This window comes from Apteryx mantelli, chromosome 7 (genome assembly GCF_036417845.1).
Source record: "Apteryx mantelli isolate bAptMan1 chromosome 7, bAptMan1.hap1, whole genome shotgun sequence".
Classification (NCBI taxonomy): domain Eukaryota; kingdom Metazoa; phylum Chordata; class Aves; order Apterygiformes; family Apterygidae; genus Apteryx; species Apteryx mantelli.
In genome coordinates, this window is record NC_089984.1 from 10,145,794 (window position 1) to 10,217,882 (window position 72,089).

Consider the following 72,089-nt stretch of genomic DNA (forward strand, 5'->3'; position numbering starts at 1 on the left):
TAGATGTTCACTATACCACTGTAAAATCCTATAGTGTTTCATCTCCAGAAGGATTTTGCAGTCATGCAGGTAACTCATTATCCCTGAAGAAAAACCTCTTTTTTGGCAGAGAAGGTAGAAAGTAAAACCTCTTTCCTTCCTTTCAACAACATCTGCCTAATTTAAATTGAAAGCTCTGTAGGATGGGAACCTGTTAGGAACCACATTAAGTATGTATCCTGTAAAGAACTATGTCACATCAACAGTCTAACAAAAATCAAAGATTATTATACCAAAGCCTCAAAAATCTCTACTGTAGGCCCCAGAAATGACAATATAATTATTTTTAGAGATGACTATCTGGTAACTCAACATGACAAGGGACCTTAAAAACAGCAAGCCTGATTTTAACCAATGGAAAAGCCAGGAATTCAGAATGGAGACTGTTCTTAATTCACTGTATTGCATCTAAACATTTTATTCCTACCCATATAGCCAAAGCATGACTTTTTGCATTTCTTATTAGCATTCTGAAGACATAAAAGGATTCCTCAATTTGACGTCCATATGTTATGTCAGAACACGCGATCTGACTGCTTATAGACATGTTATGTCCACCTTTTACTCATCTTCCCTCCTCCACCTTAGCTTCCTAACCATCCTCCCTCCCACTCCCCCAAAATTCCTGGGGTTATTTTTATTGGTAGCATTATTTATTTCAGCGGGAAGATTGCTGCAAATATGGTTTGTGGGATTCGAGCTTCACTTTGGATTTCAGCAATACCTCAGCTGTTATGCATATGTCCTAAGAGTGAATGCTAACAAATCATTGCAGTAATACTTGATGTTCATATACAACTTCTCATCTTCAAAGCACTTTAAAATTTCCCAGAGGCTCTACAAAATCTGGCAGAGGGAAGAAAAGATATGGGCAAAAGTCTTTGTTTGGTGTTGGTGTTAATATAAATCATAATCTCTTTCTGCTTAGCCACGTAGCAAGATTGTAGTCGTCTACACATCTAAGTCTGAAACTGTTTTAGAAACAATGCTAAATTGCCAACAACACATTTTCAGAAAAAAATATAAAAAATACTCTATCATTGGACAGCTCTTTTCAGAAGTTCTGTTCTCACCTTTGAGCTCAAACAGAGGGAAACTTGTGACATGAGCAATATGCATTGGAAGATGAATTTATGCATCAAAATAAAGGACATTTAGATTTTCAGAAAGTTTTGATAACAAAAAAATCAAATTCCTAAGCAATAAAACAGCTAAGAATATAACCAGGAATCTTTTCTTCCCCCCCACAAATCTTAGCAGCTTTAAATGATAATTTAAACTAGTAAACAATTTCTTATGAGTTATTTCAGTGTTCAAATAAGAACGGTTAGCTTTTCTGGCTGAAAGGAAGCTCTCACTAACTTGCTGGCCAGTGCTGGAGAGAAAACCAAGAAAACCTGAACTGAATTGTTACAGAGCTTACTGATCATGTACCAGGGGAAGGATATTTCCCAACACATGAGACCTAGTAAAATATTCTGCCCGCTTAAAATTACAAACAATTGTTTTACAAGGGCTCAACGCCCACCCACATCTGACATACACTCTAAAGAGTATATCCAGCCTATTGCCACCCAAATATAGCTACTGGATATTGTCTTTTATTCCGGGAATTGTTTTTGATGAATAACGTGCAGGCAATGCCCCCTTCTGGTTGTGTTCTCGGTTCTGAGCACAAGTCACGAGCGAGTTGGGCAATGACAAACGAGGCCCTTTAGGCAAACTATTTTAAGCTATCATCTTCTTCGACTGGGCTGAGATTAGACTTTCAAACCTTTTTTATTATAGCCATAAAAATGGGGGTGGAATTAAACAAAAATTAACTTTTTACTTAATATGTTACGAGAAACAAATATGAAATTGTAATGAATAAAATGTCCTATTTCTCAAATATTCTGTTAAACATTTAATCCAGCCTTTATGCTTGAAAGCATGACTTGTATTTAACCAACACGCTCTCTAAGGCACAGAGTTATGTAACAAGACAATTAGTACAGTTCACAGTTTCAAAACAAAAATGTTAAGCCAGTTCTTCTGTTATCATTTATTTGGTCATATTCATTTTGAGTTTAAAACATTTCTATAATATGTGACAAAATATGGAACAATGTTAGCATACAGAGAAGGAACAAATATATTCTCAAATGAAATGTTACATGCACCCAGGAAAAATTTCCACTGAAAGACTACAAAAGTGCAAACTCTTCATTTATGCAATTTTAATATGGTGGATGAAAAGAAGTATAAGATACTACATTCGTTTTAAAGCCTGGGAAGCAATTTAGAAAGAAATAGCATACAAATTATTAACAAATAACTATAGCAAAATGTGTAATTACATGTTAATTAAATTCTCTTATTATATCTGCAATGTCTCAAAATGATTTTCTCTCTCTACATACTTTCCTTCTAGCAAAATTTCCTTAAAAAATCTTAGCTGTGAATCAGAAACTATTAAACATTCTACAAGTGGAAGGAAAGAGAATAAAACTACAGAGAGCTCTTAAAATTAAGATTTCTATTTGGAAATAAACTCACATCCAACATATTTGAATTACATATTTTTCTGTTTATAATCTTTTATTTAAGTCTAAACAAAATAATATCACTTTCAGAACACAGCAGTTTGAGGAACTGGGATGAACTCTTTCACATAAATGTTCACTGAACTTTCCTTTATATAAAAACAATTATGCTCATTCAGGGAGCCAGACTTCTGTGTACCACCCCTATGCACTAGTTTCTGTAACATTCAACCTCACCTTTCTTATCTGGTTATTTAGGCCTTTTTAATTTTTCTGTTCTTGAAGTATAAGCTTCTTCTTCTATTTGCAGCTTTTTGTTTATCTCTGCCTGTAAAGAAAATCAAAAGAAAAAAGTGGTTACGATGGAGCTATCTTAGGCTGCACATTGTCTTTGCGGTTTTGACACACTGTAGTGGAGTAAGACAGACTTTATCCTACACACCTTCCTGTTTTGCAGACATAACGGTGTTTCAGCCTGTACTTAAGTGATAACACTTTATCATATTACTGTGCACAATCCCAATGTATGGTATGTCTGCCATGAACAGGAAGCGATTTGGGACAGCCATTTTTCATATAACCTTGTCTTGGGAGATAGGCTAATTTGCCTGTATTCTCAGACAGACTTTACCAATAAACACCAAATCAGAAAAATTGCTTTGGGATTTGGTTGTTGCCACTGTTTTCCTTTGCTGCAGATGTTTGTTCTCTAGTGAAATACATTTTATTGAAACACTGCTGGAATTAGAAAGCATTACTGAAAATGAACAATAAAAAAACATTTCTGTGATGTTCCTTCACTTTCTTAATTACAATCACAATTATGAGTGTGTATCACATTCTGGAAATCCAGACTCTTGTAGATATTGAGTGTTTAATTTGCAAGGTAGTATTTGTAGGAAAGGTACAAGGGTTGTGACATATTTTAGTAAACTCTGGAAGTGATAACATGTAGCAGTCTGTAATTCCATAGCATTTGGAAACGTGGGATCACTGGAACAAAGGCCGTACATACTGATATTTTATGGGGAATTTATGTACGTTTTTCAGTATCAGTATACGTCACTGCAAAAATACAGGAGAAATGGAAGGAACAGAATGGCGCAGCCCTTCCAAGAGTTATAAAGTTTTGTTCTAACAACTGGAAAGGGCTCAAAGGTACTTTATGGACTCCACGCAAACTGATCCAAAACTTACAGCTACATTCTCAATGAATTTCATGTAATTTTGATAAAGCAAATGGATTTGATCCAGAAAAGTTTGCAGTTATTTGCCACTTTAGGAACTTCTTGGTGTGCCAGTCCTAAAACTCCCCACTGCTGGTATACTGCAATATATCAATTGATAATGACATCTAAAATGTTTTCAAGGTTCTGAAAAGCTCAGATGAATATCAAAAAGCTGGAATTTCTATCTCAACTTAGTATCTTTGTAGATGTTTTTGACCTCCACCATGTCCAGTCCATCCTCAAGTATAAACAAATATGTCCATATCCCATTACTTCTACCTACTATATGTTTACTTAGCTGCTTTCCTGAGGATCACTGATCCTCTAGGCTAATCATCTACCAGGCAATCCCATTGCCCTTTCTTCTCCAGCTTTTAAATCTCTCTGTCTCTTATTGTACCTTCAGTGAAAATCAGCTGCCACCGCACTCACCCTGGCTGGTGCCATGATCGCTGAGTGTCAGCACTGTGATTTTAGACTATTCTTGACTCAACTGGAGCAAAAGTTGCCTTATGTCTATGGACACATAACGCACATTGTAAAATCACAGTTCACGCATAACAATATAACGGCAGGACTTTGATCATGCATCAGGTAAAAATCTAAAGATAAGATTACTTGGAAGGTCAACAAATTGAGAAACCAGTCGAAAAAGACAAAATGGTGGAGGACTTAATAACTACGAGGAAGTTATTTTCTGGGAACATAAACAGAGTTGCACAAGTAGAAAAGACATTTCCCAATCTCTGAAGTTTTTGTTCAAGAAAAAAGCTTTTACCACTGATACTAATGAAATGCAAGGTTAAGTGAAAATCACACATTTAATTTCTTAAAACATACAGGCATTCTATAGGTATGGACAGGAATAAGACAACATAGGCCAGGTCCTCTCCTATTTCTAAAAGATTGTTGAAAGGGAATATGAAATCAAATAGGTAGATCTAATGATAGCATCATTATTCCAATTGATATTCTCCATTCATACATAATCCATGTAAAGCAATTTATCAATACTACACTATTTTCAAATAATATTCTATATTTAATAAACTGCCGCACACTCTACAGTATCCAAGTGCCATATCAAAAATTGTAACGACATGCAAAGTCCAAAGCACCTAATGCCACTTGGTTGTTGCAAATAAGACCATATAGTATTTTCATGGTGGAACTGAGTTCTAGCTCTTTTGCTTTCAATAATTTCATATGCTTTAGGGAGCAGTTTACAAGATAACAATGGTCTACTCTGCTGGCTTTCCAAATGTTTCAATTTACAGACCTCCCTATAGAGAAGCAAATCACCCTACAACAAATTTAAAGTCCACTGATAATAGTTGCTTGCTTCCCTCTCACGAACCCCGTAGAAATAGTTCAGACTCCTCACAATCTGCGGACCACACACTGAAACCTGACCTACTCCATTAAGGCAGCTCTTCTATAATTACGTACCAACAAAATGAAGTCTAGAATTGGCATGTGTGTTACTTCTACAGATTGGAGGATGTGTAACATACATGCGTTTAACAATTTATATTAAGCACATATTGCATGCGCTCCATGGTAGCAGCTGATCCTGAACTCCTGAAAAGGAATTTTATCACTGATATCACTGAGAGCAGGATTTGGCCCATGTTTCTTAACACATAGTAATGCTGAATATATATGTTGTTATGTTACTGAGTATCTTTTATCTTATCACATGTAAGCTGACTAAACTAGGAGTTATTTATAGAAGCTAATTCACATTCTTACGGCATATGGATGTGTTTTCTGCCAGCTTTAGCACGAATACAGTTTATATTCATTAAAGCTGAGTTAGGTAATTAACCACAGACAGAATTAGTGAATAGCTTTCTAGTGATAGTACCTCAAGATTGCCAATAATTTCATTTTTGATTTCACCCATTACAGACTTCACATCTTCAACAGTGAAACCAGCCGAAGCATCTGCCTCGAAGGATTCTGCTTCTGGACAGGGCTCCTCCAGGTAGCTTTCTTGATCAGACTCCTAGTAGCAACCAACCACAAGAAATATGTGAGTTTGAACATCTTGCTGCTCTCTACAAGATCAGTGTCAGCACAAGGACACGCAACAATACACGAAGCCTGCCTTTGAGAACTGCTCTGACAGCGAGCGTCAGCATCACTCTGGCACTGCCCAGGCCAGGCCAGGCAGATGCTGAGGTTATGAAGTCGCACGGGGAGGTAAGCCCAGAGGTGCTTACTCAAGTAAATGTCCTCCTGTGCTGACTGATCAATGTAATAACAATAGCAGCAACTTCATTCAATCTTAGAAGCGAATGAACGCCATATTCTGGAGAAAATAATGTAATTAGTGACCGGGATCTAATTGGAAAAAATGAAGTAGGGGACTCATAGTAAAATAGCTTAAAAAAAAAAAAAAAAAAGAAAAAGGGGGGGGGGAAAACCTGTACCTTAGAATCCATCTCTGCAGCTGTTGGTGACGAACTGATATCGGAAGGTATACCTTCTTCCAGTGGAACAGGGAAAGTGTCATCTGCAGGTGGGGCAAGTTCAGTCACATACTGGCAGTTAAAAAAAAAAAGTTTGTAATTCACATTTAATTATTGAGCACAGGTTTACTGGAGATTTTTTTTTTTTTTTTAAAGGAAATGAAATGCTTGAAAAAGAGCAAAAACAATACCTTTCTGTTAATATCCAGGTGCTTGGAATTGGAAAGCATAGAGAAAATGATTATAGGTCAGCTTTAATTTCTAGTATGCATCTCAAGGGGCCCTCTTTGTAATACTTGGAAAGAACAGAAGGTTTTCATAATTTTAGAACACTACAGCTTCTTACTCATGTGGATAATTAAGTTTAGAAAATACAGTGTTTCGCTAACTTGCAGCCTTCACAATGCAAATTTGTCACTTCTAAACAGGGATCTTGTTGCATTTCTGAGTTAAAAGGCCCAGCTGACCACTGTGTTATTCTACCAAGAGTCAGAGAGAGTAAAGCTGTAGTTACACTGCATCAAATGAGGCCCTAAGAGAAATATCTTCATATACAACTGTAATTTAAGAATCAGTGACTGCCTAATTTTTGTTTCTAAATCAATTTGCATTGATTTTTCTTTTTCTTTTTTTGTGAAGATGGCAACTTTACCGGTATTCTGTTGCCTTGTAAACTGCTGCTCCAGCAACACTCTGAGAAGGAAAGGGTTTTTTCTGCCTCCGGAGTAGCTGGATGCGGCAGTTTTCCTTCGTCCCTAGCTTTAGGGCTCTAGGGAGCGATGCAGAAAAAGACCCTGAGTCTTCTAAAGGGTCAAGTGTGTGTGTGTGTGGGGGGGGTGGTTTGTTTATGGATGGCAGACAGCACACGTGCCAAATCGGATGACACAAGGCAGTTTTGGGTGAGCAAGGAACAGGGGTATAATGCTAAAACGGTATGTTTGGGACCTCTGCGAAGGGGAAGTACCCGGCAGATGTTATAGCTCTGAGTCAGCTTTTACAAACATGGTTTTGCTTGGATGCTGTAGCTCAACTTCATCAACGCACAGTGGTGTAACTGCGGCTCCCATCAGTTAAGTTTTCTCATACCCTTGAAATCATAGCTGGGTTAATATTTGGTTTATTTACAGTTACTTGGCTACAGTTAGATGTTTTGAAATATTTAAGGTTCTACAGGCCTGCAAAAATGAAGGGAAAATGAAAAAAAATAGTGAGGTCAAGTCATTGTACTTTATGGTGTTAAAGATCTCTTTTGTAGTCCTAAAAGATTTCAGAAGTTATATTTGGTTTCTGACATTATCTTTAAGAGTCCCTGTCTCATGAGAGCTAGCCAAAAAAGGTAGGTAGGATTACTCCAAACTTACTTGAACCCAAAAGGCTGAAAGAAAGATTTTCAGAATTTAAGTGAGGAGAAAAACAGATTTTAAAGAGACCAAGAAGCATTTTCCTGCATCGCTTGCGACTAAAATTTTACAGCATTTTGTTAATGTCTAGTTTAGTTTTCTCATCAAAATGAAAAAGTCTTAAATGGAATTAAATGTTATTCTTTCTAAAATAAAAAGAAGTTATGTTTTAAAATTCTAATGCTATTTTAAAATTAAATTTGAGTTGTTCTGATTTAGCAAATATTTCAATTTTATCTGATCTCTCACCTTATATTTTTTTATTCAAAAAATGTTTGCTGAATTGCACCAGAATTCACAAATAGTTTCCGCTTTCTTAAAATGACATTTTTGGGGTTAATTATTTAACTATTAACTCAATATTTTCCTTATTTAGCCCAAATCATTATTCCATTTATTCATTCTGATATAAATTTAAAAAATAATGAAACTGTAAAAATCTAGATTGGATTTTTAAAATCAATTCATAGCTAATCAAATACATTTTTGCAGCATGGATGAGATTTCCAGAGGTTTTGTTTTAGAATAATATTTTTGCTTCACTGCATCCTTTTAAAGAGAGCTATTCTTTACTCAGCTGTTCTGTGTCTAATAATAACCCTTGGATCATTAAGAAATAACTAAATTACAGCAGAACTAGTCTCTTTAATGAGCCATAATAGGCTCAACATTCAGCCAAAAGTTTTTTAAAAGTCCCTGAAACTGCAATGTAGAATATGAAGTATTTTGTTTAGTAATAATAAGTTTATGAGCAGTACTACAGTTTACAGCCAAAATATAGTGACCTAAAAATGCCATTCTGAATTGCTCTTTCCTATATGTCGTGTCCTTAACAAGTCCAGAGGAAAATTAGAACGAATGAATTGTGATGAGAGCCTGAAGCCAACAAATGTATTTAAATGAATCCTTCTGATGCAATACTTTCCTTTAAAAATACAATTAAGTCTTTGTATTTCCTTTGAACAAAACCTCATGTTTAACAGCACCAATGGCTCTGTAGTAAAATCTATTTAAAAACAGAGAAGGAGACACAGCAAGTTTTATACAGTTAGCTTTAAAAAAAGTTGCAAGTTTCTGAACTCGGAGTAAATTTAAGGCAAATTGCTTCCAGTGACCTACATTAAAAAAATTCATACTCCTTTTCTTAATTCCTGAAGATTTGTCATTATCTGAGCATTATTCACTATGACAAAGATATGTTATTCAAAGTGTCTTTTTGAATCAATATAAGTATGAAAAACAGTCTGGCAAGATGATAATGCCTTAAAATTAATTGGCAGTACTTTCATGCACATTGCAGTCCAATGGGTCCATAAGAATTCAAACATTAAGAAATCCTAGGACAGCTGCACAAGGGCAGAGGGCATATCAGTGTCAGCTGCAGATAAAGGGATGCTCTGAAGGAGGCTGGAAGGAGCAGAAGTTAAATGCAATGTTCTTACTAATTTCAAGGTGCAGTGGGTTGCCAAAGGCCACTTGAATCTGGACAAGTTACAGCAGGCTAGAGGCTGCTCTAACATTCAGCAGAGGTTAATATGGGAGATATCATTCAGCATCACCTTTGCTTTCCTGCTCCGATCACGTCAAGTCTCAGCACAGTCAGAGGACTGTAGTTGGTGTTTAAATAGCATTCTGACTTTATAGCCATATGCTACAATTTTTTCCCCAGAATTCTTTCTAGTAAAAGTTTGCATAAAAACAGATACAGTATAAAAAGCGGCATGTTATTCTGTACATATACCTACACGCTTTTCTTATTATTGAGAGCTAGCACATTACCCTTCTACAAATGTAAGCAGAGCAAAACCAATAAAGAATACAGGAAAATTTCTAAGACAGAATAATGGCAGGAAAGACGACTGGTAAGGCGTTCTAATAAATGAGTTCCACAGATGTGGTAGTTATTATAAAATTAGCTTTGCATAAGTTACCAATATACCATTACATTTCCCCCCAGATGTTATCTGTTACTTAAATTAATTTTGCTTAAGTTACTATTATTGCAGATTTTATCCACACTGTATTTTATTATTTAAGTTTCTGTGGCATAAAACAAGCCCTGGCTGATAGCATTACTTTTAATAATATATGTAAGAGGTTTTTAGTATTATACAAATGGCTGCTGGGTATATCTTAATAGTCATAGCACAGAACGTCTGCTCTCAAAATATTATGTAGATTAAAACCAGCTATTTACTTACACTCTAATTCAAGTCATTGGAAAGCTTTGCAGTATTTATGTATGTAGTATGAAGGAAACCAATCTACTCGGGGAATAAATGTCAGAGTTTGGATATTAACAAAGCTAAGGTCAAGGTCAGTTTGGATTTACTAATATACTTGCAGAAAATTAGAATTTAAAGTTTATGCTTACTTATTTCTTAAATGAGAAGAGAGACCGGGGCGGGGGTGTTGTAGGTGCTTGTTTGATACAAAGCTGTTTGTACCATAGAATCATTTGCTAATGAAAGCTCTGTAGCTTAGGAAAGATAGGAAAATAATTATTTATAAAGATTGGAAAAAATATCCTGAGTTCAGCATGGATCATTGCTAGAGCCTGGTAACATCTTTCAAAACCTTTCAATAGCCTTCAGTGGGATATCAATTTGGCTTTATATGAATGACAGACACATTTTAAAAAAGCATGTTCTTTGTGTTTTAGTCTCTATATTCATATCATCTATATGGTTGCTAATGGTATGCTGCAGGACCTTATGCTACCAGATATGTGCACAGACTTATCTTTTACCTAAGTGAGATTTCTCATGAACCAAAATATATAATACAGGATTTACATGATTTTGCCATTCATGCTAAGTGTGCTTAGCTGCATGTTCACAAACCTGAATTTCAGTTGCCTGGATAAAAGGCATCTACAAGACGCGGTTTGTTAGGTGCCTGTATTTCATATGGCTGAATTTGAATTAATTCATTGACTAATGGAGAGCGATACACTGTCCCATTTTGACTCAACCCACCATTTTGTCGCCTCCCGGCGCAGGCAAACACAAGCGGCCCGCTCCGCCGGGCTGCCGCGGGGTCGCCCACCAGCGCTCCCGCAGGTAAGGAGGTGTCTGGGAGGCCGCCGACAGCTCTTCAAATGCATCTGCTATCCTATTTGGCAGTGACTTATGCGCAAGGTCCAAAGGACTGCAGGATATTATGAGGCACTCAAAAACTTAATCCAGATACATGATCTGCACAGCGTGACTAAGATAGCAGAGTTTGCTTCTGAACGTCTTTGACTGTACACATTTGTATTAATATTTAGAGTAGAATTAAGATCAATGAGGGACTAAACTTGGCCTCTGAAGTATGCTCCTCAGTTGCCAATGAGTTACATGGAAATTCTGTGTTCATGTTCCTGGGCAGGATATTGCAAACCGCTATTCCTTAAATGAGACAAAAAGTCAGTAAGTTGAAAGTTATACTTTATGCTCTTTTTCCTCCATTTCAGAATTCAAGTTAATCCATTTTAAAGAGAGTCTTCCATATTTTTGAACTGAACAAGAAGCAAAAACACCTAGAGCCGTGACACAACCTTCCTGACAATACATTAGTAATTAATCTAGTCCAAAATAGCTATTCTGAAGCAATTTGGTGCCACAACTACATCAACAAAACAGGATCTAATCCTCCCCCCAGGAAGCTGTAAATCAGTCAGTGACATCTGGCCTCAAGGACATCAGAGTCATCTGAAATGTGGTAATTTATATTAATGAACATCAATATTAATTTTTAAATAAAAAGAATTTGCTGCCACCATTATGTTTACATATGGCATATTATTTATAGCTTGTGTTCCTCCTTTCCTACATTTTGCCCATAAATTATAGTAAGGAAACACACTGTCACAGTTATAAATATTTTTACTCAGAGTTTAAGCTTTTGCATATCCTCTGTTTCAGTAACTACATGAGGCAACAACCAGGATTTTCTTGCTACTCTAACTGCTGCTGCCAATTTTAATGCTTGACTGAGTAGAAAAGGGTGCTTCTGCAGAACAAAACCAAAGCATTCCTCTCCAGAGACACTCTAGTGCAGAATGCCCTTAATACCTAGATTCTGTAAGAATATCCTAAGACCCCAGAAAAAAAATCCTCATTTTACTGAGCTGCACTCATCTATTTCTGCTTTTACAAAGCTTCCGAATAATACTGCCAATTCTCAGATTATTAAGAAAGACAAAGTAGGAGACATCCAAAAAAATCACCAGTTGGCTCTCATGCTGAGGGCACATCAGTAAATGATTCACCTCGGAACGGTCACTCTGGATTCACACTGTGTTTAGCATTGCCAGCTCTCCTAGAGTTATGGGAATACAAGAGAATCTCAGCTTTCATTTAAAAAATAAAGTTAGTATCTAGCTCCCATGGTTGCAGAGAAAAAAAATCAAAACAAGTCTTAAAAGCTCAAAAAATAGAGTGCAAGCAAAAGGAACCAAACTATTATTACTTTTAAGCAAGTCTCATGATTTCTTGGGATCTGACTCACCATTTCAAATGCTTGGAGTTAACAATACTATTTCTAAAAGGTGCATACAGGTTTTGAGGAGGTGTGAGGGATTTTTTTAGTACCTGAAGGTGCAACTCTTGTATGGCAGCAGTCTTCAAAGTGCCAATCCTCCCTTTCCACTTCAAGAGCACCCATCAAACAAGGAAACAGAAGCCGGCTCCTATTCTGGCTGTACAGTTATGTTTCACAGAGATTTAAAAGCTAAAAACAAACAAACAAACAAGGCCTTTCCCACATCAACCACCTAGCTGGATCTGGATCTACAAATATTAGAAAACGCTAAGTTTTTCACTAGTCATGTGACTACATTACAAACCCATAAAAGTACACTCTTGAACCTAGAAGCAGCAGTATATCACCAAATGTCACTGTTCTGCGCAGTGCTGTAGGTCAGCCCTAAGACTGCCAAAAATGCTAGTATAACATGTCTATCTCTGGCATATATGTATCTCTTTGGTATATGTCACACCATTCACAAACTAGTTACGTTACTGTAGGTAAAAGTACCAAAGCAGGAGTGTGCCTAGGGAGCGCACGTTACCCCACCGGACTCAGCCTGGTGGCGTAAGCCCAGTCGTCAGGCTCTGAGTACAATGTGTGCAAAAGAAAGGAACAAAGAAGTTTCCCCAAAACTATGAAGAAGTTCAAGAAGAAACTTTTGAAACAAAAAGGGTTCAAATTCACGTAGAAATGACTGGGATTGATTAGCTCCTGCCAAGAAAACCTGATGGCAGAAGAAGAGTTTGTTGCTGTTGATGCAGTAATAGGTAACCACCGCCTCAAGCTGGATGGAGATTCCACCTACCGCCCTTATCCACTGCCTGGCCTGTCACGCACCTTTCTTGTACCTTCTTTTCTTATGCAGTTCCTCTGAAAATACCATTTTCTCCATGCAAGAACGGTTGTGAACAAGCCCTCACACACAACCCCCCCCCATAATCCATATATTCCCAGACCACCACGTGACAAGCTCTCCCTAACCTCCTCTCAGTCATCGGGTGCATCAGATCTCAACACACTTGTCTATATTGATTCACCCTTAGCTGATGGTACAAGAAAAACTGCTCTAACATTTAAAAGATTGCATTAAAAAAAACCCAAACCTAAACAATATTGATTCTGAGCTAACAATATAAAAATTGCTCAAATAATTTAAAAACTGCAATATAGATTTTTAAAAATATGCTACATTAGAAAACTTTTCAAGATATATGGCCACATAAAAATGGTGAGCTTGTATTCTTTGTTATTAGACCTAAAACATGAAGTCTTTGCCTGAGTGTGTAAGTTTCTGTTAAAACAACAATTTGTCCTGTGGACTGTAAATTCAATTACTGTTTTTATTGGAATCACATTTTGCTTTGGAAACAATCATGCAGAAAAACAACCAGTAACTTAGACATCTTAAAAACATCTCAAAACAGGCATAGTTGTGGGAACAAATCAGTTATGGTAATTCTTCCACCATGATCTTCAATATTTTTTTAAATCCATTTCCATATTTTTAATTAACACCTAGTTCAAAAAAAAATCTTACTGTAGGTCATTTTAATCACAAATGGGAAAACAAATTTACTTTATCAGAAAATTGACTAGACACTGTTTTAGGGACCTATTTTTCATGTTTTTATCATCAAAATTAAGTTATTAACATGCATTTTCCAATTTGGGAATGCAGAAGTAAACCAATTTTTCTCTCAAATTTCAGAGTTACAGTTTTCAGTCACCTCGCTGTGTGAAACTAGTCTATTTTAACACCAGAATATTTAATCAGTACACACACAAGAAAATATATAACTCATTAAGACATTGGTACCTCGTAATTGTGTTTCTACATAACTTGAAACTGAAGTATTCCAACCATAGTTTTTAGTCAAAAGAAACCATCACTTCCTCATATCATACTTAAATTAAATTTCATAGCCCATTGTAAACAGGCTCTCCTTATTACGGGACATGTTCATAAATCTATTTATACAGGTCTCAACTTGAAACTTGGGGTTATTTTTAATGATATCTTATAATGCTGTCATTCATGTTAAATAAAAATGTAGCTGTGGATAGGGTCAGGCTTAGCCTGATCAACACCAGAGTTAAACAAAGCTTTGTTTGAGCATAGCTTGGCTTGGTGGGTGATTTGTAATCTCGTAAACTTCCTCTTGGTTAACTGCCAAAGCCAACCACACCTTGGATGATGTGAGCTTGTTTTTGAGAAGGTAGTATCTCCTTACAGAAGGTTTCCTCCCACTTAGACTTGGAAGGTTTGAGAGCTGAAGAGTCATTTCCATTTCTGTTTGGGCACGAAAAGGTTTCTGGTGAAAAGACATACAAATCTCAGTCTGCTTTGACTTGTTACGAAACTCATGACAAATCATATAATCAAACGTGGACATTTCAGAATTTGTTTAAACAAAGAATGACGAAAAGCAATCATTTTTATTGAATATTTTTTCCCTGAAGAAAAAATACTATAGCACTCACTTAACTCCTTATCCCTTATAAACTCTGATTTTACTTGATTTTTCAGAAAATTACCACAAACAAACCAAAAAGCAACAACAACAAAAATCTGACATTTGCCTAAACAAATTTCCATAATCATGTAGAATTTTCACTCAAGCCAGGATTGATAGCACAGATTTAGAACTTTGAATTGATACTAAACTGAAGCTAAAATTTTGAGTTAGCTGTAGAGACCATGGCATTTATATGTTTTTCAACACTATTTGTTGACCTATTTGGATTTCTAAGCAAATATTAGGCAAAGACTTTGTTATTTGCATACTTATTTGCAACTCAACATTCAGATCATTCCAACTATATACCTCCATATATGTCAATTATTCTTTGATCTAGCAGTATATTTTATTATTTTGTGTTTAACACAGTAAAGGAGCTTCAGATTTTTTTTCTTTAGACACTAGCATGGCATTGAAAAAACAATACAAGAATTTTCTAAAGGCCGCATAAGTGGATATGAAGGATTAAATTGCACCCTAGATTCTCTCCTCTCCTCATGTTTTGTCTTTTCAAGAAACTCTGTTCTACAAGAATAGGTGAGGAAAATGAGGTAAGTCTGAATACAGTTTGCCTCGTGGGATAAGGACAATATGTCTGTGATGGCCAGCTTTTGACAGAAAAAAAAATGAAGCAATGATGTCAAAGGAATTTATTTATTTATTCCTTTTAATGGCACCTTTCCCCTGGCAACTTTCATAAATAGCACAGCAACATCATAAGTACGTAAAGGAAGCAAATGCCAAACAGCAGCACCTTCTGTTGAGAACGCACAGCCTTTGAATGGGGCAGTCTCCCTCTGCGCAGAAACACGGCACTGCCTGCTCCATAGCTGCTGTCATTCGTCCGAGCCCTCAGTGGAAAACACCTATCAGGAACATCAAACGCGTCTGGCCTGCCAGGCAGGGAAGTTGAGGAAGGAGTAGAAAAAGCACTAATGGATGGCAAAAGTCAGTGCAAGAAAGGGGAGGGCGCACAGGAACCAAATTGGTCTTGTGGAAGGAAAAGACTTACTCAGCAGCTCAGGGAAAAGTGTGGGTAAATGCGTAGAGGAAGAGAGCAGGAGAGATGGGAAGTAGCCAACAACAGAGCTGAACGTCTCACACTCGGAGGAGAGGCAGTGAGGCTGAGCAGATCCATCTTCACCACTCTGGTAGCAGGGTTCAATGCTGACCCACAACACGTCCTATTCTAGTCTCAAATTCCTGTTCAGCCCCAGCTGCCAAGCACCCCAGGCTTCCTGAAGCGGCTGAACGTCTAGGATGGCCTGCAATGATGTCACCTGTGACCAAACCAAGCTTTTAACTTACTGCTCCAATAGACTCATAACCCAACAATCATATCAAAGAAAGCATTTGGAAAAATTTGGGAGATGAGCCCCATTCACTTCCTTACCTACTTCCATCTATTTCCTTCTTGTATCAATTTAGACAAATTGTCAATTTAGACAAAGTGTCACGTATCCTATGTCTCTCCTGTCACATGATTATTTTAATTTTAACGTTTGGCAGAATGTGAAGCAACTCTAACTGCTGCCCCTGGGTTTGTGTTTTGTGCTAGTCAGAAATATACACCCATACACCAAAACATAGTCCTTCTCCAACTGACACAATCCCAATATACATATATGTCTGTAACTGTAAATTGTTATTTAAGTTTAGATATTTAGACACATTTTTCTTCTTTTAACTCAGAGCTTTTAAAGACAGAATCAATATCAAGAGCTAAAAAGAAAAAAGACCCTACTTGCCAAATACAATGGGCAAATTTTCAGTAGGAGCCCTCTAATTCTGCACATGCTATCTTCATATTTATAGCACTGACTGTTTAAGTGTTCTTTGCAAGTGTTCACTATATCATTTATACACCCTTGTAAATTATACTGGATGTGCAGCCCCGTGTGGAAGAAACAGAGCTGATAGCAGAGACTGCTGAAAAACTTGGTCCCAAAACCACAGACAGGTTATTTCTCCTTGACAACAATTAACTTTACACATATATTTGTCTCTCCACAGTAAATTAGCCTCAAAGCAACATCCTCCATCAGAGAAAGATCCTAAGATCCTCTTAGAACACAAGTAATAGCTAATTTGAACACTTTAACCTGATTTCTTACAGCCCTAAAATTATTAAAAATGTGAAATTTAAAGAATTATATTTCAACCAGTATTTTACTAGTTCTCCCCCCACCTTCTCTGATTTTAATTTTCTCACTTGTCAGCATCTCCTGGCAGTGAGTAGAATAAGAAAGAACTCAAACCTTTGCTGATTGCTTTCCATGCAATCTGATTTCTATAAATTAGAACTTGCTGATGGGGAAGCAGACAGCAGTACCCTTTGATCAAGATACACATCTTGATCTCTTTTATCATTTTTTTAAAAAAACAATAATATTACAACAAAAAAATCATCATACAAGCATTTCGATCAAAGTGTGTCACTGTCTGCTTCCCAGTCAACATACTGCCAGTAAATTGGCAAGGTGCCCAGAAAAAGCAGGCAGCAGCTGGTGGATTTGATTACCATCTGTATATCCACTAATGTATAAAATATTATGTCTCCATCTAGTGGGCAATTGCATTTCACAGGAAATTTGAAAATGGTTGGAACCTACTTTCACGGATGACAAAAGAGCTTTGCTAGTCTTCCTGTCAGCAGAATTTGGCTCTAAAGCTGTATCACTTCGGAAAGCTATGAAAACCAAGAGCGGCATTGAAACTGCTCCTGGGGGCTGTATTTGTGCTGGTACTTGCCCTTCAAGGCATGTTTCCCCCAGAAGCATTCATACAATGTCTATTGCTGCGCTCTCCCAACACACCACGAGCTCGTTCTAACGCCTTGCAGCACCCTGGAAGTCTTAGGTATAAATGGCCAAAATTCTCAACAGCAAGAGGAAACACCGATGTCCGGAGCTCCTGAAATAACACCAAGTTAATTACATGAAAATGCCAAGACAAGGTCAGCTTCCTCTAAGGAGAATTAAGCTACAGCATATTAAAGCATTACCTTTACTACTCAATGACAGGACATGCAAAATACTACATTAACTTTTGCATGCAGTTGCAGATAACACACTTGACTTGCAAACCAGACTGAATAGCAACATGGGTAACACAAGACAGGAAAACCTACTTTTCAGAAAAATGCCATGAAAAGAGTCCTTGTGGCAAAGGTTTTGGAATCCACATGGCCGGTGACATGAAGGAGGAACTGAGGCACGAGGCAGTGCTGTGACAGCTCTCACACAGGACCAAAAAGTAGTCACTAAAAGCCTAATTCTACCATATTCATTATACCACTCTGCCTTTCATTGCTTAACATCCTTCTTTGATGGCAACTCAGCTAGCAGTGTACCAGCTGGACATATTTTATGCACAGCCATCTATTGTAAAAATCACATCCTAATGAAGAATTATCAGTACAGCAAAATGAAATAAAAACCAACAAAATCATACTAGTGTTTTTTTTCCATCTCCATATGGACTAGATCTACATTCCATTAGCTTGAGAAATCTGTTGAGATCACTCTCCAACATGGCATGATTACATTTCATTTAATGACTTCTCTGGATGCATGATAGGACCTAAAATGTCTCTTCTTTTTCTAAGTATGTTTTAATAAAGTTGGTGTTTAGGATGCATTTCGATTTGACATACCTAAACTGGTTACAGTAAAGCATTCTGTACCTATACTATATACTCCATTGCATTAGAAGTGAGCTTATTACTCCATAAATAATTCATTTGAGGGAATTTCTGTTTAACAGCCACTAATAGACAATCACTTAAGGCAGCATACTAGCAAATTTCAGCTTTAAATCAGAAGCCAATCTATTTTATATTAAAAAAAAAATCACCTTATCAGAAAAAAGCACCATTTTGTGAGAAACTTAGGCATGAGCACTTAAAATAAAGTCAATATATGCCAACAACTTTTGTACTAATTTATTATATTGCTTGTTTGTGCAGGAAGGGGATGAGATTTGTTTCAATCTAATCTAGTTCCCTTTATTTCAACAGAGAGTCTAACAACTACAAGAAATAGAAACAAATGTTGTTCCCTCAACAATTTGCTGTGATAGAAGCTCTATTTTTCAGGTCAGCACTCTCCATTTCTGATTGCTCAACAGGAGTGCAACAAAGGCTAAAAAAAGAAGGTTCTGAAATGTTAGGAAATAGAAACTGCTGACTACCTGGTGAAAGAGTAATGATTTATAATATATGAATAAGGGCAATAATTGGATAGCAGGCTGTACTCAAAAAAGCCTTAATTCACAGATCTGACATCAGAACGTCATAATCCATCGATCTAGCATCAGAATGATGGATTATGACTTTTTAAGACCATGTAGACATGTCAGGTTCATGAGCATTCCGGGAAATGTAGTCCAAATTGTTTTACTGAGGTCATTTTCACAATTTCAGTTTTTTCCAATAAAGCTGATGCACTAATATTTTGAAACGTAAAAGTCTGGTTGGATCCATGTTTTTTTTTTCTTTCAGACCTTGAAAAATCCTCCAACCAAATATTGCAGGTTGCCATAACTTGTGACTGAAGAATTTCTTTGAAATTACTTCAAGTCATATGTTGTTTTCTTATAGAAATGAAAACATTTTTCAAACCTAACTGATGTTTATGTCAAAAAAAATTGTATTAAAATATAGAGGTGAAAAATTCGTGGTGCAAAGTGAGGGACTAATTCCAAAGACTTCATTCAGACAGAATAGCAACATATACTATGCAACTTTCCCTCTAGACTACTGCAAAAATATCTTAATTTTGACCTCTGGCTCCTTCCCTTAAACTGTCACTGCCAAAAATAAAGTTGTGATGGGGGAATTTAGACAGAGTCTTTTCATAAAAGACAAACATTCTCTTTTGTAAGGTGTGAATAACTAGAGCTTGAAATATTTTCTCTATAAATAAAGTTGTTGTTGTATTAAGTTAAAAAGGCATCTAGTCCCTTCAAGGAAGTACTCTTGAACTTTATTTTCCTAATAAAAACAAACATGGGCTACGGTTATTACACCAAAAATTTAGAAAAATTCCAGAGTTCCTTTCATTGAACATCATGTACTTCGTTACAAGTAAAACACAATTTCATTCATAAAATTCTATTACAAAACCTTCCAGTGGCATTTACCATTAGAATTCAGTGAAATCACCTATAAGTTATCTATTGCTGCATCTGACTAGTTCAATTGCTCAGACAGGTAAGAGTTCTTCAAAAACTGCTTTTTGCTCCCAACAAGTGTTGAGAATAAAAAGAAAATCCCACTATAAATATTAATTATGACCAAACATTTTCAACATATACATATACTAAAACTATAAAGAACTTGTGACAAAAACCTCTTCCACAGGTATGGAAGCTTCAAGTTATGCAAATAACAAGGGCTAAAGGACACCAGGAACAAACCAGATCAAACCAATGTTGCTTACTTCAATATTTTATCCACAAACTCTTTTTATTTCCCCTTGTCTAGAAGGCAGAGTTTCTCCCTCTCTAATCTCTCTCACCTTATTTTCCTTCTTACTAGTATAATGTTTTTAAGAGAGCTTAGTAATAGTATAACTGCTTATGTTACACTTTTGTTTGCTTTCATATATGCTTGTAAGCAAAACCACTTTGGAAAGGACAAGGGCTCTTTTATAATCGTTGAAACCCTTATTTCACTAAAATCCATGTAAACTGACCACAGGCATCCTGGGTCCAATCTCAACCCAGATTTCAAAACAAACATCAACAAAACAAAGGAAGAAGACAGACACAGCTGGGGAACAAAACCTTTAAAATCTCAAGTGTTCATACAACAAAAGGGAAAAATAAGACCCTTTTTACCTTATTAGACAAAGGCAACTTACTATATTTTGACAACTAGATATGAAATGGATAATAAAAATTGCTGCCATGTTACACACTCTCTTTCCTCCAAACGTGCCTAATCTTCTTAGAAGTCTCACATAAAGGGATCACATCACTGAAAGGCAACTACCTCTTTAGAAAAGCCTTAAACAACAATAACACTGCACAACTGATCAAAAGAGAGAGCACCTCATTCAATTAGTTCTGCTTGGGAACCAGTGTCGGCAGGCTCTAATTGCTCCCTTGGAAGCAGGCAGGAAGACATCACGGCTAACGTTCTTATGCTGGTGATTTATACGCCTGAGGTAACGGTAAGCGGTCAGGATATCAGTTTTACATCTTCTTTCAAAGAGCCTGTTGGCAGTACCTAGTAGCATCAAACTGGGTTCACTGGTTACTACATCAACAAACCATTTTCTACAAAACCTGAGTTTTCCTTGGATCCATTTCAGCTTAGTATTAACCCAGCTCAACTCAATTAAACTTATGAAATCGAGTGAGACCAAGCAGGGTGGCTACAACCTTTTTAACCTTTCCAGGCTGAAGAATGAATATAGCCCTTAGGACTCCAAGCAGGGGAAGACAGGAGCCTGGTAAACTGGGTGCTTCCCAATTCCTCCTCCTTTTCAAACCTCTGCACTAGTCCTACCTCTTTTCCTGTGATTAGACTGGTCGTACCTTTTCCTTGTGTCGATTGACACCACAAACTCATTTCACGTATATTAGGAAGCAGCAGTCAAATGTTAACTTTGCCTTTAATGACGTGTGCTTGAACCAGTGACCTTGAAGTGAAATGCTCTGTAGATCTTTAGCATTCCCTTGATACTCCTGGTCTCTTTATTTGCCTGGTTTTATAAACAAAACCTGTGTGCAAAAGGAATGCTTACTACTACAATTACTATTATGATCATCCCGCTGTGGCAGTAGGCTGCACTGAAAAAAATATGAATTATAAAGTGCATAGGTTAGTAAAATTTAAATCAAGCAAATGTTTAATATTAAGCCATTTCATCTGTTTCCAAAGTTTGGCAAATTTATTACAAAGCACTGAAATTGCACTTCTAGCCCTAGGCTTGAAGAGTTGGAGCCTGCCTAATTAATGCAATTAAAAGAATAGCATAACTCAAAATGTATTAAAAATTAAATATATGTGGCCTTATTGTTTACTTCCAACCGATAGAACGATTTCTAGCTAAAAATTCGCACTACTTAATACCTGACAAGTTGTTAAAGCACATCCCCTTTCTCCTGCTGTGCTTATGATTAAAAGAACAGAGGCTAAATGTGGCAATAAACAAAAAAATTGGGGAATCCTATTTTTGCTCACAGTGGTGCTTAGTTCCCCCATCTCAGTTTTACAATAGGCAGGTGCTGCTGAAGAGGTGGAAAGTCTCATAGCAGGAGGGCATCAAGCCAGAGAAAGGAAGGAAAATGATTCCTCAGAGAGAATCCTCCTCCCCTCCACAGTCACAGTGTCCTCTTTGCAAGACACTTTTCTCCCTAAGCCAAGACCCAGCTTACAGGAGGAGACAAGCTACAGGAGTTAGATGACTAGACGCATACAGCTTATGAGGCCTGATCCAGAAAAACATCCAGGGGGTACAAGGCTAGCAAGCTTATGAGGCGTGTAAATACTGTTAGAGGGTGCTTGTGAGATGCTTGCGAGTCTGTGGTCAGGGAGTGCCACGGCCAATGTACTGAGGAATCCCAGAGGTCCAAGGGGCAGATTTTAATGGGATGAAAATTTAATATTCTTCACTTGAAGACCAGTCAAAAAGCTTACTTATTCTGCAAAAGTTGCCGGCATGTCTCTGTTCTCTCCTGCAACAAATCTGCATTTTCCTACAGTCAGTCTACTGATCAGCGGCCCCTCCCAGCACAGGAGGTGGAAAGTGAATGAAAAAATTAAAAAAAGTTGGCAAATGTACCTATATATACATATTTCATGTTAGCACAGTTATGCTTTTGAAATTATGGCAACAGCAATAGAATTCTGCTGCTGTGATCATAGATAATCAAAGCGAGGGGAAAAAAGCCAGTGCTAAAATATTTTCAAAGGTATGAAAGTCTTTACTGTTGTGTAATTTAAATTTACTTGCCATTACTTGAAATTTCCTTTCGTCTGTGTGATTAGAATTTAAATGTGCCCAAAGTATATTAACAAATATAATTTCTGTTATATTGCAGAAATACTGCAGCAACCTTTCTCTTAATTTTGAAAATTAAATAGGCTCCTTAATTTACTATTGAAAATAGAAAGCAAAATTAGTTAAAATGTTTTGAATATGAAGCCTTATTTAGGAATGATCTATAAGATGAACTAACACAGCACTTCCTACTCTGCTTAACATACACACCCATAAAGCTATAGCAGCATTTTATACAACTGTATATATGGGATGTTTGCATTTTTGCAAGAATATTTTTGAATTGAAATCAACTAAAACTTGAGGCCCAATTTTGCTACCATTACACACCATGGTAATACAGCGTGTATTTTGGATACAATCCCAGTAGATCCCCTGAAATTTCTTGGGGTACCATGGATTGAGGATCCATGAAGTGGATCCTAAATCCTAACTGCAAACTCAACCTTTTTATCTGACAGCAGTAACAGTAAGTGAAGCATAGACATTATAGCCTTCTCATGGGCCATCCCATGAATTTGTCCAAAAGTCTCCATCTTAAAAACTTCTTTAATTTTCAAATTCAGAATGTCATTGTTAAGCAGAGGTTAATATTCCTCGAACATAAAGTTCAACAGAGTTGCATGCTGACACCATCTTATTATCACACAGAAGTCTCTAGGTAGCCCAAGAAACAAAATGGGTCTTAACAGGGAGCTGACAGAGCCAATGTGATCCACAGGTAAAAAGGTAGCTGAAATACCCTCATTGCACCAGTACTGTTTGTTCTAGCACTGTGCAAGTTTAGTGTGCTGTTAATGAGAACCTTTATTTATTCCGCCGCCATATGGATCTTACTGGACTTGACACACAGAAACCTCTAAGTAACACAAACCCATAAAAATAGCCTTTTATACAATTGAATTTCAGCAGGTTGGGGGGTTGTCTGTTAACATTCATGCTACCTTTTCTTCACTCTTCACCCATTCTTACCCAATTAGATTAAGTAGAAAGAAGAAAGGGAAAATTATGAAAAAAAATCTAAATCTATTTTTCTGTACAGGTTGGAGTTACGTACACCTATCTGATTAAGCAATTACTTTTGCTTTCAAATTTGGTAGTACATTAACAGATAAGTGCTAAGGGAGAAAGCAGGTTGCCTTTGTAATTGGTATTTATTCACTACAAAGTGGAATGAGACCTTTTCATGTTACAGTCTGCAAAGTGGTAACTGTATTCAAAATGGCAAACAAGCAGTGAAAATTTATAGTGTCTAATTCCCAATTCCCAGAGCAACCCACACTCTCCCATTTACTATACCACATCTTGTTGGCTGTTGTCTAATGTACAGTCCTTAAACTTTCCTATTTCCTAAATAAGCTCCCTCACCGCAGAGTATTCTCATCCATGCTGTTTCCTGCTTATTAGTTTGTGTAATGTTCCCTCTACTATGAAAGAAAAAAATAATCTACAAGTTCTCATTTTATCTTGCACTTGTCAAATATTAAGATTCTCCTAGTCCGTCAGACTTCTAAGCTTGTCTAATATCTGTCATTTGTATCTGAAATTAATAAAGTCTATCTGTGCTGTATGTTTTTTTCAGTTGCTCTGGTTTTGATTATACACAATAATTTGTAATTTAAATTCACAGAAAATGTGCCAAAATAGCAATGTGTTTTCGTTGTCAGTTTTAAAGGCTTGGCCTTTACGACTCTGATAGCAAAGCCCTGTATTTTCCACGCGTTACATTATTCCAGGAATGCTTGGACTGACCAGTTGCTTCTAATAATTTGACTATGTACCCTTTTTCTTTTATTATTTACCCATTTAATTGAGGAGGTTGATCAGAACAAAGAGTCTATTAAATGCACTGCAATAAAAATGGTGTGAATTAACAACGGTAGGAACTGGAGTCAAACCAACAGTAGTTCGGAAACGGGGAGATAAGCCTGAAATCTTGTCTTGAACTTCTCCTGTTGAGCTTGGTTGTGCCAAGGTTCCAAAGAAAAGGAGATTATTTCTACATTTCAAGAGTAATTCAGAGAGTTACATTTGCAAGTGCAGCAGAAAGAGACAAAACATAAAATCTTTATCATGGGCAAAATGAGTAGTATTTGGCCCCCTGCTTTCATTTGGACAATTTCTTGACCTCTCAAACAAAATTTGATTATTAGACAGAAATGAATGGATCTTGAAGGTAAGATTCAATACCGAGTTACATACCAACATGTGTGCACCTACCAATAAACTCAGGGGTCATTCTCAAAATAAATAGAAATGTAATGATATTTTTAGAACTCCCACAGGAGGGCACTACAATGCACCACTGGTAGGCCCTTTTTTTGAAAAAGAAAAAGAAAAAGAAAAAGAAAAAGAAAAAGAGAAAAAGAAAAAAAGAAAAAGAAAAAAAGAAAAAGAAAAAAAGAAAAAGAAAAAAAGAAAAAGAAAAAGAAAAATAAGTCAGCAACCTAGCCTCTAGCTATCAGTTTTAACGATAATGCTAAAAATTAAAAACAGTCTCCAGTAACAAGACTAACCGAGGGTAAAACCTTTAAATACTTTATTTGAAGGATAATCTTTACAGGTAATTTAACATTTCTCCAAATGTAAATCTTCAACTATATCCTAACTCCTGGAGAACACAAAAAGCTGACAAAATACCTCCCTTAGAACAAAGGAAAATCATTAAGGCACCTAAATGCATAACAGATAGAGAGGAAAATGATAAATGGGTGCCATGAATACAAAATGAATGCTAAGAAAAACTCTGTAAGAATGTTAGGGAGATATTCAAAATGTAATGAACACTAAGGGACACCCCTCTCTCTCCTTCCTCTTTTTTATTAAGCAAGACTAATATACATGGGGCCTACACACATTGCCAATGGTTGCAGTGAACCTTTATTCACAACACACATCATTCACGGAATCGAACAATACAGACCTGAATTCCAGCCCCTTAGTGTCTGAAACTTGCCCACAGCCTTGATTGATCCAAAATTCAAGATTTCTCCAGAACAGGATATTTTCACAACTTGGGGACCGTATTTGGACTGCCTTGCTATTAATGAAGCATACGACATTTATCTTTATCACTTCGAATCCATGCCATTTCCTTAGACTGCATTCACAAGCCAAATTTGATATGCACAATCAAAATAAACTACTGAGCGATCACCCAGAAGGTATTGTTCCTTGAGGAGTGTTACTTGAATAGAACACAGAGACAATAAAACTCCTACCAAATACAGGAATTCTGACATCAAGGAAACAGAGTAATACATGTATCAGCATGTGTAAAAGATGTAAGATGTTCTGTGCTGCAAAAACAGTAACAATGGTTCTACCTGAAAGTCCCACAACATTGTAAAATCATACTGTAGAAAATAATCAAAAGATCAGAAGGATCACTCCAAACAAAAGTAGACAGCAAGCTGTTAATGCATTTCAGCTGTAAACATCCATCTTTGTTTGGGTCTTACCCTGGGCACAGCATTACCTGCAGAACCTGCACAGGCTCTGGTATAGGCTTTGCAATCTGAGACAAAGACAAATTTTGAGGGTGAAATCAGTTTGCAAAAAAAGCAAATAATATTCATACGGATACTCACCACCTCACCATCTCTTAAGGCCAGCCAAAGATTCTGCCCATTCTTACGTGTAAGGGAAAGCAAACACTAGATATAAAAAATAAAGTACTCCTCGCTAGTTTTAAGTTAGTCAAGAAGAGACTCAGGATTACTTGACTACCAAATTTTCAACAGTACAATGGGAAGTCAAACCATAAATAGTTCAGATAATAGCAATAATAAGCAATGCAGTGAATCAGGGAGAGAGTCACAACGCATGAGGCTAGTTACGGCTGAAGAAAGTCACAAAACTGAACTTGTTTCCCAAAACAGAGGAACAGAAGATAGCGAAACTAAGCAGGCTGGAGCTGGTGGGAGCTGGCCATCAGCCTACACAGAAGAAGGGGAAAGCGATGGAAGCTCCCCCTCTGCTCCGTTGCTAACAACCTGTAAATGACTCCTGCTTCTGTTTTAAACGGACAGAGAAATAGTACAGGACCTTGGTCGTGGCCCCTTTCTCTTCTATCAGCACGGCCGCACAGGGGCTACTTGAGCTCCGACTGCGATGTCTCCGCACTCGTTAGGTAGAGGGAGAGGAGGACATGTGGAGGGCACCAAGCTCAAGCACGTGGCTCTCCCTCTGACACTATTTGGCACCTTCCCCCCATATTTTTGGAGCAGATAACAGTGCTAGGTGTATTTAGACTCTCAGCAAAGAATCAAGCATTACACTTTGGATAAAGTCCATTCCTTTGCCAAATGTCTTCCCCACGTAAATCTTAACTAAAACTTATTTTGAATGATTACGCTGAACCTAAATGGTGCACAAGTCTTCCAAAAGTCTAATAAAGTTACAAACAACAAACAATAGAAATGTTGAAGAAAATAGTTGTTTTGTTAATTTTCTATTTACACAGCTGGGATCTTAAGAAGTCTAGCCATCTGTAAATTTAGTAAACAAGGCTAATGAATATGAAGAATTGCCATTTTCTAAATGAAAAAAAAAAAATCAATAAAACTAGAAGGCGGCTCTCCCCTATGTGTCTTTCTCGGTTTCATTCCACAAACACGTGCACACCTCCCCCGTAACCCTGCAGTACCAAGTAACTGGAGAGGATTCTTCACAGACAGATATAATTTATAACAAAGACAGGAAAAGGCAACCCTAACTCAGAGCTTGCTGCCCTTCCTATAAAGTTCACCTCCTTAGCAAGGAAAAGCAGAGAATAATTTGTTTGGTTTCTGTACTCAACTCCTTTTTCTTTTATTTTAAAAAGTTTCCATTGTCCTTTTATGTTTTGATTATTGAGTAAGTTTAAAGACTTGCCAAATAGCCCTAGATTGTTAACAGACCACCGCTATTTAACTTTGAATACTAGGAAAAAAGAAAAAAAAAAGGCACAGTTCACATTAATATTCTATGCCCTCATTTTATTTATTATCTTTTCTTTGAAATTTAAACAATTTTCCTAGCTAACGTTTATTAAATGTAAGCCTAAGCAGCAATAGAAGTTACTTCACAAACCAATCATACATCCTATAAAACTCATCTTTCTAATTAGTAACATTGCATTTTGCTGAGCTTAGCATATATATAGGGAATCAAAATAACATTTTATGAATTAAATATGCAAACACATCAGATTCAATGTTCAGTAAAAATACTTTATGTTGTATCTTATGACAAGTCATAAACTTTGAGGTGAAATTAGAAAACAAACTTTCTGGTGCATTTTAAAAAGGGACTTTAAAGGAATACAAAACTTGTCTATTATTTAAATTTTGAATACGTTTGCCCTCTTTTCATAACAGCAACCAACAGGATAAAAATGCTATTAAAATACATATTGATTATAAATCATTACAGTAAAAAAATGCCATGCTATTATTTATATGATTAAGGTCAAAAATTTATCATAACACAAGTTCACAAGATGTATGAATTTGATACATAAGTATTCACCCATGGGGACACATTTCCCATGAAATACCACATCACTTGGCCATTCCACAGATTCTTTTATGAACACAGTTTAAACTGCAATAAGATGGGGAGCAGCAGATAGTATACAAAAATAGTTGTTCACTGTAGTAAAAGTTGTCCACTGTTCTCTGCCTGCCCAGTTCTAACTGCCAGTTAATAAAAATCATGATGGAAATTTCTGAGATAGGGCAATTGCTCTTGCAAACCAAACAGTCACCAGTAAGTCATTTCATACTGGACCAGCAAATACCCAAAAGGTACCTGCTGGCAACCAATAAATAACCAATGCTAAATTTGAACCAAAATGTATGTGAAACACGGTATCATCTTGAATAACTCCTTGATCCATGGTATGTTACATGGAATATTTTAACATAAAAAAATAGTATTGTCCTGCAGTGAACATATTGGAATGGGATAATTCAAATAAAATGCATCCTTTTTTGGCAGATTCCTCATAAGCGTTATTCTTTGAACTGACCGAAAAATTAGGATGGAATTTGCAAATGAACTTCTACCAACATTCCAGCAACATCCTACCCAGTTCCTCACCAGCTTACTTAGATGGCTCTTTTGACAGCTTGCCACCTTGCCCAGCCTGGCAACATGTTTTTTAGGTTGCTGGTTCCCCAACAACATGCCTTATGGACTGCTGAGAGCAGATCACAAACCCCAGAAGCACATGGACCTCGCTCCAGAGGAGCCAACTACCCCATAGAGCCCAGGCTGGAGCTTCTGGGGCCTGGATCCTGAGGTGGCCTTCGAGAGGACTGCTTCGGAGCAAGGGAGTTTAAACTGAGCAATGCAAGAACAGCAATTCTGTTAAGAGTGCTTATATTTTATTTTAAACTATAATGAAACCAAACTGCAAAATCTCTGAATCTCTTTCTGAAACAGAATTACTGATCTTCGCTCAGCTCCAATTATTTTGTTATACACTGGTCAAGTAAAACAAGAAGAACTCCCAAAGGGCATCAACACCCTAAGCTATTCAGGAATACCAGAAAAGTAAACCAAAATTCATATCCTATTAGTCTGCCCTCAGGTACTTTGCTTAACCACTGTAATATGTTCCCAAATCAATATATTTCTCCCAATCTCATTGTCTTCCATTAAAAGTTACACACATCTACACTTAACAAATATTGATTTATGAATATTTTTATACATATGCTATAGCCTTCTGATACAGCACTTAGTCATCTGGCTCTTACAACATTCTGATGAAGAACAGAAACATGCTGGCATTAATATACTGCCTATCCTTCCAGTCAAAGCCTACAATTCCTAGTTGCTGTTATCAGTACTATATATATTTATATATACATCACATACAGAAACTGAGCCACTTTCTAAATAATAATTTTAAAAAAACAGAGATCACATCTGTGTATACATTAATTCCTGAATAGATCCAGAAACGTTTTATCACCAACAATTTTAGTTTCTTTTTTTCCTCTCTCTCATATTTAACATCATACATTCATAAATGCAATGTTTTGTAACTGCGTAACTGAAACAAAAAGTTATAATGAGCTTCAGAAATTATTTTTCTTCTAGTGTCTTTAGCTTTTCATCCTCCAGGGCACAGAGCAGTCTGACGCCAGTCACTTCTCAGTTTAACTCTGTGTATATGAATAAGTCCACTGAAATAAAATTACCTAAGTGCTTAAAATGAGGCTCTTGTTTAAACGCTGGCTGGGTCAGAACCATAGTGCTCAGCATTCTGGAGGTATAGCCTATGTCAGCTATTCTCCATTTTTTCTGGCTGAATCTTTGTTTTCATGACTTCATGCATACTACTGAATTAAAAAGCAGGTTTGTTTCATATTGAATGCTTCTTAAGTAAGTAATTTAAAAAAAGAAATGTCAATCATTCTCTAATGCAAGGTCTGCAGAAGTACTCAGCACTGGCTTTAAAGTTCCACCCACTCCCTGGAACTCGTGTTGGCTTCCAGGGCAGCACAGTCTGGCCACCAAAACGCACAGATGTTAAAATAGCTGTAGAAGCCCATCAGCATGAGACCTACCTGAAAACATAATTGTTAAAGTCCAGTATAACTTCACTACTGGTAACTGCATATACCAGAGACATTCTTTGAAAAACAAGGGAGGTTTCTCATGAGCAAGATATGCTTAAGAGTAGTATTATTTTAAAATATTTCAAGTAATGATGCATACAATCCCAACAGACTCTTCTTTTTCATTCAGTGTAATCACAAGTCCTTCAAGATCTCTGGTTACAGTCACAGCATCAAAATTCAAGATCAAAAGACTGAATATCAGTTATTTTTGTCACTGAAAACTGCTGGCTCTCCAACTGCTTACTTCAGTAATCCAGTCTTAGGTACTACACAATTCTGTAACAGACTTCAAGAATTTTCCCTCAGACATCAAAGAACCAAGTACTAGTTTGCTAGTTTTAAACATTCATAATTGTAAAATAACGAACCTACTGCTGAAGCTGTAGTTTTGATCTCCATAGAAGGCAAGACTTGAGAACATTTTCTGAAGGGAAAAATAAATAAGGATATGGAAATAAAGGGAAAATGGGATATCAGGCAACATTGGTTTATGAAAGCTACAGCATGCCAGACTAATTTTGTAGTTTATTTAATATGGGAACCAATTTTCTAGACAATGTGAGAGATGTGATCAATCCATGAGAGGAATGGTGTATCATACAGATGGGACTGAATGATCTTGAACAATATTCAATCTTATATATTCAATAATATAAATTCTGAAGTGACATTGTTGGGACAAAATTTAAAAAAAACCTGCTGTGTACTGGAACTGTATCAGTTGGAAAAGACAGTAATCAAGAGGAATCAGAATAGCAGGCCTACTAGGAGACAGCCACATGATACAGCTATGAAATGTGTGACTGCTTCTAGGATGTGTCATGTCAAATATCCCCAGTAGAGAAAAAGAAAGCACTATTGCCATTGTGCAAGGCCTTGCTCTCACATCAGCAACAATATTAGGTGCAGTTTGGTCATTTATGAGCAAACAAAATGAATTTTAAGTGAAACAAAAATAGAAAAGGCCAATAGGATGAGTAGAAGATGGTATGTACATAAGAATGTATATAACAAAAGCCTATCTTAAAAGTGGAGATTGAAGAAGATTGGCTTTTTTAGTTTAGCTAAATGAAGGCTGACGGTAAGATTGCTGTCTCTTTATACACTGGAAAAGTAAACACTCGGGATGGAAAAAAGAACTAAAGGTCAATACTGGCACAAATTGGCACAAGAACAAGTGCACATAAGCTTGTCATGAACACATTTAGGCTGGAAATTAGAAGTTTTCTAACCATTACAGAAATCAGGCTCCAGGGCAGCTTTCTAACTGAAATTGCAGAGACAAAAAAGCTAACTGTTTTTAAGCTGGAGTTTGACAAAGAGGATTATGAGATACGTTTGCCTATGAGAAGAAGGGACAATTGAAGAGGTCCCTTCTAGTCTTGTGCTCTTATTTCCTTCAAATTAGTCTCAATGTCTTTGCCATGGTGATATTTACAAAACAAAGCCACACAAAATCAGCTCAGTGGTTTTTAAGCATTACAAATATTTGAAACCACCAGGCTTTGAAAAGCATGCACTCCATTAGCTGGGGAATGAGTCTCTAGCGTGAACCAACATGCTTACAGAAGTGTTCTGGTTTCATACATCTTCAAAATGTAGTTCTCAAGAAATCATTGACTAAATTGCTTTAAAAATGATTTTGATTAACCAATCAAACCGTGCAACACCTAATGAGGATCATATATCAAAGTAAAGTCCCAGACTTCAGGTCTTTTGCCATCGGAAAAAAGGTTTAACAGTCTTCAAATAGTATATTCTTCCCATCCACCCCCTTAAATTCAAACACAGAAGGGATTTTGTTCAAACTTTCAAAAAACAAAAAAACAAAAAAACAACCCCACATTTGGATAAAGACCAGACATAGTCCAAAAGCTTAATGTTTCAGAAAGTAAGGAGCACATGGAAACAAGGCATTAATGGAAACTGTTTTGGAACTCTAAGTACAGGGAATGATATCTAGTAACTGCTATAATATTGAATGTGCACTGCCATTAAACTTAATCTTAGATATTTTTATTGCAACCTGACCCACTATGACATCTCTAAAGAAAATTACATTGTACACTACTACTACAAGAAGTCAAACTTAGCTAGTCATCTGGACCATAAAATAGCAGATTACTCCACCACGCTGGCTAAAGCAACTAGGAATAAAACTAGATTTACCAAGCACGTTATTTTTATTAGGAAATGTTTCAAAGCAGACATAATCCCAGAAGACTTTAGCCTGATTCCATCCAAAAATACACAACAGAGAGCATCAAAAACATGAACTGCAGTATAAGGCACAATTTGTAAATATGACAAAAAAATTTACAAGATGTGCTGTAATATATCATCCTATCAAAGCAAAGTAAATTAACTGAACACAGAAATAGAAAATAATAAAAACTTCTACACAACTCATGTATTAACAGTTTAAACCTTTTTATAAGATCTGACATGTGTTAATGAGAATTGCTCCGTTGAATCCCCGCACATCAAGATTTAGCCTGTACTCCATTTGCTTTCTTTGAATTTGCAGGGTAATATAGGTGTACTAAATCATAGCTCCCTCTAAAATCTCCAGAAGTGACAAAAGGAAAAAACAGTATCTTTAACAACAATGTTCTTGAAGAACTCTGGTATGTTAGAGGTACATACATTTTATTTTGGGTCATGGCCACAATACAGCTGAAGTGCTGTTTCTTCTGTAATGGTTCTGAATGTGGGGAACTGCTCATAATGCTAACAGAAAAAAAGCAAAGGATTTACTCAGCAATCTTAACACTTCTCTGTAATTCCTTGTACCATCAGGTTTTCTAATAGGTATTCGTGCATACATAATACATAGGTCTTTGTAGATCTGGAGCGAAGTAGTAAGGGATTTGATAGCTGAAAAGGCAAGTTTGAAATTTTAAAGACTGCCAAACTAGGTTAGATGTATGAGGTGTTTTATCATCTAACCAAGCATTCATGTCTTTCAGTTTTAACCTTTTTTCCTAGGCAATATGATCACCTCAGGCGCTTTGATTTAAAGGCTTTAGCTGAAGCTAAAATATATTTATATTAGCCAGTCATTTGTTGCTTTTTTTTCCCTTTTAATACTTAAATACTATCTGTATTTTACAAAGTTGGTTCTATTATGCTAGCTGTATAAGACTAAGAATATTAATCAGACTGTGATGGTTCACTAATTATGTGCCATATTTAAGTAACTTAAATTTTGTTAGCTGGCATGACCACAGATATTGTATGCATAATCTAACTCAGTTCTGAGTCATTTCCCTTTTCTTGTCTGATTTTATTCTACACAGGAAACAACAGGGTCATTTGGAAATAACTGCAGTGAAAGATCAAAAAGGAAATCTGATTGAGAACACTGTATAAATGTCTGCACTAGAGAAAAAATAAAATTCAATAGGTTTATAACCCATTGCACTAAGTTTTCTCTGGAAAACACATACCATGGCTTCTCCAAAAGGATATCCATTACTACACTAAGTACTACTTTTATTTGTTGTAGCTGCATATCTTTTAAAGAAACAGGTCTTGTCATTAGACTGTTGGACTTTTCTTTGGTAAGTAATACTTTCACCACACATGGAGCACAAATTTACTCAGTGAGCTAAAGCAAGTCATTTCAGTTGAAGCAAGTCATGTTATTGATTTGCTTCAAAGTCTTCATTTGCAAAAGAAGATAACACTGTCATTAAGCTCTTAGAACGTCATGGTTCTTGTTATTCAGGCAAATCTGGCCGTTACACTTTAGCCATTCCCAAAGAACAGGCTCTTATCATCGGAACTAAAAAGAAAATTTTTAAGGTGCGAACAGTACTGAACTTAGCTGTGGGCTGAGGTGTATCCACAGCAGCCGTTCTGTTACAGTAGAGATCTATACATCAAGATAGCAGTCAGTCTTACCCCACAGCTTTATCTACTATTTTTAGCAATCAGACTTCCCAGATCCTGTCCAGCCCCCTTCAGTTCCCTGAGCGCGCGCGCTGCCGACCACGTGACTCCAGGAGTGCTCCTGCCGAAGCCATACACATCAAACCGCCTCTGCCCCTCTCCCGTGTTAGGGTTTGAGCTGTTCGCCTACAGGACTGCAGAGATACAAGGAAACGCTCTCCTTTATGACAAAGGATTTCTAATTATAACAAAGCTGTAGCCAGAGAACTTGAATTTTGTACCCAGTTCACCTCTCATCACATTTTAACAAATAAAGTAAATACACACAATACCATAAATTTGGAAGCATAGCTTCAAAGCTATACATATTGTAACTACAACTTATTGAAGAACAATATATCACCCTATCAAAATAAAATCTGCACAAAAGATAAGCATTGATCTTATTGGGTACTGCAGTATAGCTGCACAAATTAAGGAGTCTCTACCTTGGGACTTTAGAATACAAACTAGACTTATTAAACTGAACTGGCACATAGGTAGTAATTGGCTTTAAGAGAGTTATGGTTAAAAACTGTTGTGAAGGTTTTAGTGATTGTTATAATTTGTAAATTGCCCTTGATCCCTGGATGGATCTTCACCAAACTAATTCACACACCTGCATTTCCCTCGCCGCCCAGTTGGAGATGGCACACTTAAGGGGACAGGCAGTGAAGAGCAGACATTTTTTCACGTTGGGGAAACTGCAGAATTGTATACTGATTGATTCCAAGAATTGATTCTTAGCCACCCAAAAGTGGGTTTTAAGAAAACACAAAGATATTTCTTTCAAGCTGATTTATAACTGGTAAAATACATTACCCAAATTTACACAAGAAATTACTTAACTGAAGTCGCATTAAAAATAATTTTACCAATTAGGAAGTGCTAACCAGCCACTGACCTGATTAGTTAATACAGAAAAACCAAACCAATATACTAAGGTTGAAGCCCTGCTCTACTGTTGTAATGACAGCTTTGTTATGCTGATTCAGCATAGCTGGAATTCTACCCCATTTTACAAATGATAAGAATAATTTCCAAAATATTTGCATCCACTTCAAGAAAAATATTTCTAGTGTTTAATTCAGCTATTTAGAAGCAACATAGGAAGAAACTATACCATACCCTTTATAGACATAAACTCCCAGTTTCAAGGGTAGAGAACATATTCAAATGTATTAACTCTATTTTCCCTGTATATTGATAAACTAAAATGTAAGTGCCATCAAAAAAATTCTACCACTCTGCCCCTCAGAGTAACCAGTTGTTTCCTTATATAAATCATAAAAGTAAATCCTTTTTGATGTATTGTAAAATATATCCTCAATAAGCATAGTCTGGCTAAAGGAAGGTTTATTTGATGAACTGAATCTGCCCATTTGATTAAAGAACACATCTTGAGACAATGCATCTTCTTATCTATTTTTTCCACATACAAGTTAGAATACACAGCAAAGTTTACAATCAAGCCAATTCACTGTTATTAACTGAGTGCCTTCAAAATGCTGAATTTCTATTTAGCTTGTTTCCAAACAATCAGAATTTATATAATTAGCTGTTGGTGGCTACAACAGAAACAAAAGCTGTACATACACATACATACATAAATATTAGGACTGTGGTCAGTCTAGGCTTGGTACAGAACCTTATCAGATTTTTATTGCTGACTTTGAAGTATCATCAGACTCATACATTGCTAATTCAAATTACATGCACCACCTTAAAAATACAGAGGTACTCTTGATTTAGCACAACTAGCATCTTAGCCAAGGAATGCATTTACACTTCTTTGAAATCCAAAATTTGTTTTGAATATGAGGATCAAAATATCTAACTTGTATTCTTAAATCTGCTATTTTATGCTGTTAGTAATGGAGTAATGTTGACATGAAGTTGCTTTGAGCAATATAAAACATATGCCACAGTGCATTCATTAAATAACTCTGCAATAATGAGTCCCATCTACCTAAATGACTTACCTTATCACTTATTACAAGTTCTTCTCTAGGACTATGGAAAAGATATTCATACAGTTTATAGCGTTGAAATAAGCTGGAAAACAAGAGAAAAATGTACTAGTACAGCAGTAAATCTTTAGAAAGGTAACACTATTAAAAAATCTGTTACACTAAGAGTTACTCTCCAGCAGGGTGATATTCCAAATGTTAAGAAGAAATGCTTGCTTAACTTCAGCTACAATTTGCAGAACATTTAGTTTACAGGACCTACTGTTAGATAGTTATAGAAAATACCATATTACACTTAAGAATACATGCACTCATTATTGAGATCGAGTTCTGAGAAGACTAAAAGTTCTATTCTGAAAAAAGTGATTCCTGAAGCACTTATCACCAGGATACTTATGGCTTTAATACTGGCAACACTCAACAAGAAGGAAACAAAAGCCAACTCAGCTTCCAGATTCTGGGATGGGCTGCTAGACTACTAAGCAAGTTTGATCTTGGAACATGAAAACAAAGAATGGAAGCATTTATTCTCTCAAAATCATGTTTCAGAACCAGCACATTATTTTTTTTTAAAGACAAACTTGCCTGGTGCTTATTTTAAAATTATGCACAACACAAGGAAAAGAGGAGACTAGTGGGCAGAGGAAAAGAGCTGCTTTTCTTGAAAAAGGTGGGGGGAATGAAAAAAAAAAACCCTTGTTGAAATTAGGGTTTTTTTCAGCTACTGTAGAGTACAGTAGATTGACAGAAGTTCAGATTGACAGACCGCTTAAAATGAGATTAACACACTTGAGTTTTGTGTATTACAAAAAAAAAAAAAAGCTTAAACTTTCTCAACAACCTAAAATAATTATCTTCTTAAAATACATATGGCTTTCTCTTTCACATGTTTTAAATAATTTTCCTTGTTCTCTTTCCTAATGATCAATGATACACTATATTTTTTAATCAAAGGTTTGGTTTGTCACAGTCCATTTGTTACAATTACTTTTTCTCTTAAAATTAAGATACAGAACCTCTGGCTTCACTCATGTCATTTTGACATATGATTAGAAACACAGCTCTGTGATTTCACAGCAAGTTGAGGAACGATTCACAGAGTTTATCACACTCACATACCTGTGAGAGCTACGGCAATAACTGGAGGGAACGTCTGTAACTGACTCCTGCCCTCTCTGGCTAAGGACACAGAGCACAGCTGCTTTTTTTTAAAGCGCCAGCACCCAGGATGCTGATGCCTCTCTGCTCAGCCCCGGGAAGGCCACGCCTGGAACACTGCGTCCAGTTTTGGGCCCTGAGTACAAGCGAGACAATGACGACACGGAGGGAGTACAGCACAGGGCCAACACGATGGTTGGAGCGTGACTGCACGACACCAGAGGAAACACTGACGGACCTGGGTTTGTCTAGCCAGGAGATGAGAAGGCAAAGGGGGATCCAGTTGCAGTTATCCACTACCTAAGGAGGTACAGAGAAGGGGGAGCCAGAGGTATATGGGAAAGGCCAAGAGACAACAGCGCAAGTTGCAACACGGAAAATTTCAGTAGAACGTAAGGAAATAATTCTTTGCCACGATAGCGATTAGGCACTGGGACAGGCTGCCCAGCAGGGCTGCAGCGTCTGTCCTCAGCAATACTCAAAGCTTGACTGGACAAAGCCATAAGCAACCTGACCTAACTTTGAAGTTAGCCCTGCTTGGGGTAGGAGGCTGGACTAGACGGCCTCCAGAAGTCCCTTTCAACCTAAATTTTTCTATGGGTCTATGAATGTAACCACTACACACCATGTATACAACTATCTAGCTAATGCTAAGGCTACTGCTACTTGCTGCTGGATATCAAGCGATATAGTTGCACATTTAAGCCTTCCACTATTGATTTCTGGGCCAGGAGATTAAGAAATGAACAACAACCATCCCAAAGTCCCCTGTCAAAAGCTGGTGCCCTGGTTCCGCATCTTTCAGTCTGTAAGGCAACTGCCAATACAGAGAGAGCACATATGTGCTGCCGATAAATGGTTCTTCTTGTCCCTCATCAGAGGATGTATGCCAGCATTTTAAAACTATGTTTTTATTTGATTTCTTTTAGGGAAGCTCCTCCTTGTTTCATCAAGCATCTCTTGAATAAAGAGTGCCAGGAATAATCCTGGCTACTGCAGAAGTATATGTGAATTTCAGCTTTTATTTGGAGCATCAAGCATCATGCTTTCCTCGGAGACAAGCAAAGCTCACATACGATGCTTGGGGGTTCTGTTTGGAGTTTTTTTGTTTTTCCTTTTAGAAGATCAGAGTAAAGTCAACTGCATGATAGGCACAGTACATGTTAGAAAAAAATATGTGCCTTTGAGTAAGATGGTTCTCTTTTACAATAAATTAACCATAATGCAAACAGCTTGAAAAATTATGACAGAAACACTCCTGGCCAAAAATATTTAAACAGTAGAAGGGGTGAAGGAAGAGCAAGCAGAACATCTCAAGGCCAACTGTAACTGTTTTGCAAACATTTGTTAACTATGAAATAATTAAACATGCTTTTTAGGTGAGGATCTTCAGAAATGTATTGTAGAAACTGCATTCAAAGCTGCATCCATACTGTAAGCGTGTTTACGATACCAGTGCCTCGTCCCAGGACCCCGCGCGACCTGCTCTGACATGCAGCCCTCCCTGTGCCGCTGCCGAAAGCCCGGCCCCCGCAGGGCTCGCCTGCCTGGCCGCCCCCAGCGCCCCGGCCTCGCGCCCAGGCATGGCCCGTGGAGGCACTCCACCAGCTCACTGCATCTGCCGCAGCGGTGGCAAGAGGTGGCGCGCTCCAATGCCCCCCCCGTTTTCTACAAGGTGTCACAGGCCACTGCCATGGCACCAGAGGGATTTCAAGAAATACTGCAGGCCACAGAAGTTCCTCTAATTTAAGCAGTGCTAAAGGGCCAGCTAAGGCACAGCAGCGGTTCTTCCAGCTCACCGTTAGGAGGATACGAAGGTGGCACCACCTGCCTCTCTTACCTGACACTAACACTTTCTCCAAGACGTTTAGTCAAATGCATCCGTAAAACTTTCAAATACATTTTTGCCTGAATGGGCACAGACATTTTTGCACATATGTACAGATGCATTTCCTAATTTTGAGAGAAGTATTATGGCAGCCTCATTGAACATTTGGCTCTTTAAGTGCCATATAAAAGTTTTACTCTACAGTTACATTTAATTCAGTCGTTCAATTATCATTTGTTAAAAAACAAATTTTATTACCAACTTGCCTAAGAAATTTGGCAACCATAAACAACAAGTTCCCTTTCCCCAAACCCAGTCATATAGGCAATTAATTTAAGTTACAATATTTGCCATTTCATTTGCTGTACGTTTTTATAACGGTACTTCACCAAAGAATTCCTTCCATGTTTCAGTGGAGAGATAGGAACTATGTTTACACAGACTTCAGGATTTATCTGGAAATGACTCAGACCAATTTATGAAAACACGTGTCCCCACACATACATGCCTATTTTCTGGTAATACTGTAACAGGGATTATTTGAAAAGACAAAAAATATTTTATTATCACAGACATACAAGAAATGATATATATGTTTCAAACTGTATTAGTAGAACTTAACATTTTGAACTTCTTTCTTTCATTTATTCCAGTGCCTTGGAAAGGAGTCAGATTGACAGCACCAGAAAATCTGTTCTTCCCCTTAGAGCCTCAAAATATATTCTTTATGGACTATGTTAGATGTACAGATAATTTTATAATATTCCCACAAATACAAATCATTACTTTTGACAGTTCTGAACACATTTTTTTAACAGAACTCTGTTTAACCTGGCACCCTTAATCCTATATTAAGGAAAGGATTCCTCCATTTAATGCTCCTTAAATCAAATCACATAAATTACACAACCTCAGTATTTAGCTTGGAACAAAAGCATAGCTTTCTTTCCTCTATCAGGTGTTATACAATGTGCTTTTTTGTTTCCTTGTTTGTTTTCATATGTTGGAAACATTTAAGAGATTCTGTACCAAGATTTTTAACAATTACACAAAAAGAATTTTACTTATGCAAGTAAGATTTTTAAGCATAGGGCATCTTATGATGTCATATGAGAATCTGAAGGTGATTAACATTGACATATTTCCTTAGCTCCACTGCTTCCTGAGAGAAAATGTCAAGGGATATGTTGATGTGTGTTTGCCCAAGGAGACAAGATAAAAAGATGATAACTGTCACCTTTCACCAAACCTGAAGGTATCATTACAGTTGCTGCACAGTTGGTGCCAACATGGTTAAGCGTTTGTCCCCATTTCCATTATAAATCCCATGGGTTTATCACTCACCTGTAAAAATGTGATCTGAACTAAAGCATGTCATACTACCTTGAGTAGGAAAAAGAAAAAAAGCTATAGGTCTATCATTTAAAATAAAAGAAGTGAAGAACAAGAAAAAATGTTGAAGTAATGCATTGATTTGTATTGTAATAAAATTCGCTCACCTATTTCTGAGTTCATAAAGTTCAAAACAGACCCAAGTAAAAAGCGTGCTGATTCAGTTCTTTTTTAGAAGAAAAATATTCAAATGACTGAAATAATGGATTGCATAAACTGGATATATATGATAAACTCCAGTGTATGTTTAAATATTCATGAATTTGTAACAGCATGTACTTGTTACAAGTTGAGCAGAATCTGAACATAAAGTCACACATCTGATGGCCAGAATAATATCTGCTGATAAAGTCTTGTGGCCTGATTGTATTCCCATTAATACTTCAGTGGTAGTAGGACAGAGCATCTAACGTCTTTGACCAAATCCTTGCAACTGTGAAGGACTTACTTCATGGACAAGATCTCTAACAACAGATAATTTACCCAAGAACCATAGAGATCCTATTTGGAAAGAACATTTGTTCCATATACATATATAAAAGACACAGACGGGAAAGGAGAAGTTAAATTGAGTGAGACATCTTAATGCCAAGTTTCATTTAAGTTTAGGGCTAATACTTGGCAGGATATTGGTTTGCCTTGACTACAGAAATCTGAGATTTAAAGAGATGTTCTCATTTCATATCAGGAAGAACCTGAAGTTCATTATATTTTCCACTAAAAAGATACAAAAAAAAAAAAAAAAAAAAAAAAAAAGAGCAGGGAAAACAGAGAGACAAACTTTATAGCCCAGAGAAATCACCTGGGATGGGTTTAAACACTCAGTCTGAAACTGTGAGTGCCCTAAACCAGGAGGCAATTAGCCGTTGTAATATTTCTGTCTGTCTTCAAGAGGAAACACTTTTCTACATCCAAGAAAACACTCTCAAACACTTTTTGATGTGTTAAACTTTTCCTAGCAAAAGAAAAGTCAGAAAATTCCCAACAATTCTACAATATGGATCAATCATGACATCATGATCTTCCTAAATTTTTATGTCTGTCTGCCACAAACTCTCTCCCTCTAGCACTACCATTCAGGTGAGGAAATGGGCTGAATGGGTATACATCTAGCATAGTACATAAGCATACATTAGAATAGCGTCTTTTCCATTTTCCATCTCTTCTTGCCCCCGGCACACGAGTGATACAACAGCTTGAGAAGCATTCTGTCCATCGTGTACTGGAAACAGTGGTATACGGGTATAGCCACTGTTAGGACTATGACATGTTCAGTGGAGAAAAGTCTGTATACTTCACTGTATAGTCAAGACTTTATACAGAGATACATGATAGGCTACTACCCAACTCTCATTTTTTCCTAAGATAAGTAATTTAATTACTGCTGTTTGCATCTCTTCTTGCATCTCTTTAAGAACTGAGACCTGTCAAGAGACTTCTTCATGTAGATGCTGAATTTTTGATGACTTTGAAATGCAATCATTTTTATGACTTATACTGATTTGCCATAGCCATAATTCTGTAAAGTGGCGCTAAAGTTGTCCACGACAGCTGGAAAGGCTACGAAAATACTTATAGACATGACCTAAGCTTTTATTCAACTAGAATCTATAAGTAGAATGTTTTAAAAGCAAATCAAGAGCATTCTCTATACACTACCCTCTCCCCTTTCCCTTAAATCATCCAGGAAAAACAAAACAAAAACAAAACACAAACCAGGAAGAATCTTTTCAGCATAATCTTACATTGAGATAAACTTCCAGTCTAAATTTTGAATTTCCTCAGCTTTGACATCTGAGGCCAGATCTTTACTGCTACTTGTGTATTTTTCCTTTTTAAAGTTTGGTGTGTCCAGCATGTTGGTACAGCATGAACATATCCAACTAAATAATTTTAACTTACTTTATCAGCAGACTTCCTGCAGTGTTAAATTATTAGAATAAGAAATAACTGATCCTGGGGAAATACCTGATATTCAAGTAATCAATGACTGCTTTGGCTTGCTCAACACTGAAGAAATCCAAGCCACCACTTCCTTCTGAATGAGTTCCTCCTATTCCAGCCATTTTTCTTCCAAGTTCTTTTATGTTATCGACTAAGGTCATATGTTTGTCTGCAAAGTAATCCAGAAGGACAAAAACTAAGTATAAATCTGACAGATTTTGTTTAGCACACTGTAATTATAAGACTTCTTAAAGTTTAAGAAGTTACATTATGAGTCACGAAGAAACTTAAAAAGAGCAGTCAAACATTTTTGCCTTTTGCCATTATTCTTATCAATAAAATGTGTGTTAACATTCCATCACAAAATCACTGATGGAGCCTCATAATGTAAGGATCACAATGATGGATGTATACGATGCTACAGGTTGATCCTTTACATATTCAGAGATAACTATAGGCAGAATAACAGGTAAATTTGAGGTGTATAGTATGATTACCTTTAAAATAAATCTACTGTTGTTTATGAATTGTAAAAGACTGTCCTTCTGACCCTGTCCCTTGCAACATAAACCAGTAATACAGAAACAGATATTAAAAAGGGTAACCACTATTTTTTTAAAGTGCTTACAGTCATAATTAATTAAATTGAATTATACTTAATATTCTGCATGCATCATCAAACAGTGGGAGATTTTTGCAAGCCTGAAGTAGCTAATTACTTCATATTTCCACTCTTGAAATCAAAGCCAAATGCCAAACCAGCCTGGAACTAAAATTTAAATTGTTTTCATAAACTGGCTTGACAAAGAGGAAAATATCATAGCATTTGTTGAACCTTCTGTTTAAAACAAGAGGTTTCATCTTTCTGATTTGTATTCAGTGTGTGCTATCACTAGGACTATGGTGAAATCAGAAAAAAAAAGAGTTAAGAACACGATTTACTTGTTCAAGTCTCAAAAAACTAGAGTAGAAAATGGGGAAATATCTACCAGTGGTGAAATAGATTTCTTTTTCTTATTGCTTTAATTCTCTACTGATCTGCTCCTTGGTTCTTTGTACAGAAAACAAATTAAAAAACTTACAAGATTCCGATCTTTACATTTTTGCCCTTTAGTGGTACAGCAATCAAAACCCTGAAAATTTCACCTTTGTTTTCCATAACAGAGGCAACACAATATAAATAACCATAATGGAAGAAGCAAGAAAGAAATACAGAGAATGTGGAAGAAACAGAAGAGAAACCACAGGAAATGAGAAAGAGTAATAGAACCAGAAATGTCACAGCTAGTGGCGAAGTCAAGTCAGAGAACAAGATCATGAGTAGCCACAAGATCCAGTCCCAGTTCCTTTCTCCAAATTTTCTCTTTCCTCTGCCTGACTGATTTTCAGTCCCAATTGCGTCTCTCAGGAAGTCTGTCATAGCACTTCTGTGAGGTAGGACAGGAGCACATTACCTTCAACATATAGAAGGTAAACCAAATCACAGAAATAATTCATCCTGACTTCGTAGCTGTTATCCTGTTCCATTTTCTTCCCAAGAAATCCTTGTCCAGGCAGCAAAGATTCTTTGGCTCTCCATCTGTTTCTCTTCACCCAATCAACCACAGCCTCTGACTTTCTAAATCTCAATTTTCCTCTCTCCTTTACCGGTCTCAAATGAGCTTCCACTTCCCTCCTTGACTAAACTCATTCTTCCTGTTCCATATTGTTATTGCTATTATGTTCAAATCAGCTTACTCTTCCAGGTTGCTTGGGTCCAGCGTAGGGAAGGGAAAGGAAACGGTCATTAAAATTATAGAAGATAATGGCTTTTTGCTGTTACTTGCAATGTTCGGCCTTGCAGCTTGCACCAGCTGAGAACAATAATTACAAGGAATTTCATCTCAGCCCTGGGCTACAGCATGCCTTATAAGATGGATTATTTGGGAAATTTAGCTGTGAAAAAAATCTAAGAAGTCTCTAGTAAGCATTTACAAACTGCATTTTCTTTCCCCAAAAGCCATGTATCCTAACCAAATCTGAATGGATTTTCACAGGACAGCAAAAAGTAAATTCACAATCCTTGCTTTACTTCAAAGCATAGGGGTATTAGAACTGTTAAAAAGGCATGCCAGGATCATTTCACATGCACAAAATAATTTTTTTTTCCATTGCTTCTGGCTGGAAGCCCGTTTAACTGTTTTAGTTTAAACTTGTATGTAAAAATTAAGCTGAGGCAGACCCTGCCATGGAAAATTTCAGCTTAAAGAGTTAAAGTTTGGCAAAGCTTTATGCAACTAAGACCATATTCCTGAAAAACGTCAGTCAGCTTTAATAATCAGTTGTGCTATCATCCTGTCTGGTACACAAGCATTACACATAGTCTAATAAAACTGATTTCTGACATGTTTCCGTTCTCCTCCATTGTTGCACTAACACAGTTAGCATATGCTAAGATACTTTCTCATTGGAGGCAGGAAAGACAACTGGAATTCCAGTGATCATAAAGCATGTACAAGTTCTGTCAAAATTCCAAGTCAAAAAGCCCTTGAATTAAATCACAACAAAAGAATATAACCTCTATTATGAGTTTGATTTTAAATATTCATCCTTCCTTTTGAATGGAACCACTGAATCCTCTCACTCTTCCTCTGGGATGGACTTTTCTTGACATACTCACCTTCAAAGTGAATGTTAAGTAAGCATCGTGATCTCTGAAAAGGGCTTTTGAGAGGATGCTGCTACAATTTTTATGGCTATTTTGCTCCCACTAGATCAAAGATATATATTTTGCTGCAAATTTCTTCAGAGCCACAGGAGCTATGGTCCTTTTATTGTTGTTTTTCATCTTTGGCAGCGATGCCAGTTTACTTCCTTCACCAGTCTTTAGTTAACCTATATATTTTGTGCCAGAAGTGCAGTATTTGGCATACAGAAAGCTGCCTAAGAGTTCACCTCCAAGGATAAAATAAATGTAATTCACCCGCTGTAATGCTACAAGATGTACTGAATATCTCAAACAGCAGAGAAATGTGCCTAAGGCTAGAGTGAGTCAGTCACTGAGAGAGCTGGAATTGGAATTTAAGAGTTCCCTGCTCTCACTCTACTGTAATTACTTATTTTACCACAGCAATGATAAGGTCTATTCAGGGCCTGGCCCTCTCACACCATGTATTGTACAAAGAACAAGGAAAATTCTGCTAAAGAGACTACACTCCCCTCTAACCAAGCTGAAGAATTATTATCAGGTACAAGTTATAGCGTGCCAACATTCAAGAGGAAAAATAAATAATTTTATGATTACTTGTAATTAAAAATCATTCCATTAAAATGACTGGAAGACATTCTTGCCTTCCAATTCAGATATTTTTATTTTATAATTTTTAATTATACCTACCACTGAGGTTCTCCAACAGGAAATTTAACAGACCCATGAATCCTGTGAGCTGTATAAGACTGAAGTTCATTTCTTTAGCCCACCAAAATCCCGAGGTGTAATAATCTAGCAAAATAGCTTCCTTCAGAGATGTTTTTAATTGTTTAAAATTCAGGAATTCTTCCAGCTTTCTAATGAGAAATAGCAGAGAGTAAAATACTGAAATTAAAAAACAATTATAGATTCCAAAGATTAACTTAGCCTGCTTGCAATTATATGTATATTTCTGGAATTTAGCTACATCATTTTCTAGATACAAGAGTTCATGATCAGAAGACAAACTGCCAACTGGAAAAAATAAACAAATACCTACAGCTTTTCAACAGGTGCTATTTAAATGTCAAAATATGATCAATGAATTAACAAAAATGAGAGAGAAAAAAATCAAAGAGAAATACACTGAAAAAACAAGAGAAAAATCAGTATTTGTTCAGGGAGTGGGCTGTAGAATGAAATGTGACAGTTAGTCCCACTTTCTACTACCACTCTTTCTCTCTTATTGATACATGTTTACAATATTAAAAAGTGATCTTGTTTCTGTTTAACATTTCTTTTTCATGTACCCTCTGAAGAAAAATTATATTTGAAAATTCATGCAAATAATACAATATAAGATTACTGAAACACCTAAATTATTTAGATGTTGAAATTCCACTTTCATAATGGTTTAGACTTTTATGAAAGAGTTTCATCCTGTTTTATTGGCACGCTCTGGAAATTTTTCACTAAATTTAAAAAGCAATGATTAGAGAAAAATACATTCCCCTTAGGGAGACCGTGCTGTTGCCAACATATTTACCTATCCTCTATCCAAACATAGAATTAATAATGTCTTTTATTATTGTATGAACTTTTCTACCTAAAGAGATTATAGGGGATCAGGTCCAGGACTTCAGTTTGCAGTTCTTGCCATATAACTTCAGCTGCATTTCAGATAGTTAAATTTTGCATTAAAGCAGTCCCTGGCTTCTTAACTATACCTGATGATATGGGTGCCAGTTGTGGTTACAGTTTCTCCTCCCCTATAAAAGGGCTAAACCTTTTTTTTCCCCTGCTTCTTATTCCTCCCTAATAAAAAGCATTAATCTCAGACCTACTGATAGGCAACTGTCAGTTTTTTAGGATTTTCACCAAACCAATAGAAATATATTGTCAAATAAGATGAAAGCTTTTTTAAAATTAAAGGCTCAATAGCTAACAAAGTAAAAAGCATAATCCAATCAGTCTTGTTTAAAACATGTATTCCTTTGTTCTGACAAATTTGTGCAGCTGTACAATGCAAGACACTTAACTGTGTACTGAAATAGAGGTGGACTGTGGCCAACTGAACTTGCCACGGTTTGAAATAGTCCATATCCTCTCTTTCTGAAGCTTCTGCCAACTCTGTGTTTTTATAATCAGAACTTTAAAAGGATTTAGATTTTTCTGGTGCTGCTAACAATGCCAGTACTCATCTTTTCAATATTCTGTAAGGCATACTACTGACAACTGTATCTATAAATGATTGGGAAATGATGGGTGCTTTAGATTTCTTCATTACTTTGATTGCTATTTCCTCCGTCATGAAAGGTGCTCAAATGCTACAGAGATGAACAGCTGTATAAAACACCAAGACATACAGGAACACAGGACATTAAAATTCTCTTACTGAATCAGATTATCTATTCTGGTTTTCTATCCCTACCTGCAGCCTTCAAACTGCTCGTGTATAAAAATGATGCGCTGTGGTGAACTAACGAAATTGCATGGATCTAAAACGCCTATAGTGCATAAAATACCCCGCAAACATCCTCTTTTCAGTTAGATGTAGTATATACTTTACGATCCATTCGTGCAGTGTTTGTGTGTATGTATATATGTGATCAGCTGAGACTAAGAAAAAACATATGATCTTTCAGTGTTTTCCTTTTTAATATTGATGAGAAAATTTAACAGGAAATTGTGTCATTAAACAAATTTTAGATTCTAGTGAGTTCTATGCTTCTGTCTCCGGTAAAGTGGGAGGCCTATCATGGAAGAGAAAGGAGTAAGTGAAAAAAATTCTTTCACCTTTCTATTATTTGATATGGAGAAACTCCCTTTCCAGTTTTCTTAAAAAAAAATCCCATCAACATTTCATTTATTCTGAAGGACAGAGTGTTTGTTTTGGGTATTTTCCCCAAAAGTAGTTAAGAGTACCAGAATTTGCTAGTGGAGACAAGTGCTCCTAAATTATTTCAGCGCTTCTGAAAATCCCATTCTTAAAATAAAAGTATAGAGTTTTCATACTTAAATGTCTCAGGCTGTATTCCCGGCCTCCTAAATTTAGCTATTACTACTATTACTTGCAATAACAAGACAGTATTGCTAAAAGAAAGACAACATGGGCTTACCTCACAAATCTTTGGCTGCCTCCTTTTTTCCCCAGTGTACCCTAATGGCTACCTACTAATACCTTCCTAAAGGTCTTTGAAATTTTAAAACCTTTCTGATCTTTTTAGTCTCACATGTTACAGTACAGATTTACACAATACTAAATGTTTTAGCAAGATCCTGAGATAAATGCATTTCTTCAAGAAATCCTATCTTTCACAAAATTTATTAAATCATGAGTGATTCAACTGACAATCAATTAAGGACCAACATCACAACCATCACAACAGAAATCTACAAATGCTCTACAATTTTTATTTCACTATTATTTCTAATTAGTTCTAAGCAATTTTAGTTCTAGCACTGTTATCATTGTCACTTACTTTTGAACTCCTTCTATATTCTCTTCCGACAAAGCACTAATTTGGGAAGGAGAAAGAAATGTCCATTGAATAATCTTTCCATCTTTGGTATCCTGATCTTGCTCTTCTTCCTACACACATATAATGAATATAATTGTAAAAGGTTTATTTTATTACACCAGTAACTTGCCTAAATTACATTTTGATTTCTAGGATGTACAGAAGGAATTAATTCAACAAATACAAGAAATTGAATGCAGCTATGATTAAATGTCAGCAACACAAACCCTAACACATTTTTGCCTAGAGAAAAGCAAGGGAGATGCATGGAAAACTGTATTTTTCTCTTAAATTCATGTGGGAATATAGTGACATATTATGTGCAGCACAAGATTAAATACATTTGTAAATAAAAAGAATAAAAATATACAGGTGCAGAAAATCCATGAATCTAGATTTGACCGACACGATGCCAAATTGCACGGTAACTAAATTTTAAAATCAGTTTCTGCTTAAGATATTATGAGCACACATACACAATACCATACTATTTGCTCTCCACCCTGGACTTCTTGATCACATTTTAGAAATTTGATGTTTACACTTTTTTTCCCAAAACAAAGAAAGTCCAAGATGTTTGCCGTAATACAATGATATACAGACAAGAACATGACATGATTTTTTCAGGGAAGGTCTATGTATTTGTAATGCAGAAGGCAGTTCCTTATAGGAAATACTAGAATGTACATGTAACCAGGCATAATAAAAGCAACATGAACAGGTAATGCAATCGTCTTACTAAATAAAATGTGATAAAATGTTCTTTTTTGTGTGTGTGTCACAGACCAAGCACACGTAGTGAAACATTTGATCATGGACTCCAGAAAGAAATCCATGAAAGAAACAAAACAGTATATAAATAACTGTTTTACAGCATTTTTAATAGTTTTTTTAATAGAATTATATAGAATATTTAGGCAATGAAGTAAGATGCCACAGCACAATATAAAATCATCATCTGTAAAGATACTCAACATTACACTTAACAACTATCAAATAATCTCTATGCTGTTAAAATCATGTGCTGCTGATAATGGTTATCAGTAGTTAGTTCAGATGAACCCATTATGTTCAAGCTGCAATCCCAAGGAAAGCCACACAATGTATAGCATCATTTTAGCAACTCTTGAGTCCTCCTGCAAGTTTCAAGGTATTATATAACAAGGGAAACAACTCAAAAGTGTTACAAAGTTTTAAAAAAGGAACTGATCTCACCAAATCCTTGTATCCAAGTCGGGACTTTACAGTCCAGATGGGTGGACTACTAGATGAATGAAAAACTGGCTGGTTCACCAGGCTCAAAGGATAGATCCCCTGACAAACCTCTGTGGTTAGCAGTTAATGGTTTGTACTCTACCTGGAAACTGGTTACAAGGGAAGTTCCTCAGGGGTTTATCAGGGGATCTAGCCTGTTTAATTCCTTTACCCTGGACTTGGAGAAGATGGAACATGCCCTTGTCAAGTTGAGGACTATACCAAAGTGGAGGGTGCAGTCAATATCCTCAAGGGCACGACCGCCATGCAGAGGTACCCAGACAGGCTGGAGGAATGGGACAACAGGAACCTCATGAAATTCAACAATTCCCGTAAAGGACCTGAGGGTCTTAGTGGAGAATAGGCTAAACACAAGCCAGCAGTGTGCCCTGTTAGCAGCAAAGGCTAACAGCATCCTGAGCCAGGTCAATGGGAGCACAGCCAGTAGATCTAGGGAAGAGACTATCCCCCTTTACTCAGCACTTGTTAGACCATGTGCAGAAACATACTGTGTCCACCTACATAGGCCTCCAGTACAGGAAAGATGTAGATAAACTTGAGCAGGTTCAGTGGAGGGCTACCAAGACAGTCAGGAAGCTACAGCACATGATCCAGGAGAGGCTAAGAGAAGGGCCTGTTTAACCTGGAGAAAAGCCGGATCTGGGGAACCTAACAGCAGCCTTTGAGTCCTAAAGAGGAATTTGCTGAGAAGACACAGGCAGACTCTTTACAGAGGTGCATGGCGGGACGACAAGAGACAATGGTCACACACTGACACGGTTCTGACTGCGGACAGGGAAAAATACTTCACTATGAGGATAATTAGGCATTGAAACAGGTCACCCAGAAAGGTGGAAGAATCTCCATCCCTGAAGATTTTCAAGACTCAGCTGGACAAAGCCCGGAGCAGCTTGGTCTGAAATCAGTGTTGGCTTAACTTTGAGGAGGCAGTTGGACTAACTGATCTCCCAAAGACCCCTTCCAGCCTAATGAGTCTGACTCTAACAGGCCTGAGATGTTTCTGTACTAGGACACAAAAATGGGTAAAACCTGAACACTGAAACCTGTGCTCATAGCAGGTACATTTTTGCATCTATGGGTCAAGAAAAAGGATTCCATGGCCAAGGAGGTATAGCAAGATGAAGCATGCAGAATAAGGTTTTTAGCTCAGCTACAGAGAGAAGTGGAAGATTTCCTTATGTGAGCTAAGTTTTGAGACTGAGTACTACTGTTCTGGGCTGATAACCAGCTAACTCTAGCATTGGTCAAGGAGACAGCAGAGCCCCCAAATAAAGTTACACTGCTCCCCCTGCTGCTGCCGAACTGCCAGAAGACACACTTAAGCTTTTTGGGGCCAGCTGAATTATACCACTGGAGACTGATGAAACAGGACTGACAGTAACAAAGAACATTGGACTTAGTGGACAGACTATTTTCTTCTTTACTAACCACTGGAGTACTTTCACATGTACTTTAATATGAAAAATTATTGTTCCCAACTGTAAAGTCAGTCTCAGACACAATGTCTCACCAGAACAAAAGGAATGAAGTAAATGAAGGCTTCCTTCAGAGTTAGTAGCATGACATTAGTTTGCTTTTGTTTTTAATAGCAGTAATTCATGCAGCATGAAAAGAAATACTTCTACAACAGTAATATTGATATAATTGAAGCTGCATGCCCCAGTTAGAAAAATAAACAAGTAGCTCAATGTACTAAAATTATGTAATTATTGAAAGACAGTTTTGATTAATTAGTAAAAATATTAATGCTTTCCTGAAGGGACCAGTGGTGTTACAAATTGATTGAACAACGGATTCTTTAGAAGCAGTGAAAGCCAAAATTAAAAGAATAACTGTTATTGATGTTTCAGAAATCGAGTTAATGGCAATTATTTCCTTCTTTCAGAAAGTCCAATATATAGGCTACTTTATGATGTCTTTTTACACCATTATATAAATAGTATATTACTCGTCAGGCAGTCAACATCTTACTGACTCTAGTTTGTAAGGCAATACATTAACATTATACAGGGATCATCCCAAATGGACTTCATCAGTATGGCATGAGGAATTTAGCAATGTATCAGAAAGAAAAGCATAAGAAAGTTCAAGGCATAATGTTTTTGTTCTGATCAAGCTTTCTTCCAGCTTCTCCTCTGTGCTTATAAGCCAGTTGTAAGCGCGGAAGAGGCAGAGGGCCTGGAAGGCTGAGCAAGAACGAAGTCCCCCCCCAAGCACGCTGCTAACCACCAGTAACTACGCTCCTTCACCAGGCCAGATCACAGCGGTAGTCCTGTAAAGTAGAGGTGCATGAAAAATCTTTTTTTTCCCCACTTACTATGTCTTTTGCTCTAAAGAACAGGTTACTAAGCAAAAAGTTAAACATTCTGGAAAGCTACTTTTTACCTGAACTCCCAAGAATTTATACAAACGAATTCCTCACTGTTTCTTCAAAGGTATCAGGCAAAGTTTATCATGCAAGAAAAAGCTTCTCAAAAACGGTATTTTCTCTTGCCTCCAGTATGCACCTGGCTAGCTATCGTCTGAAGCTTCCTAACCTACATGATATCGACTCAACACGCTGGCACTAAGGCTCATCTTGTTCTCTGAATTACAAATAGCAACAAGGACTTTCTGAAAAATTTGCTAAAGTCTTAGGATAATAATGCAGTTGTATTATACCAATATATTAAACCATATAAGATTACATGAACTTATTTAAAATAACTCCAGGTACTTTTCACACGGTCACCTACAATTTCTTTCAACACATTTAAAGATCCTTTGGCATTGGAAACAGAGTCTTTAACACAAACTTAAGTTTTCAGTTTAAATTTAAAAGATAGTTGAGCTATTGCAACTAAATATTGCAGATAAGGCTCTGTAACTTGAAATTGCATCTCAAAATCCAAGAGTTTACATGTCAAGGTGAAAGCTTAATTTGGAACAAACTTTCGTCACCTAGTATCTGTAACTATATTCATAGTAGCGACACAATGCCCCGATATATTGCTAATGTTCATAATAAAGTCAGATTTATGGCATCACTGCCCACTGTAAGTGCAGATATCAAATAATAAGAAATATGGTTCCAAATGACTGATGAGTAATTACGGGAGGGAAAATACATTATTTAGAACATTAATTTTTAAAACTATGTTTTTTAATTTAAATAAGTAGTGTATGTCCACAAATCATTTGAAAGATTCCATATTGGTGGAAAGTTTCTGTTCAGGCAGGAAAAAAGAAACAAAATACTTGTAACTATTTTGATTAAATACTGTTTTGTCTTTAGATTGCTGTCTTTAACCAGTATCAAAAATTCAGAGTGCCTGTATTTCCGTTAACAAAATTATTTTATATACATGTTCAACTGATGTCAAAGAATTTACCTTTCATTTTACTGTTAACAGCAGTGACTGACTGAGGCAATCCAAGGTGATTTATTCTGGTAACACTACCTTCACTGTGTTGGCGGGCGGGAGCAGAGAAGCCTCTGCTTTCTCCTGATATACACTGTCAGCAATAGACTTAACCTATTTAAATACAGACTACTGCTAGAGAATTATCTGTTGTTTCACATTTTGTTTTCCTTTAAATAACTTGTAGCTGTTCTGAATGTATAACATGTTTCTAGTTGTTCAATGTATCACTACAAAAGCTTTGGGCACCAACGGTATCAAATCAAAATATCAAATCAATATTCTAAAACAAAAGAACAATATCTTCCTTTAATCTCTCAGCCAGCATTTATAAATCACTATGAAATAAATAATTTTAACAGAAGAGTGATATGATTAAATAGCAAAAATCTCCGAGTTCTAAGGAGGATTGGGGGGAAGAGGAAGGACCTCTCCGAAAAAAACCCAAAAAACAAAACAACTCCCCCCCCAAAAAAAAAAAACCAAAAAACAAAAAAACAAAAAACCAACCCTCCCAAACCAACCAAACACCACCACCACCACAAGTCATCCCTGGCTGGAAAACATCCCACTAGCTGCAATATTGGCACAGGCCTTTTCCAGAGTGGCACAAGCTTGAAACACGTCAACAGAAACTAGTGCCAATGTTCTTGAAGGGCAATAAGCTTGCGCTTTGGGGTGAGACCTCTGCTTTGGCTCAAGATACGACTTATTTCCATTTGTTTGAAACTACAACAACATGCTTTGCAAAATCACGAGTGCCTTCAAAATATATTCACACAGGAATGGCTTACCAGCCATCGCAATTTATGTCAAATACCTGAGGTGTAAAGAACCTGAGAGCCTCCTGTCCGCACTCCACCAGGGAAACGGGGCTGGACTAAACTCTGTGCCACCGCAGCCAGGTTGCTTCCGGCACCTGAGCTCGTTCATTTAAAGCTGCCTCAGCTCCTGTTCTCTGACCGATACCGCGACTGCGGTACAGACATTTCCCAAAACACTGTCACAAATCAGTTACAACTTTAATGGGAATGCAAAACATCAACACAGGCTGCTATTTGTATTATTATATGCATGTTGTTATTAAACTAACTGTGAAATATCTCAGCATAGGCAGAAAATCTAGAAGCTGTTTACCGAAACAGTTTAGACAGAAAGAGAAAACCATTCACTGCTCCTGTTTGTTTAGAGAAGGCCCACTTGTCCACTCCCACAGTGGGAAGTTAAAATCAATAGTTGCTATTTTTAGTCATATTTCCCTTGCTGTCAAATAAATAAAGAAATAAACAAAAATAGTAACACTAATTTCAATTACATTCAAAACAGAAATGAGCAGATACCTATTTGGAAGGGAAACTTTCAGAGGACAATTATAAACAACAGAAGCTGATGGTGTCTTTTTAATAATAAAATATACTCAAAAAACTCATACAATCCAAGTGCCAAGATTTATGGATGACTAAATATATTGTGAAATTGAACTTTACTAATATGAATGTTTTCACAGCTGCAAACTACTTATTCAAAAAAGTTTCCAAAAATGAAGCAGCAGCAAGCTTCAGCTGTCGATACAGTCTTGCTAAGATTAAGATTCAGATTTTGTAATATGTTTTCTGTTGAAAGTAATATATTTCTGCATATTTGTTACAAGTCTGAACAATTATACAAATATTCAATTTAATCAAAATGAATTGTTATAAGATCTAACAGGCAATAAAGCAACAAAAATTATAACAGAATAGAGTGTTCTCTACGACTTATCTATAGAACATGAAAAGTTAGATTCAGGCAAAACCAGAGACTATATATTTTAATTTAAAGAAATGCACAATTCCACAAAGTTTACAATAAAAATAAATCATAAGGGATAGCAGAAAATATCACAAAGTTAACCTATCATTTATAAAACAAACTTCAGTATACAAGGAACAGGAAATACATGAAGAAAGGTTCACTACATTCTCATAAAAATTTATTTTATAAAGCCATGAAGTAATAAAGGCAAAAAATTCAGTAGTACACTTCAAATAGATGTACAATATATTTTTGACAGCCTGTCCTTTCCCATACAGTACACCTTGTATCCTTTTACTATGATTTGACTGACTGCTTTACTCCATTGTTATGCTGTTCCCAATAGCCAAAATATCTACAGATAACACTGACAGAGAAGAGTACTGTGGAAAATACATATTTTTTTATAAAGCATTTAGAGTATGCAATAGTATGTTCTACATGGAAGAGGATTTATTTCAATAAGAGCTATTTAAGGGAACCTAAATATAAAGATTTTGTACCAACAGTCACTATGCTATCTTTGTGCCAACAGATGCGAACACCTCCATCAGCTGAAAGGGATTAATCGCTATGAAGACGGTCACAGCAACAACTGCAAAAACTTCTCTGACCTCTAAGACACCACAGCAGTTTGACCTGGAAAAAATTATCTTGTGCTAGCTACAACTTTACAGATGGACTTGAGGAGAAATTCTGAGCTTAAGCAACACCTCGTATATTCTTAGGAGGAATAACCTGTGTTTTTTAACTCTTCCTGGTATGCAATGCGAGATGGGTTGCCTGGCTCTGTCATGCCAATCAAATCAGAAACTGCAATGCAAAAAAAAAGGAAAAAAAAAAAAGAGGGGGCCAAAGACAACTAAAAAACCTAAGTATTAGGGAGAATGATGGGAATTTGTGAAACACTCTAGAGCACTTTGGCTACCTAAAGCAATGAAAAGTGAGAAATACAATTATGATGTTTCTGGAAACAAGATGTGAGCTTCCTTCCATTCCCTCCATGCTCCTTAAAGGTAAATCATATCTGTTTCTATGAACATTCAAAATTAAGAGATGCCTAACATCACAAATAAGCCAAGAAATAGCTCCATACGTTAAAAACAAACAAACAAAAAACCTGTGAGCAGCCCCAGGTTTGCGGAGCCGTCCTCAGCCAGCAGCGCCTGGGCTCGGCCTGGGCTCACGGAGGGCACAGGAGCTGAGCGCAGCTGTGTCAGGTAGAAACCTCTGTTGGTTTCTGATACAGGAATCACGCCTGTCGAGGCACGTGGTTTTCCTTCTCTTAAACTCACTTTATCGCAAAGATTATTCGAGTATACATACACATGCCGTTTTCCTTCTATCCTCGATAACAATTTTTAACAGGTGCTCCTTTCTTTGCGCCTTTTCTGAAGCTTAACAAAGACACTTCAGAAAAGTATGAAAGGGTCTGTCGAGAGACCATCAAGCGAGCGGAGCGGGCACTGCTGACCCCCGCCGCCCCCCAGGGCCCACCACACTCCCCCCGCCCGGGCGGGCCCCGCCAGGCCCCGGGGATGAACCTAAGGGAGGCAGAACAGACTAGGGGTGACTAAAGGGCCGGCGCACGGCCGCCGAGCAAGGGGGTACCGGTACCTGCCCCGCCTCCAGCTCCGGCTCCGGCTCCGGCTGTGGCTCCTGCTCCTGCCCCTGCTCCGGCAACGGCTCCTGCCCCTCCTCGACGGCCGCCATGTTGGCCAGGGCCAGCGTCGCCCCGTCGCCTAGGGAACGGAGCAGGGGGCGGGGCCAGGGGCGGGGCCAACGGCTCCGCGCCCTTTATGAAGTAGCTCCGCCCGTTTTCCCGGCCCAAACGGCGTCAGCAACGGCGGTGCCGAGCAGCGGTAACGGACGCTGCACCGCGCCGTTCCCCGCATCCCTCCAGCGCCCTGCCAGCGTTTGCTGCGTCTTGAGATGCCCTGCTGCAATTAAACGCGTCAATATATTCCGAGTACGTCAACGCAAATCAGTGCGGGTCAGGCATCTGCTGGTGTAAATCGGCACGTCTCTTTGTGGACCAACGGAGGGAAACAGATTTACTTCAGCTGAGGATCTGGATTTAAGTATTCATATTTGATCTACAATTTAGGAATAATTTACAAACTATAATAAGCGGGAGAAGACTTAGAGATGGAACTGTTTTTTTCATTAAGATACATGTAGGGAGCGAAAATGTTTAGTATACATTGATATTACCTGGTTTTCCTCTTGCCCCCTGCCCCCTTTTTTTTTTTTAAACTTTGAACACTAATAAACTGGAAGCTAGACTGAAGTATTTTTTTCTGTCAGTTTTGTGTTGCATGCAGATTCAGGGGGCAGCAACAATTCAGAGTAACAGCACTTACCTGCAAGATAAAATAAAATGCAAGCAGTTGGTGGGAGAACAAGAATAAGAATAAATAAAAAAATCTAACTTATTTTGCGAAGGTTATTGATGTGCTGAAGGAGCTGGTATGACAACACAATTTCGTTGCCATGCCCCCACATAAAGAAAAGACCCCCTGGGATTTCTGCAGCTGTTTCAAGGTCTGCTACTGTTTCTGAGCAGTTTGCTACTTTCTGAAGGTTGTCATCATCAGTTCCTTAAAACATGCAAAACACTAAGTACAGTACCTGGGTCTTAGCTGGGTCACAAGAAACCAGAACCTGTTCCTTACCACCGCGGTTCTGATTTATAGCTTGAGAAGCAGCATGTACCTAACTCCTCACCCTGCTCACTCTGACCTTCTCTGACACACGTGCACCAACCAGGCGTCCAAAACGAGTCAGAAATCTGCTTGAAGGGGGTTGAGAGCGCTGGATCCTGCAGTGTTTTGTAGAATTATTCATAGTATTTTAAAGTATTGCTTAGCTCTGCGTAGAGCCCACACTGTGAATTCCTACAATTTGTGCAGGGTTCTGTAGCTCACAACAGTACAGACACAGTTACTTTCTTTTTTACAGCATACATAAATCTAACCAAATAAGAACACTATTCAGAACTGCAAACACTGCATGCAGTAAGGTGTAAAACCTGGGGAATTAAATGTAATGTTTGGAAGCAATATAACATTGTTTACATTCATTCTGATAATGTAGTAGGTAACAGGTAGATTTTGGACTTAAGCCTGCATTCCTCTGGCACTAGAAATGCCCACTGATTTCCATGCACGTTTTCAATGTAAAAGATATGGAAGCTCAAGGCCCTTAAAGGGAACCAATTACATTTCTCTTATTTAATATTAAAGGACCCAGTCCTCAACTGGATTCTTTCTTATGCAAAACTTGCACTCAGCTAAAGACTGAAGCTCTGCCCATGTGTCCACTTATTTTTCAATTTAAATATTTATATAGTATCAAAAAGGTTAGATATAAAAAAGATAAATATTCAAAAGCAGCATTAAGCTTCTTCAAATTTTACATGGATCCTTCATGTTTGCAAAACCCATGTTTATATGCACAAGTGAGTATTTAAGAAGGCTCATTTTTATTAATAGACTTGCTCCTTCAAATGTGGGACTTCTAAGTGCAACAGAAATGGAACTCAGTAGTGGTCTTAAAAAGTCCGACCTAATCCTTTCCTATTATAGGTTACCACCTTAGATTTTCTACAATAGCTGGCAGTCACAGACACTCCAGGTCAGAGAAGAAAAGCTTCTGCTATACAGCTCCTTCTTCCCTACAGATGTAGCTGTAGTAGAGGTAAAGGTTCCTCAGATGTGTCTGTTCTAGTACGTGTAATTTAAATCAGTCCATATTTGAAAATCTGCTCCTCATTTCCACAGTGTTACACCACAAATGCTCTTCTGCTTACCTGAGAAGTGACCAGAGTTCAGGTTTCTGAGCTTGTTTTGCCATGGCTGGTATCGCCCAGGTCATGAGTATCTCAGAGGGAACATTCCTCTCTTCTTCCTTCCTTCTTTGATTAAATCTCTTCAGCTAGTAGTGCCTGGGCCACCTCTAGCCTATTAAAGGTGACCAAGCGACCATGTCCAGTCAGCATTGACGACAGGGGCTCCGTAAGCAGCTGGTTGCTCTCCTAAATTTTTCATCAGGTCCTTGTTTTTAATTTTGCTAATGATGCAGTGAAGCAGTATGAATACAGCAATTCAAAACTGCTCCCTATGTGTCTCTCCCAGCACCATAAACTACATTGCTGTCTTCCTAGAAATATTTTCCTCTTGCTCCCTTTATCACTTCTTATGGGTAGGTAGGCAGGCTCACCTGCATCACACGAGTGTGTGTTGGAAAGGGAAAAGAGGTCACAGTCAAACATGAAGCATTACAGGGCTTTGTTGGTGTAGGCCACCTGCTATTGGAACAACAGTAGCAGCTGCAAGAGGACTCCAAAATATTCCACCAAGTTCTCCAAAGTTTTAGTAACCAGGGTGATTCCATCTGAATTTGTTACCGCTTTGCAGAGGTCCTTGCATTTCAGTGGTACATGAGGTCTACCAAGAATTTAGGAAAAGGAAAGAATTTTCAGAAGCCTTATTTTAAAATGCAAAATATTTGTAAACTCCAAGCCTATCCACACATCCTCCTATTGATAGAGATCTTATAAAAACATCCAATTACAAACATGTTTCCATTCACCTTTAGTTAAGCATCACCAAACATGGTAATTATATGTAGGCAAATTCAGGATGAAAAGCAGATGGAAATTCCTAGTGGAGCCTTGCTTGTTACAACAACATCAGATGGACGTATAGATCCCCTGACAGCCAACCCTCATGACAACAAATTGTTTAAATTCTTGCCCTGTGGGACAAGGAACAAAAAAACATAGGCGTGTACAGAGAACTTGCACACAGTATCTGGGTCTCATCCCCTTAATAACAAATTGATCCTTGGTGACAGCAGCAATACATCAGTGTTACATGGCTCTTAATAACGAGTCTTGTATTATTGTACATAGGTGCATTAACATAGCAATTAATCATCATCTTCTGGCTCCTTTATAACGTTCATCACAGATACTCTATCCAGGGAACAGTATTCCCTCTAGGTAATGTTCTGTTTTACATACTGTCTTCAGAAACAAAATTCAGTGCATGATTATGTACTAGAGAAAGAAACATATAAATCCAGGTTGTCAGAGAAACCTGTTTTTAAAACAAAGCCACAGATAATTCTGTCCTCTCTCAGGCAATACCCAATTAAAATAAGATTCAGCCACAAGATGATAACTGCTTTAGTGTATCAGAAGCAGAACAGACAGAAACCTGAGCTGTTTAGGGAGAGATACTGCTTCTTTGGGTTCAATGTTCTTCAACAGGCTCTAGCTCAGAATCCCTCCATTTCTGTTTAATTAACACAATAGGTAAAACATCCATTTGACTAGACAGTGATTTTGTGAGAGTAGTAACTTTGGTACTTGGCCCAGTAATGAGAAAGTACAAGTTAATTTTAGCAAATCATAAATTTTCAGCAATTCAAAACAATATGAATAGAGAGAAATGAAAGAGATAAAACGTGTACTATATCAATGATTCCATTTTCCTCTCCCTGAAAAGAGTGGTGGCTCAATGAGGATAAAAGCAAATATTAGATTGATCCTATTCTTGATCTTAGCCAAAAGATTGCTGTATCTGGTGCCAAGAAATTGAATTTAGATTCATAGAATTCCTAGAAATTAGACAGAAAAGACTTAAAAGGACATACAGTCCATCTCCAGGGGAGCTGTACTTTTTCCTGCCAACAAGAACTTCAAGAAGAAATATGAATTTATTTAACCCAATAGTTCAAGGCAGTCCTTTACTATGTATTAAATTGTAGAAGTAATGTAAATGTGCATATAACATTGCAGTATGCTGTCAATATGAACTAAGAAAGCTTAGGATTTTCTTCCCTCTAAGTACCTTTCAGTTCAAGAACCTGAACTGGGAGACCTGATGCATAAGACAAAGCAAGATGGGCAATTTAGATGGCAGCTATTTCAGAGTATCTACACCCTAGGTCACCAATTGCTAACAGCAAAACAAAACCCATCTAGATTTAAATGACTCCTCACAGTCAGCATTCAGACAAGACTAATCCACTAAGAATTCCCAAATTCAAGACAGGAAAGAAAAAAAAACAATGCTGACCATTGAGTGACTCTGAGCACCTCAGGACAGGAATTGACTTTCTTAGTCTTATACAGCACTGAGCACACTGGTGACAATGAACAAATGAAGAATTTAACACAAGCTTAATGTAGGTCTTTGGATGTATTAAGAGCACAGAGGAAAGCATCATTTCACTGAACGTGAGAGCTCCTATAGTCTACAGGGGACAAGCTGTTCAGTATACAACATCAATTAATGTAGTAGAAAAAATTACCATAAGGAATATCCCAAATTAAACAACCAGATATATTATATGGCAACCTGAGAGATAAAAGTTAACTATAATTTTTATATATAAAAATACTCTTTTTTCAATATACCTTTTTATCTGAGATTCCCATCTCCTGTATGTCTTTTTTTAAGATTACAAACTACCATTAATTTTGACAGATTTGTATAAACTAGAATATCAAACTCCATGCAAAAGACTAGACATTTGTCTTTTGGGCAAACCATCTTAAAATTTCATTTTAACAGTCAAAACTTGGCTTTTCAGTTAGAACTATTGTTTCATTCTGTCGGAAGACCAAAGAAGATAGAATTGCAGTACTGTGCAAAGTAAAAGCCTGAAACTATTCTTATATCTTAAGAACATAGCAAAGTCTGTGAAAAAAATATAAATTCACTGATTCCATTGTCCTTGCCCTTTTGCCCCCAAAAGGGAACATCATTTCTTTCAGAGATTTCATATTTTACTTCTTTCATGTCTTTGTTGTGAAGCTCTATTGATTTTGGCCACCTTCTCCATATGATGTTAACCAGCTTTTAGAATAACGTATAACAGTTTAGGGCACTGAATGAAAAATACCTCCAGCTGAAATTACAGGGGGATTTTCAATAGGGACACTGTAATTACCCAAGACACAAGTTGGCTTGTAAACTGGAGCTTACGAACTCATCTTTTGAAAAAAGAAAGAAAAAAAAAAAGCCATGTGACTTATGCCAGCCTAGATCTGTATGCAGCTTTAAGCATACCACTGTTTCCAGTCTAAACTGACTGTTTTTTCTTTTTGTATATTTGTGAGCAGTTTGCTTGTTAGGCTACAAACAGCTTCCAAAGCAACTTGTTATTTCCTTGCTTATTTAATATGGACTGGTAAGCCTGAATTACTGGGATACATCAGAATGCTTAAGTGATATCTTGGAGTAGGACCACAACCATAGCAACAATACCATGAAGTTAGGATGGCAAGCGTATCCCCATTTTACAGAGTGGGGTCTAGTCAAGAGAGAGTGAAATTTGTCTCTGTCCGGTCTAGCAAAAGGCCTAAACATTCAGGTTGCCAGAAGCAAGGAATAAATTTGGGGAAGATGGCATATGTCTTCTCCTGGTTTACTTGGAATCACCAAGTACAAATCCCAATTAGTGGGTGAGCATGCTTGGGAAGAAAGAATGCAAGCCTTCTTTCCAGTGTCCACATAGTCTCCTTAAATATCTAAACATAAAGGTTATTCTGTGATCACGCTAAGGCAATATGGTTAAAATTATGATGAAGCTGTTTGTTATTGCCCTTCCCCTTTCTTCCCTGACTCATTTGAGGTTATGGACTCATCTTGGCAGAGTACGTTAAAATAAAAGGGTTTATAACTCAGTAATCAGTCCTGGGAGCACTTTCCTTCTTGGATTCTGAATTTGAAATATCTGCTGTGCAAGCAAATGTTTATAGAGAGCTGCAAGGAGGAGTTAATGTCCATATTCACTCCAAAAAGATTATGTAGTTGCATGTAAAAAATGAATTTGGAGAGCTCTAAAGAGCTTAAGTATATTACTCCTAGTAAAAATAAAACTCATTGAGCAGGGGACCTGAGGCCAGCACATACATCTGCACTAAGAATATTCTTTTAACTGGGTACCAACTCTGCCTGCGACATCATAAGAAACACTCAAAGATTTATTCTAAAACTAGGGTCAAATGCTTCCATAAGATCTTTTGTATGGTAATATATTGATTTAGTTAAGGCAGGATCTAATATCAACCTCTCTGAGTCAGAGTGACTAACCACTCTAACTCATTTCTTGAGTTCTTCAAAATCTTGGAACTCAAAATTCAAAAGACGATAGGGAAGGCTCACAGCTCCCTTCAAGCAGTATTTCCCCCAGTTTGAGCACCCAGACCTGCTATGTTGATACTTATGACAGTAGAGCTGTAAAGAACAATGACATATTTTGGTCCAAGGCGAGTAGAGTTATCCAAATGCTTCTCTTACACTAAAACAGTTCATAGGAGATTTAGAAGTAGAAAGCAAGCCGCAGTACACTGCTTAGGAATGTTCCTTGAGCATGGTCTTATGCTCTTCTCATTTACTGGAAGAGCAGTATGAAGGAAAATAATATAAGTTAAAGGAGTTTCATTCTTATAAACCAGTGCAAGTGAATCGTTCTTTTACACCCTTGCAAACGAAACATGTGGGATTTTGCTCAAGTTTTAATGCTCTTTGGTATCCGTGCACATACTGCTAAGGATATTCAGGATTGTTTATATTAAGAGCAAATCCTATTTTTACTCTAAAGAAGGGAACATACCCTTTTTGATATTCAGCAAGCGGTGCATTGTCACAACCAAGATAAAATTTACTCTCATGTCTGATTGGATTACACTACTCCATTAATTTTGTAGTTTCATTTGTGAAAAATAGAACATTGATTCTTTTGTTGTCATTTTCCATAATTCTTTAAAAACAATCTGTGGCAAAAGGGGAAAAAAAAAATCCAGCTCCAATAGAAACTACTTCTGGGGATGGTATATGAAAGGACATTCTTTAGAGGTAATGAATTAGGCTAAGAAGTTTGTCATGTTCTTTACATAAGTTGTGAGTCAGACTTTGTATATAAGTATTTCTTCCAGTTGTGTACTTTATAAAGGCCATGACTTCCTTTGTTCCCGAGAACTCTGCAATGAAAGCATTTGTCTTCACGAGCACAAAGCTTGGGTAGGCTGCATGAGTAACATTTTCAGTTCTTCTCTTAAACCCTTCAGTGTGCTCAGAACCCAGCAATGCACCTGCCTGTTGTAATGACTAGTCACTGCTCCTTTACCTCAGCACTGCAGTCACCTGAGCAGGCAGCAACTCACCAACTTGCATCAAAATCCAGAGGAGTTCAGCCTGCGTAAGGATGGTAGGATACAGCTGTTGCTTATTTATAAAATTAGCAATTACAATTTGAAGAATGAAGTAAAAATGGAAAGTCCCTAAAGGAGGGGGGATCAGAGGGTGCTCTTCCAACTGTGATTTCTTCTTCTTTAGTCCTTCAGATGTCAACATTGAAGCTCCCTTTGATGACAAGAGGAACAAGCTTCAAAACCAGATTTTGCTTCAAAAGATGATTATAGTCTTTCCTACACAAAACTGTGACTTAAATCTTTAACTCCTGGGCCTATCAAGCAAAATCTAATTTTTCTTCTTACTTTTACACTTTCACTGGAATCATAGGTTACTTTTTGGCTACTACCTTTTCCATGTTATCCAAGCCAACAAAGACATTACTCTTGATTAATGACTATTTAAATTTCAACTGCTTCTGCTGTGTTTTAACGTATAAACTGTAACTGGATGTTTTATATACATATATGAAGAATATTTTTTCTCACAGCCACAATGAAAAATTATTTTGTTGAAAATGTAGAGGAACTGAATGTGACCCAAATAAAGTATTTTTTAAGTTACACTCAGCCATGTAAATTTTCAGTGTCAAACGAAAACTTCCAAAGGAATTGGAGCCTACTAATAGGGGGTTATAAAGGAATCCATTTTTCCAGTCTTACCTACAGCTTTTACCTCTATTCATTCATCCATTTCCACTTATGTAATAAATGTAAAATACTCATAATTATTTCTGTATCAGTCAAAAAAATTCTCAATATGGTTTAATATGTTAATAAAATGTAAATCATTACACTATGTTGATAATATTTGACTAGTAATGGAAAAAAATGGCAACAGTTTTCTGTCTCCCCACCCTATATAATTAAAAAAAAAAATTCAGAAACCAATTTTTAGCCAAGCATTCATCAGAGTATATATTGTTAACAGGTGTTGTGTATTTCATTTCCCATGCAAACAATGTTGGAATGTAAAACTGTAATGCTGCTCTTAGGAACAAGTAGCATAATTAAAATTCTTTGTGAGTTTGATTTCCTGGGTATTTTCTTTCTTTAAAATAACTACATTGTAAACAAGAGCCAATTTCTTAGGTTTGAGCTATGGGTTGTACAGCTTATACTTCAGGTTCAAAATGGTGATTTAGACAATAATGCATAACAGCTGAATAGTTACTTATAATAGCTGAGCACCTGCAGCAGACTGTCAGCTGAAAAGGCAAATCTAAATGCTTTCAAATTCTCTTGTGTATTATAATAGGAGTACTAGTGGCCACTATAGATACAATAGTTAAGGATGTAATGCAACTTTTGTTTCTGATTGCTTGCCATTTTCTCAATTTTATTTCTTTTAGATTGAAAATGTTCCTACTTAGTGTCAGTCCATATGCATTTAAATAAATTTCTGACACAATTTAGTTTTTTCTTAATTTCGGGTGTGTGTCAATGAAATTAAATATTAAATAGAAAATCAAATTCTTTTCTCATAATTTCAACATTTCCACATTTCCTGGACTTTTAAACATGAATAATTAACAAAAGCATGGATTTTTTAAAAAAATTGATTAGTGCTGCTGATCTCCCTGGAAAAATTGGATCTGAAATTTTAAAACGATATTTTTCTCACCTCAGTATACAGTAGAATTTTCCAATGAGCCTTTTAGCAGCAGTTCACACTTAAAACTCTGAAATTGTGCATATGCAGTGCATTTTTCACACGGTTTCCCTCTTGATTCAAAGGAGCATCAATCATTTGTATGATGACGTGATCATTCTGCAGTGATCTGAAACACATAAGAAATACCGCAGCTTATTGTAACGGGTTCGGGACCATAGACACAAACTGTCACTGTGCTGACATAACCCCTGCCCACAGTGGGAAGCCCATTTGGATGTGCACAGTCCAGCGACCAATGTTCAGGTTTCCACCAGAAGGAACGACTTGTATGTGCATATAGAGAAAATCATTCCCAACATGTGAACACTCTAAACCTGTTAAATTTTCAAGACAAGACAGAGTTCTAGTTTCTCTTGTCTATTACATATCTACAAAAGTAACCGTTTACCTTCCAAGCACTATGAGGCATAAGATTTGTAATGTGCTTAGAGATTTCAGGTGACGGGCAATGTGAACAACGGAATACTTCTATTGTATGTCTGAACAAGCAAAGCAATATTAACTTCTGGTACCCCTAAAAATGTAAGCAGAAGCAGAATCATTTTCCATATGAAAGGAAAAATTGTTTTCAAGGTCCTAATTGTTTTTAACACTGGAAAAAGAAAACACTAAACAAAGAAAGGAAAAAGGAATGACTGTCCTTTGACAGAGATAACTGTAAGGGAAGCTAGAAGCAATCCCTGTGCTGTGGGCCAGAATGATGTCATTGTCAATTAGCATAAGTACTTTCTTTTATAACATCTATCTATACAATGTATGAGCTAATTTAGTGTACAGCTACAAAGTCATCTTTGGAGTACTTCCATCAGAGCCAAGGGAGTTACTCCAGGAATTAGCTTGGCCAGTTAAGATAGTTCATATGTGATAGAAATACTTACAAAAACTTAGTCAGAAAAGAGTAATAGAGAGAGATTCATTCTTGCCATAAATCTTGGGTTTGCATTAATGTTATTTATTCACTTGAGATAGGGAGGGCATTGTATAATGTATATATATATTGTGTAATATGGGATAGTGGCTTTGTAATGTAAACTGTCTATTAGTAATGGAAAGCAACTTATTTTCATCCCCTGGATCATTATTGCAATTTTTTCTCCTGGGTTTTGAGATGTTATAAATCCTGATGAAGTCCACATTTGTTCTCTTTACCCTGTACTTCTGTTTAGTCACTCTACTGAAAACGCATATAAACCAGCCATAGCACCTCTGAGCTTTATGTGATTTCAGCAGGGCCATGCTTCCCCTCCTAAGAACCAGCTAATACCCCTGCACATCTCAGCTTGTGAGTCTAGCTGGAGAAGGCTCAGATGCTCTACCAGGCACCCCTCACTCCACGGCCCATGTACCACCGTAAGACATAGGTTATCAGTGGGTTGAAGCACAGCTTGGGAAGGCCAAGAGGAGCTGTGGCTGCAGCAAAGTGATCCACGGCCACCCACCAGCACAAGGCGTAAAGGCTCCTCCAGCATCCCCCTCCTCGCAGTGACCAGTGTCTCTCTAGCAATTCCCAGCGGTGGTATGAACTCCTCAAGTGTATTGGCAGTGATACACAATAAAGCAGCTTTCGGCTGTTTGGAGGATAGCTGATTCACGGTCTGACTCACAGCCTGCTCAGCCTCCCTTCCTTCGGTTGCACGAGTGCTTCTTGGCAGGGCCTTTGTGAACGTAACAGTAAACTATTGCTAGCAGTACATTCAGCCCCTTGCCAGCTAACGACACCAGTCCAAATGTGGCCGCTTCTACCAACTCATAGAGTTGAAGTCTTTTTAAACATGTTGCCATGTGGTAGATGTGTACATACAGACTTGCCTAGATTTATTTCATATGACCAAAATATTTATTTCACATACTCTCCATTTTGCCAATATAGAAAAGGTGAAATGGCAGCAGCAGCAGGCTGCTATTCACTCTGGAATGATTTCAGGTTTGGTGAGAATACTTGGGTTTATTATTAACCCTTTGCCTAAAATGCATATACAGCACTGAAAGATGTGCTCATCTAGCTCCCACCCTGACCAGCTGCTTCTCATCAGTAAATCTGGCTCTGCTTAGTACAGCAGCATCTATATTATTGCACCCAACTCCCTCCCTGGAAGAACGAATCTACCCTGAGGGAGCAGTTTGGCATTCAAGATGCCAGGATTATTTGCACATTGTTTATTATTCTCACTGCCTCATAAGCTAACAAAATTGAAAGAAACAAATGGGGTTTTAGGGCACCTGTCCTATTCCACTTCCCACTCAAGATCAGCAAATGCAGCCTGAAAGCACCACTGACAACTCTTCCACACTATAATGCTTTCTCCATAGTTGAATATTTTCTTTATCTAGTCATTACTGTAGCTTCTATCATCAAACATACAAACCCAGGTGCAAGAGAGCACAAACTTGCTGTTGCAACTGTCACCTCAACTAACTGTGTTGCCTATAATCACAAGGTCCACTGATGTCTGTGCTTGGTGTCTCATCTTCACGTACGTATCTTATAGCATCATTTCACTGAATATTCAAAGCTGAACCTACCGGTGGCTCAGACAATCAGATGGGCAACATCTGTTTCTCTTTGAAGTCAAGAAAGTTTGATCAAAATAAGTCCTATAAATACACAGGTTCGTTACAGAAGAACGATCATAAAAATGAAAATAAAGACTTTCACTTTCCAGGTCTAAATTGTGCTACTCACTCATTTCGTGGTTTTGGTCAAGCCATTAATAAATGGAGTTTTAAAAAGGGATTTCAGCATAAAAATAGGCAGCCAGGAAGATTTTCTAAAGCATTTCTAAAAATCTTGAAGCGTTTTTAAAAATCTCCAAAGATGTGTATCTGGACCTTTCATGCAAACCTAAATTCTCTTTCAAGATCTGTCTCTAATTCCTCTAAATTCTTTATTATATAAAAATTACATACATTTTATAGAGATCTGCTAAGTTCACAAGGATCTACTAAAAATTATTTCATTAATATTTAAACCCTAAGATAAAACATAAAGCTTTTTCCCAACAGTAAGAATTATTTTTTATATATATATAATATATACATATATGCACTGTGCTAAAACACCTCCCAAATATATGTGTGTATATATATATATATTTTTTTTTTAGTTGGGAGGTATTTATTGGATTTAATAATCTATACTCTGTGGGAAGCATCCAAAAATTAACATACAGCTGACATTCATTTATCAGGGAAATCCTGATTAGTGGAATCTTGCATAGGAAATGTAGAAAAGTAATGCAGTTTTATCATCTTCTTATGGACTGACTGAGGGTCTGGTTTTTCCCCCTCTGGATGAGCACCTCCAGGGAATTTTAACCCAGGAATTAGAAACGTCTTCTTTCTTTCTCCTCCATGCCTGTGAGCCATCTATACTCTTTGAAGACAACCAAATAGTTGGCAAGGCGATGACCTTTATTTTTAAATGGTACTTTAAACAGTTCACTGACTAATAGTTAAAAGATAAAAGTATTAAGCAAACGTTCTGCACTCTTTTCACCTGAGATGAATTCTCAGACACTTCACACCATACATGAATACTGCATTGTCAGATGACAAATCTAGTGTCATTAGTAACTCGACTGCCTTTCCCTCGCTGTATTTAGCAAGGATTATAAAAGCTTCTCTATATACTACACCACTGTTTGCATGTTGCAACACATTTTATAATTAACCTGAGGGTGCTGTCTGTGGGCCAGTTCTGCTCACACTTGTTTCCAGATAGGCACAGTAGGGCTGCCTCAGGGACACAAATACCAGTGCCTCAAGCAACGAGTTCCCTCTCCTGCAGCAACAGTGCTGCCTTGCTCTTCACTGCCAACACATGGACACGTAGCAATCGCTTTTTGTGTTTTTCTAGTTATTTGCACCACTCCTTTTTGCAGGAACAAGTGACATACCACAGCAAAACAGCCAGCAGCCATGACCAACTGCCAAGCCTTCCATTACCACGTAGCAAGCAAGCCTGTAATTTTTGCCTTTGGGCTACAGAAGATGATAAACCCACCCCCTTGCATCTTCCCCCTCACTTTGGTAGGCAGAAAATGTCTTTCTTCTACCACATCTATTAGTGAAGGTTTGATGAATGACGACTCTACCATCATGTACTCACATCAAAGTGGCAGAATCACATTGACTTGGTATCCCATACAATTTGTTGGTATTCACTTCACCATTAAGCCCCCTATCTTACACTACCATTTTGAGCTCAACAAGCTGCCTGGCAGACAACTGACACCAGATATTCACAAAGCCTTATTCATTTTATATAGATTAAAGCAACATGAGCCCATAGGTTATATTTGACTGCTGGAGATAAATAGTTTGTCAACGGTAATCCATCATCTTTCAAACTATTTGGCAACAGGCAGAGAAACTCATAAAAGATGCTATAATTATAAGGCTAGTATGTTCTTTGTATTTTAATATTATATATTTTAAAGTGCCCTCTGGGAGCAAAAAGATGTTTGTATAGATAGAGCGGTTGGGAGTAATACATTCATGCCAACACGTGTAGCTGAACCACCAATTTTTTTTTAATTTATTAATTTAGTTGCTGGATTCGTTCCTAATACAGCTGTATTATCCCCTCATAGAGGTGGGTGAGTGGGCAGAATGAGGTTGATTACAATTGATTTAGTAACCAAAGAGTAATTTTTTCCATTGTTTGTTCAGCACATTACTAACATGTGGCTTAATTACAGTCGCCATGTGTTCTGTTCAGTCTGGTATTGCTTATTTTACTGAGACACTGTGATTTATGCAAAATATTAATTGAAATAGAAAACAGATTTACTATGAGAGCTAACATCCACAAAAACACTAGTTACCCATATTTTGCACTAAGTGTATTGGACTATGCTGGGGAATTAGTGTTTACAGTTTAATTTGGATAGCACGGGCTCCCTCCTTCCCCAAAAGAACAGTAGTGCATATAGCATCTCCTGGAGAATGGGTCAGAAGAACTTTACTTTTTCCACCAGCAGCAAAGGGAAATCCTGAGTTCTTCAATCAAAGTCTCAAAAATGTGCTGAGGTAGCTCTTCAATTTCAGTGTGATTGCAATAATTGTATGCAACTGTCTCATTAAAAATAATTCAACTTTATATAGCTATAAATAAGCTACTATGCTGTTGTAATGTGTTTCCAGGCCATTAAGTAGTATAATAAAGATTCATGGATTCTCTCAATAGGTTAGGTAATCAAAAAAAAAAAAAAAAAAAAAGTCAAGCAACTATATATTGAGAGATCCTGTTTTGTTTTCAGAGCCATCTTTATAATTAATCTCTTTGGTATGAATAATTCACTATATATAAATAGAAAATAACATTCAGTCATAGAACTCATAACTCAATATATCCAGGAGGAATGTTTTTATATCTCATTTCCTATTCAGGATTTTAATTCAATCCATTGAATTTCACTGTCTCTTTTTCATAAACCAAATCTAATATACAATCAACCTTATAACCAGGTAGTCAGGATGCAGAATTAAATGATTTTTCAGAAATTTCCAAATATTTTTAGGAGGGAGTATGAGAATTTTTTAACCTTCACTACCCACTAATAAGATTCAGATATCCACTGTGAAATGATCCAAATATTTCCTAGTAACAGCCTCTGCAGTCATAATATTAAAGTTTTAAAAACTGCAGTACAGAGACAGCCATAGAAACCAAGACTAGCCAATGTGGGAGAAGGAAAGGTGAGCCACAGTAGCTGTGCCAGCAGAAATTCTCTTCCTCACAGAGGAAGAGAATAGACTACAAGTGTCCAGATACCACCACCCAGACCACATCCAAGACTCTAGCAAGAATAAGAAACACGGAACAAGTACAAAAGTGAATTTAAAGTTTGGAATATGAGGAAGTTGGGTCCATATACACAGTTTCTGAGTGGCATCACTAGGCAACTAAAATGCACATACACTGCAGTGTGTACAGCAGTAAACAGCGGAGCTGTTACCTCCTGGGTCCCCCTCTACCTGGCCTAGGCTTC

At 37.1% G+C, this 72,089-nt stretch overlaps 1 protein-coding gene across 1 annotated transcript; it reads right to left on the minus strand.

Moving 5' to 3' along the window:
- Positions 1-1,888: 1,888 nt before the first annotated feature.
- On the minus strand, positions 1,889-46,094 carry CABCOCO1 (ciliary associated calcium binding coiled-coil 1). Its single transcript, XM_067299503.1, has 6 exons — positions 45,931-46,094; positions 42,579-42,723; positions 36,245-36,317; positions 6,229-6,339; positions 5,661-5,801; positions 1,889-2,892 (listed from the first exon to the last, which is right to left on the minus strand). The coding sequence occupies exons 1-6, from the start codon at positions 45,998-46,000 to the stop codon at positions 2,815-2,817; spliced, it is 618 nt and encodes a 205-aa protein (XP_067155604.1). The 5' UTR covers positions 46,001-46,094; the 3' UTR covers positions 1,889-2,814.
- Between the last annotated feature and the right edge of the window lie 25,995 nt (positions 46,095-72,089).

Bases quoted from the DNA above. Each gene is read 5' to 3' on its own strand.
- CABCOCO1 (XM_067299503.1), bottom strand. From the start codon at position 46,000: ATGAACTTCAGTCTTATACAGCTCACAGGATTCATGGGTCTGTTAAAT. The intron at 42,724-45,930 runs GTAGGTATAATT...ATTACTTTGCAG, and splicing joins CCTGTTGGAGAACCTCAGTG to ACAAACATATGACCTTAGTC. The intron at 6,340-36,244 runs GTAAGTCATTTA...TTTAACTGCCAG, and splicing joins AACTTGTAATAAGTGATAAG to TATGTGACTGAACTTGCCCC.